The sequence below is a fragment of the Entelurus aequoreus genome, linkage group LG17 (assembly GCF_033978785.1).
Source record: "Entelurus aequoreus isolate RoL-2023_Sb linkage group LG17, RoL_Eaeq_v1.1, whole genome shotgun sequence".
NCBI classification, from domain to species: domain Eukaryota; kingdom Metazoa; phylum Chordata; class Actinopteri; order Syngnathiformes; family Syngnathidae; genus Entelurus; species Entelurus aequoreus.
The window spans coordinates 19383507-19437279 of NC_084747.1; the positions used below are offsets into that span (position 1 = coordinate 19383507).

Below are 53773 nucleotides of genomic sequence, written 5' to 3' on the forward strand. Positions count from 1 at the left end.
CTATCTGTCTCTCTCTCTCTCTATATATCTATCCATCTATCTATCTATCTATCTATCTATCTATCTATCTATCTATCTATCTATCTATCTATCTCTCTCTCTCTCTCTCTCTCTCTCTCTCTCTCTCTCTCTCTCTCTCTCTCTCTATATATATATATATATATATATGTATATATATATATATATATATATATGCAGTATATATATATACAGTATATATATATACAGTATATCTATCTATCTATCTATCTATCTATCTATCTATCTATCTATCTATCTATCTATCTATCGCTCCATCCATCTCTCTCTCTCTCTCTCTCTCTCTCTCTCTCTCTCTCTCTCTCTCTCCCTCTCTCTCTCTCTCTATATATATATATATATATACAGTATATATATATATCTATCTATCTATCTATTTCTCTATCTTCTATCTATTGATCGATTGATCGATCTATCATCTATCTATCTATCTTTCTATCCATCTATCAATCAATCGATCGATCTCCTCTCTCTCTCTCTCTCTCTCTCTCTCTCTCTCTCTCTCTCTCCTCTCTCTCTCTCTCTCTCTCTCTCTCTCTCTCTCCTCTCTCTCTCTCTCTCTCTCTCTCTATCTCCAGTCCAACATGTGCGGCTCCCCAGCAGAACATTATTTCTATTTTTAGCTTTCTGTTGATATAAAGATTGTTGACTCTCCATCATGAAGTCTTCTTCTCATACGTGTACGTACTTACGTAGTATTACACGAGAATTCATTTCTCTATTCCTACCTTCCCTGCTTCATATGTTGACCGTCTGTAATATACATATATATATCTAAATATCTATAATATTTATTTGTCTGATACCCTATAAATCTCTCTGACCATTCATTCTTTAATTCTACTATTTCAAAGTCTATGTCTGTTTCTGGAAACAACCAAATGGAATATTACTGATAAGGTAGGTGAGTTAACGATGATATTACTTATTTTATATTCCTCTGTTGTATCTTTGACTATCCACCCAGCCTTTGTATGATTTATATTCCCAGAATGACACTTTAAGCAAGGTTTTCATGGCCACGTCTCTTGATTCACCTCCAATATGTCAGCATTCATTTATCTCTGCGGACTCTGAAGGTGCTTCTCCAACCTCACTCTGTAGCGCTTTGACCGCTCTTCTTTTCTTTCATCCCAAATGCTTTCTTTATTTTTACTACTGTGTTACATGGCCTTTCCTTTGAACAACACTCAGTAAACGTTTGGGAACTGAGGAGACACATTTTTGAAGTGGAATTCTTTCCCATTCTTTCTTGATGTACATCTTAAGTTGTTCAACAGTCTCCCTTCTGCTATTTTAGGCTTCATATTGCACCACACATTTTTAATGGGAGACAGGTCTGGACTACAGGCAGGCCAGTCTAGTACCCGTACTCTTTTACTATGAAGCCACGCTGTTGTAACACGTGGCTTGGTATTATCTTGCTGAAATAAGCAGGGGCGTCCATGATAACGTTGCTTGGATGGCAACATATGTTGCTCCAAAACCTGTATGTACCTTTCAGCATTAATGGTGCCTTCACAGATGTGTAAGTTACCCATGACTTGGGCACTAATACACCCCCATACCATCACAGATGCTGCCTTTTACACTATGCGCCTGTAACAGTCCGGATGGTTCTTTTCCTCTTTGTTCCGGAGGCCGAGCATTGCCATCGCTGCTGCTCACTGCTCCCCTCACCTCCCGGGGGTGGAACAAGGGGATGGGTCGAATGCAGAGGGTAATTTCCCCACACCTAGTGTGTGTGTGACTATCAGTGGTACTTTACTTTACTTTACTTACATGACGTCCACAGTTTCCAAAAACTATTTGCACGTACAACACTTAGCACCTTCAGTATATCAGTATGTGGAATGAAATTATGGAATGGATTAAGCAAAGCAATCAAACAATGTACTAATATGATCCACTTCAAGAAACTCTTCAAACTTAAAGTGTTTACAAAGTACAAAGAAAAAGAACCATGATAAACATTCTGAATTTATTTCATCCATCCATCCGTTCATTTTCAAAATAATCTTACTCATCTCACCATATGAAATGTAACTTACTTCACCGAGTATTATTCATCTACTTTTATTGTGATTACTTGTGGAGTATATTGTCAATAAATTGAGAACAGGAAGTTACCTGCTCAGTGGCCTAGTGGTTAGAGTGTCCGCCCTGAGATCGGTAGGTTGAGTTCAAATCCCGGCCGAGTCATACCAAAGACCATAAAAATGGGACCCATTACCTCCCTGCTTGGCACTCAGCATCAAGGGTTGGAATTGGGTGTTAAATCACCAAAAATGATTCCCGGGCGCGGCACCGCTGCTGCCCACAGCTCCCCTCACCTCCCAGGGGGTGAGCAAGGGGATGGGTCAAATGCAGAGGACAAATTTCACCACACCTAGTGTGTGTGACAATCATTGGTACTTTAACTTTAAAAGTTTTAGCAACTGTTATGTAAAAGAAAAGGGGTAAGATTAAATAAACTCTGCTTCTTCTTACTCCTTTTCGAACTTGTTGAAAAGAGAAACTGGAAATTGTGATGTATCATGTTGTATGCGTGCATGTTCGAAATAAACTCAAACTCAACTCAATTTGAAATGTGGACTCTTCAGACCACAGAACACTTTTACACTTTGCATCAGTCCATCTTAGATGAGTTCGGGTATAGCAAAGCCGGCGACGTTTCTGGGTGTTGTTGATAAATGGCTTTGGCTTTGCATAGTAGAGTTTTAACTTGCACTTACAGATGTAGCGACCAACTGTAGTTACTGAAAGTGGTTTTCTGAAGTGTTCCTGCGCCCATGTGGTGATATCCTTTACACACTGATGTCGCTTTTTGACGCAGTACCGCCTGAGGGATCGAAGGTTCGTAATATCATCGCTTACGTGCAGTGATTTTTTCAGATTCTCTGAACCTTTTGATGATATTACAGAGCGTAGATGGTGAAATCCCTAAATTCCTTGCAATAGCTGGTAGAGAAATGTTCTTAAACTTTTGGACAATTTGCTCAAGCATTTGTTGACAAAGTGGTGACCCTCGCCCCATCCTTGTTTGTGAATGACTGAGCATTTCATGGAAGCTGCTTTTATACCCAATCATGGCAACCACCTGTTCCCAATTAGCCTGTTCACCTGTGGGATGTTCCAAATAATTATTTGATGAGCATTGCTCAACTTTTTCAGTCTTTTTTGCCACTTGCGCCAGCTTTTTTGAAACATGTTGCAGGCATCAAATTCCAAATGAGCTAATATTTGCAAAAAAATAAAGTTTTCCAGTTTGAACATTAAATATCTTGTCTTTGCAGTCTATTCAATAGGATATTAGTTGAAAAGGATTTGCAAATCATTGTATTCTGTTTTTATTTACCATTTACACACCGTGACAACTTCACTGGTTTTGGGGTTTGTATTTACTGGTATGTCTGTAAGTGCACTTGGAAATTATCAGTTTTCAAGTGTCCACAAAATGAATAAAATAAAATGGAGAGAGCAGATTGGTATTGTTTACAAGTGTATTCCTGAACAAACCTGAAGTCATACTATCTCTGTTATTACACAAGAGTGGAGATTCTGGAAGGGGAAAAAAAACAAAAAGCATAGGGAGTCAAGTAGTAACCATCCTCCGACAGAATAATGAGACAAACGTATAAATAAATGCTTTTAGAGAAGAAGAGTGGTGGCGTACACCCCAACAAGGCCAAAAAAAGACCATCAGTAGTTCCTCCCTAAAAAACGTGAGCGGAAGTCAAACCAAACGTGTGCGCTTCACTAATGTTTGTGCAAATAAAGAATTAAAAAAATTGCCTTTAAAAAACTCCCAATGTTCTTGTAAAGAGGAAACAAATCTTTACTGTAACTCCTTTTACTCGGAAAAGCACAGTAGCTGACAGGCAAACACAAAAGCACAAGAAAAATGCTGCCAGTAGAAAAAAAAGAAGCAAAAAAAACAGGAAAACAACAAGAGTATAAATGGTAGAATCATATTGACAACAATGAAGTCTCACATGTTATACGTGGTGATGTTGTTGGCGAATGTGACAAGTATGTGTGCTTCGAGGGGAGGTGCCTTGTCGAGAAGCGAGGTGTTGACAATCCTTTTTTCCTTGAGAAACGTGGGTGGGGATGATAGTCATCACAAAATTGTAGTGTCAAGCCGGGCGTGGTCAGACAGACGGATGTTCATGACAGTCTTGGGCACCGCAAAGATTGCTCCAAGTTGGTTTTACAGACGCATGATGTGATGTCATGGGGGGAGGAAAGGTGCCATTGGGGGTCGTCAGGCGGGCTCCCTCCTTCACCGGTGTTTCACTGACAAGGCCCACTACACCTACAGAAAGCTTGGTAGCAACTCCTGGTGTCCTGGGTATGCTCCCCTCTCCCTTTCCCCCTTAAAATCTCATGGTCTTGGTCACTTTGGAGCCCAGCTATTGTCTGTCCTCCTGATCGAGAGCCACTGGCTTGCTCTTTCAGCAGCAGTGGACAGGGCTTTGATGGCTTGACGTTGGGCCTGGCCCCGGATTCCCATGTTCTTAAGGAGACTGGTAGTTGACCTGCCCACGAAGCCTCTGCAGCCCACCTCCACAGGGAGAACTGTGGCCTCTCAGCCCCGTTGTTCAGCATCTGCTTCAAGGCAGCTTCCTGCGCTCATAGGCCTCACCCACATTATCCTCCCAGGGGACTGTCAGCTTTACGATGTAGACGCTTTGAATCGCAGAGGACCACATCACGAGATCTGACCTGATTCTGGTCGTGGCAATCTCCACTGGGAAGGAGAGTTTCTGCTCCAGGTCAACGAGGAGCCTCCAGTCCCATGCTGCTCCCAACTGTCTGGCCTCTGCTTTGTGTGTGCAGGTCTTCGGTTGCTTCTCCCCCACGTGCACAAACTGGTTTAAAGATGCAGGATGGGAGGACGGCGGGGGCAGAGCGTTGACGGCCGTGCGTCGACTCTCCAGTGAAGCTGCTAGACACTTCAGCATTTGGTTGTGCCACCAAGTGTATCAACCTTGTGTAAGGCTTGTCTTGCAGCCGACCAGGATGTGTTTCAGGTTTGCTGGAGTTGGACAGAGGGGGTATGTGGGGTCTTCTCCGTACCACTGGCTGGGGTTCTGTGGTGACGGTAGGACGTCGTATGTGGCTCACAGTATGAAGCTGGTTCGAAAAGCTTCCATGTCCCAAATCTCTTTCCAGGAGAGCTTTCGCTTCTCAACATCTTCCCAACACATCCATTGACCTTGATTTCCTTGTGACGGCCTTTGCACACCTCCACATCACTCTTTGCGGCCTGCACTTGGTGCCATATCACGCTCAGGTGTTCAAGTGCATCCCTGCTTTCTGCACTGATGTGTCTATGAAGTGATTCATTTCCAGGTAGGTGGTCATCCTGCTAGCCACTACAGAGAATAACATTTTACCCTCCAAGTTCAGGAGACCAATCTGGCGAAACTGGCCGATATCAGTAGTCCTTTTCCTTAGGGATCAGGATGCTCCCTGCCCTCCGCCAGGCTTTTGGTATTGTCTGTTTCAACCAAACCACCCTCATCAGGCACCACAGAAAACACAGGACATCTGGTGCATACTTATAGAGTTTGTAAGGCACTCTGTTGAGATCAGGGGAGGATGCTGCTCTTGCCCGCCGTACAGTTCTTTCGACTTCACTCCACTTGGGAGGGCTGACGTCTAGCTGATGTTTTGGAGGTTGTAACGGTGGCATGTCATGTGGAAGCGTCACCTGTTCATGTCGGCGGCTGTCAGAGTGTGTTTGTGACAGGTGGGCTTCCAGGCCTTCCTTTGTTGCTTGGAGGTTGCCACTTTTCTCTTTCGTGAGCAGCCCCTTCACAAGCTTGAAAGGGTCTTTGAAGAAGTTAGCTCTTGCCTGTGCCTTCTGTCTGCGCCTCTTTCTCAGGTTCTCATCTCTTCTCAGTGCAGATAACCAGTTCTTAATTTCTGCCTGAAGCCTGTTTATCTCCTCCTTCACTGTTGCCTTCTTTCCTTGACCAGTTGCTCTATTTCCTGCTGTCTCCTGGACTGAGTAGGGATGGATGGGGGTGTACTTCTCCTTTTGTCTGCAATGCCGAAGCCTTCTGCTCTGTAGTTGCAGATGAGCTCTCCCATTCTTTCCAGTTTCTTCACTGCATCTCCGCAAAGCTGCTCCAACTGCAAGATGAGGTCTGTGTTGACAGTTTCCCACAACTTTTTCTCAAAGGATTTTGGCCAGCTAATGGGTGGCTTCCACTCCTGGATCTTAGACTCTGTTACGTGATGCTGTAGGCTAGGCTCATGGTTCTCTGCTGTGCTTTATTCCTCCTCCTCCTCTTTTAGGAGTGGGGGATTGATGTTCTGCGGACTATGGTTTTTGTCCTGCCGCTGAACTTCACTTGCTTCCTAATAAGTAGTGGTCAATGCAAGATGCTTGCGCCACTTTTTTCAAGCACTTTTTCTTGCCTTGATGTATCTTCTGGCCTGCAGCAGATGTAACCTTCGCCCAGCCACAAATGCAACTCTGGAGCGTCTTTCCTGGAGCAGGTGTTGTGTTCTCAGCAGTGTTGGGAAAGTAACGCGTTACTGTAATGCCGTTATTTTCGGCGGTAACTAGTAGTCTAACGCGTTATTTTTGATATTCAGTAACTCAGTTACGGTTACTACATGATGCCTTACTGCGTTATTTAACGTTATTTTTTATATAGTATCGGCTAGAAACTGAGAAGATCTGAGTGTGTTTTATTGGAGAGCTGCGGTGTCGTCCTTCTGAATCTTCCTGTCTCACAAGAGGCGCGCTGTGTGTGTATGTGTGTGTGTGTGTGTGGGGGGGGGGGGGGGGGGCGTTTTGGCGGGCGTGGCGTGTCTGTGTTTACTAACAAGTTTCTTAACATGGAGATATTCTCACTACTTTTCTTTTGTCGAGCACAAAGAAAAGAACATTTTAGTTAAATTTAAGTTGTCTTGGATCAAAGATCCTATCTACTGCCAAAAACAGCAATTCAAATCTGCTGAAACACCTACAAAAGCAACATGCTTCGACAAAGCTAGTAAAGAGAGACACAGACTCCGATGCCACTTCACCTCCACCTCCACCACCACCTCAGTAACAGCGGCTGGATTTTAACAGAGGGACTGCTAGCCAGGACAACATTGATAGAGCCATTGCAGCGTATGTGGTAGAAGACATGCAGGCTATTTCTACAGTGGAGTCACCCGCTTTCAGCCAGCTAATTAGCATGATATCGGGCATCAAACAGCAAATGGCACGGAGAACATGTTCCAAGTACCTGGACACAGTGGAAAGTGAGTACATAAACATGGAAAGCGAGCTAAAGAAGACACTCCAAACTCTGCCTCTGCTCATCATTCAGCACTGAAGGTACACACACTCTGTCAATTCTCTTATATACTTTCATTCTAGACTTCTAGAGTGTTTGATTATCACATCACTCTAAATGTATAGACTATAAAGTTCACAAACATAAAGAGGGATCTTAGTGGGCCAGGCCAATATTTCCTTTTCTCTAAACTAAAACTGGGGAAATGCGTAGTGTTCTGGGCTTCAGTACAGTGTTGATCTCCTGAAGACATGATTTTATTTCACAATTCCTTGAGAGAGAAAAAAGCCTGGTTAGGCGTGTGTATAGCAGTATGTGTGCTGTATATAGTGACATGACATATAATCATGTCATGTGTGCCTTCCTTGGGTGAAGCCAGGTTTACAGCTATGTTGTGACATGTTATTATGCGGTTTGTTACTTATGTATGTTATGTTGCAGCTATTTAAAATAGTTTTGTCAATTTGTTCTGTCCCGAAATATATTGGCCCTTTGAAACCTATCTTTGTCTTTGTATGTAGACCACATTGCTTAGCAGAGTTCAGTGATGCAAATGCATGTCAAGTTGATCAACAGATTGTATTATTCTCCAGTGCAATAACAGTACTGAAATGTAGGCTAAAAGGGCATTAACGGGAGCCTTAAAAAAAAAAAGAAGAAAAGAAGTAACTAGTTACTTTTCACAGCAACGCATTACTTTTTGGTGTAAGTAACTAAGTTACTTTTGAAATAAAGTAACTGTAACTAGTTACTGGTTTTCAGTAACTAACCCAACATTGGTTTTCAGGTCAAGTACTGATCATCATCCTGGGTCAGTTACCGTGTTGTCTGCCAATGAATCATCTTCCGCCCCCGCTCTCGCTGATTCTGGGGCTATTATTGTCACGGTTGTTTATGCGCGGGTCGTTCTCCCAAGATGCAGACGGAACTCCTGATGCAAGGTGCGGGTAAGATTTATTTTCCATCAATCATTCGGGATACAAACAAAACAAGCGTGCCTATAGCACGGCAATCACAGGGGGAAATGCAAACTCCATAAAGAAAGACCACTGCGTCACCGTACTGCCCATTCAAACATTTAATAAAGTAAAATACCATAAGGCAACAAGAGACGTATCAAACCCTTCTTTTGTAAATTAAATCTGTACAGCAGATGTGATCATCTGCATCAACAATGTGATTTGTGTGCTGCTGTTCTCACCAGCACACTTGTGTTTCTTACACTGGTACTTATATGACAATCTTTATCACACACACTGCAACTCACCCTTTTTCTCCGGTGTGTGTTTTCATGTGTGTCATCAAATTTCCTTTCTGAGTGAATCTCTTATTACAAACAAAACACATGAACGTTTTTTCTCCAGTGTGCATTCTCATGTGTAATTTCAAACGTTGCTTTGTAGGGAATCTTTTACTACAAGCTGAGCACAGGAATGGTTTCTCTCCAGTGTGCAGTCTCATGTGTAATTTCAAACTTTTCTTTATAGTGAATCTTTTACTACAAACTGAGCACAGGAATGGTTTTTCTCCAGTGTGCATTCTCATGTGTACTTTCAAACTTTGCTTTACAGGGAATCTTTTACTACAAACTGAGCACAGGAATGGTTTTTCTCCGGTGTGCATTCTCATGTGTACTTTCAAACTTTGCTTTACAGGGAATCTTTTACTACAAACTGAGCAGAGGAATGTTTTTTCACCAGTGTGCAGTCTCATGTGTAATTTCAAACATTCCTTTCGTGCGAAGCTTTTACTGCAAACTGAGCACCTGAATGGTTTTTCTCCAGTGTGCGTTCTCATGTGTGTTTTCAGATGACATGGGTATTTAAAGGTTTTGTCACAGTAAGGGCATTTCGTGTGTTTGTTGTCACTGCGACGTGTCATGTCAGCTTTAGAGTCTCCATAATCAGTGTCATCATCTTCTTCATCATCAGTGTCAGGAGAGTGTGACGTTATGTCGTCACTATCTGATAGTGGAGCGAAGAGCTTGTCTGCTTGTGATCCTCCACAGTGGTCTCCATCAGCTTCTGTTGTCATGTGCGGAGTTGGAGGCTCCACCTCTCCCTTCTCCTCACCTTCACCCTCATCATCTTCACTCTTCACAATGACAACGGTCAATGGCATCTTGGTGACATCAACCTCCTCCAGTCCTTCAAGATGCTCTCCGTCTTGACTGATGCTGTGTTCCTCCTCTTCTTTATTTTGAGGGGGTTTGTGGCTCATCCTCTTAATTTTTAAGGTAGATGGGCTGTGACTTTTTCTCTTTGACATGGGGGAATCTGGCACCTCTTCTTTAATGTGAGGGTGCTGTGGCTCCTCCCCTTCCTCCTTAACATGCTGGGGCAGTGGCTCCTCATCTTCCTCTTCAATGTGAATGAGCTGTGGCTCCTTAATGTCCCCTTTAAGGTAAGGGGGTTTTGCGTACTCTTCATCCCCCTTAGTGTGCGCTGGCTGTGCCTCTTCCTGCTCCATCCTGGTAGACCACTCCTGCTGCTCAGGAAGATTTTCTTCAAAGCCGTCTGCCGGAGACAAGAAAACAAACAAACGCTTTAGAAAAGTCCAGCTTTAGTCAATTAAAATAAGACATTGTCCTTCACCAGTATATATTCTGATAATGTCTTGGAGCATCTTATCAGTCGCCACGTTGACATGCAGTATGTCGTAACCGTACCTTACATCAAGGATAACAGAAGTAATAAAACAAGTCATGAAAAAAAGACAAAATAACCTGAGCAGTAAAGCCTTACATACAAATAAGAGAGCTTCTCATACAACCAAAGGATAAAACAGAACAGGATACAAGAAACATGCATATGTTCCTTGACTGCACTTAAAGGCCTACTGAAACCCACTACTACCGACCACGCAGTCTGATAGTTTATATATCAATGATGAAATCTTAACATTATAACACATGCCAATACGGCCGGGTTAACTTATAAAGTGACATTTTAAATTTGCCGCTAAACTTCCGGTTCGAAACGCCTCTGAGGATGACGTATGCGCGTGACGTGGCCCGGGGAACACGGGTATGCCTTCCACATTGAAGCCAATACGAAAAAGCTCTGTTTTCATTTCATAATTCCACAGTATTCTGGACATCTGTGTTCGTGAATCTGTTTCAATCATGTTCATTGCATTATGGAGAAGGAAGCTGAGCAAGCAAAGAAGAAAGTTGTCGGTGCGAAATGGACGTATTTTTCGAACGTAGTCAGCCACAACAGTACACAGCCGGCGCTTCTTTGTTTACATTCCCGAAAGATGCAGTCAAGATGGAAGAACTCGGATAACAGGGACTCTAACCAGGAGGACTTTTGACATCGATACACAGACGCCTGTAGAGAACTGGGACAACACAGACTCTTACCAGGATTACTTTGATTTGGATGACAAAGACGCAGACGTGCTACTGTGAGTATGCAGCTTTGGCTTCTAAACATTTGATCGCTTGACCGTATGTGCGCAACTTTTTTTTGCGTATGTACGTAACTTTTTTAAAATATATAAGCTTTATGAACCTTGGGTTAGGTGAACGGTCTTTTGGGCTGAGTGATTGTGTGTGTTGATCAGGTGTTTGAATTGTATTGGCGTGTTCTATGGAGCTAGGAGCTAGCATAGGAGCTAGGAGCTAGCATAACACGTACCGTACCGTACGTGCGCGTCACGTACGTAACTTTTTAAAAATATATAAGCTTTATGAACCTTGGGTTAGGTGAACGGTCTTTTGGGCTGAGTGATTGTGTGTGTTGATCAGGTGTTTGAATTGTATTGGCGTGTTCTATGGAGCTAGGAGCTAGCAGAGGAGCTAGGAGCTAGCATAACAAACACGCAGGTGTTATTATGCAGGATTAATTTGTGGCATATTAAATATAAGCCTGGTTGTGTTGTGGCTAATAGAGTAAATATATGTCTTGTGTTTATTTACTGTTGTAGTCATTCCCAGCTGAATATCAGGTACCGTGAGTATGCAGCCTTGGCTGCTAAACATTTGATAACTTGACTGTATGTGCGCGTCACATACGTAACTTTTTAAAAATATATAAGCTTTATGAACCTTGGGTTAGGTGAACGGTCTTTTGGGCTGAGTGATTGTGTGTGCTGATAAGGTGTTTGAATTGTATTGGCGTGTTCTATGGAGCTAGGAGCTAGCAGAGGAGCTAGGAGCTAGCATAACAAACACGTAGGTGTTTTTATGCAGGATTAATTTGTGGCATGTTAAATATAAGCCTGGTTGTGTTGTGGCTAATAGAGTATATATATGTCTTGTGTTTATTTACTGTTGTAGTCATTCCCAGCTGAATATCAGGTCACCCCCGGCTCTCACAGCATCTTCCCTATCTGAATAGCTTCAACTCCCCACTAGTCCTTCACTTGCACTTTACTCATCCACAAATCTTTCATCCTCGCTCAAATTAATGGGGAAATTGTCGCTTTCTCGGTCCGAATCTCTCTCACTTCATGCGGCCATCATTGTAAACAATAGGGAACTTTGCGTATATGTTCAACTGACTACGTCACGCTACTTCCGAAAGGGGCAAGCCTTTTTTTTTTATCAGATACCAAAAGTTGCAATCTTTATCGTCGTTGTTCTATACTAAATCCTTTCAGCAAAAATATGGCAATATCGCGAAATGATCAAGTATGACACATAGAATAGATCTGCTATCCCCGTTTAAATAAAAAAAATTCATTTCAGTAGGCCTTTAAATGTAGAGTATATGTAGAATATATTTATGTTATTTATATATTATATATACATTATATATATTATATTATATTATTTATTTATATTTATTATTGTCTATTGTGAGTGAACTGTGGTGCTGAATTTCCCCCAGGGATCAATAAAGTACTTTCTATTCTATTCTATTCTAAATTGTTTTTACGGAATCTTTGCAAATTGCAAATCTTTGAAGGAATACAGTGTGGGCGAATTAAAAAGGACATTAAAGGCCTACTGAAACCCACTACTACCGACCACGCAGTGTGATAGTTTATATATCAATGATGAAATCTTAACATTATAACACATGCCAATACGGCCGGGTTAACTTATAAAGTGACATTTTAAATTTGCCGCTAAACTTCCGGTTCGAAACGCCTCTGAGGATGACGTATGCGCGTGACGTGGCCCGGCGAACACGGGTATGCCTTCCACATTGAAGCCAATACGAAAAAGCTCTGTTTTCATTTCATAATTCCACAGTATTCTGGACATCTGTGTTCGTGAATCTGTTGCAATCATGTTCATTGCATTATGGAGAAAGAAGCTGAGCAAGCAAAGAAGAAAGTTGTCGGTGCGAAATGGACGTATTTTTCGAACGTAGTCAGCAACAACAGTACACAGCCGGCGCTTCTTTGTTTACATTCCCGAAAGATGCAGTCAAGATGGAAGAACTCGGATAACAGGGACTCTAACCAGGAGGACTTTTGACTTCGTTCCACAGACGCCTGTAGAGAACTGGGACAACACAGACTCTTACCAGGATTACTTTGATTTGGATGACAAAGACGCAGACGTGCTACTGTGAGTATGCAGCTTTGGCTTCTAAACATTTGATAGCTTGACCGTATGTGCGCAACTTTTTTTTGCGTATGTACGTAACTTTTTTAAAATATATAAGCTTTATGAACCTTGGGTTAGGTGAACGGTCTTTTGGGCTGAGTGATTGTGTGTGTTGATCAGGTGTTTGAATTGTATTGGCGTGTTCTATGGAGCTAGGAGCTAGCATAGGAGCTAGGAGTTAGCATAACAAAGACGTAGGTGTTTTTATGCAGGATTAATTTGTGTCATATTAAATATAAGCCTGGTTGTGTTGTGGCTAATAGAGTAAATATATGTCTTGTGTTTATTTACTGTTTTAGTCATTCCCAGCTGAATACCAGGTACCGTGAGTATGCAGCCTTGGCTGCTAAACATTTGATAGCTTGACCGTACGTGCGCGTCACGTACGTAACTTTTTAAAAATATATGAGCTTTATGAACCTTGGGTTAGGTGAACGGTCTTTTGGGCTGAGTGATTGTGTGTGTTGATCAGGTGTTTGAATTGTATTGGCGTGTTATATGAAGCTAGGAGCTAGCAGAGGAGCTAGGAGCTAGCATAACAAACACGCAGGTGTTTTTATGCAGGATTAATTTGTGGCATATTAAATATAAGCCTGGTTGTGTTGTGGCTAATAGAGTATATATATGTCTTGTGTTTATTTACTGTTGTAGTCATTCCCAGCTGAATATCAGGTCACCCCCGGCTCTCACAGCATCTTCCCTATCTGAATAGCTTCAACTCCCCACTAGTCCTTCACTTGCACTTTACTCATCCACAAATCTTTCATCCTCGCTCAAATTAATGGGGAAATTGTCGCTTTCTCGGTCCGAATCTCTCTCACTTCATGCGGCCATCATTGTAAACAATAGGGAACTTTGCGTATATGTTCAATTAACTACGTCACGCTACTTCCGGTAGGGGCAAGCCTTTTTTTTTATCAGATACCAAAAGTTGCAATCTTTATCGTCGTTGTTCTATACTAAATCCTTTCAGCAAAAATATGGCAATATCGCGAAATTATCAAGTATGACACATAGAATAGATCTGCTATCCCCGTTTAAATAAAAAAAATTCATTTCAGTAGGCCTTTAAACACAAAAAAGAAAGAACAGAAAGAGAAAGAAGAGCAAGAAACCAAAAAGAAAAAGCAAATAAGGAAACCTTAAAAAATGAGGAAACCTTCAAAAGGAACATCCATCAATCCATCCATCCATTTTCTACCGCTTGTCCCGTTCGGGGTCGCGGGGGTGCTGGAGCCTATCTCACGGCATGCTAGCAACGACCAGGCTACTACAACATGTAAAAGCCAGAGCTGGAAGACCCTCCTGCCTCGTTAAATCTCCCGTTTGGGAACACTTTGGCTGCGCGATACAACAATAGAGGACGGAGGTTTGCCGACATTGTTCAGCAGCTGCTTCTGACAACACGTCAAACATGCTAACTCATTTGAAGCGTCACCACCACATTCAAGCAGTCTCTCCTCGGCGAGTCAGGCAGGGCTTAAGCAATAACAAATGTTTTTATAGCAGCAGATTTAAGTCCATATTGCATTAAAAACTAGATTTGACCCACTTCTATGGTGGAAGAACAATAAGCCCATACATCCTCTTACTGCCAAGTTAGCCAGGCTGGGGGGGGGGGGAGAAAAGTTCATCTGAGGCTGAGTTGACTTGAAACTGTTTAATGTTGCACTTTTTATATGTAGAAGAAAGGTTTTGTCATTTTATCTAATCCGAGCAACAACTTGATGCAGTTTAATGTTGATTAACGTGGACCCCGACTTAAACAAGTTGAAAAACTTATTCAGGTGTTACCATTTAGTGGTCAATTGTACAGAATATGTACTGTACTGTGCAATCTACTAATACAAGTCTCAATCAATCAATCAAAAAAAGCACTTTATATGTAGAAAGGTTTTGTTAAGAAACCATTCTGAGCCTTATCTTATTTATTTTTTATTTTATATAAGTTGACCACATTAACCCTGGCAATGGACCCTGTGTGTATATGTATGTTATGCCATTGTTTAAAAATTTGGTATATAAATAACCAAAACATTTATATTTTGTTGTTTTCTTACTGTACCGAAAATGAACCGAACCGTGACCTCTAAACCGAGGTACGTACCGAACCGAAATTGTTGTGTACCGTTACACCCCTAATATATACATATATATATATATATATATATATATATATATATATATATATATATATATATATATATATATATATATATATATATATATATATATATATATATATACATATAGAATCAGCACCTCTAAGTCTGAGTCCATGGTTCTCGCCCGGAAAAGGGTGGAGTGCCATCTCCGGGTTGGGGAGGAGACCCTTCCCCAAGTGGAGGAGTTCAAGTACCTCTGAGTCTTGTTCACGAGTGAGGGAAGAGTGGATCGTGAGATCGACAGGAGGATCGGTGCGGCGTCTTCAGTAATGAGAACGCTGTATCGATCCGTTGTGGCGAAGAAGGAGCTGAGCCGGAAGGCAAAGCTCTCAATTTAGTTGGGTGTTCCAACAGGACAATGACCCCAAACACACGTCAAAAGTGGTAAAGGAATGGTTAAATCAGGCTACAATGAAGGTTTTAGAATGGTCTTCACAAAGTCCTGACTTAAACGTGTGGACAATGCTGAAGAAACAAGTCCATGTCAGAAAACCAACACATTTAGCTGAACTGCACCAATTTTGTCAAGAGGAGTGGTCAAAAATTCAAGCAGAAGCTTGTGGATGGCTACCAAAAGCACCTTATTGCAGTGAAACTTGCCAAGGGACATGTAACCAAATATTAACATTGCTGTATGTATGCTTTTGACCCAGCACATTTGCTCACATTTTCAGTAGACCCATAATAAATTCATAAAGAACCAAACTTCATGAATGTTTTTTTGTGACCAACAAGTATGTGCTCCAATCACTCTATCACAAAAAATAAGAGTTGTAGAAATGATTGGAAACTCAAGACAGCCATGACATTATGTTCTTTACAAGTGTATGTAAACTTTTGACCACGACTGTATATATTGTGTGCTCTCGTGTCATTCTCACAATGACCACTAGCCGGCAGTGTTCTGTGGTGACTAAGTTGTCTGTCCTACTTATCGAGAAAGAACAAGTCCTGTTAAGAGAACCGAGTTTACCACGCGAGGACTGCTGTCGACACATCTCTGCTAACAAATATAAAGTTAGTAAACATGTGAGAGTAAGAAGTAAACAAACCTGTTCTCGGCAGCTTCTTGAAAACAGCGTCCAGTAGTTGACGTTGTCGCTCCTTCTCCTCTTTTGTTCGGGAAAGTTCATCTTCGTACTCTGCTATCGTTCTTTCCAACACTACAAATATTTCTTCCACAGCCTCATTTAGTCGCTGATTCACCAACACTCTCAACATTTGTACATTACACATTTTCTCTGCTTAGCGATGTGTTGACAACGCTAAGCTAACTAGCGAGCTAAGCTAACTAGCGAGCTAAGCTAGCCTGAAAAGCTTCAGTTCACCGAGGCGAGTTTATCCTGACACGAAAAAATTAACAAAATGTAGTTAGTCGTGCGATAAACAAATAAGTAGAAAGTATAAATGCAGGAATGACCACAAACATATAGACCACACTATGTTGCTCGTCTCTACACAAAGCTCTGTCTACCGGAAGCGGCTCAGTAGGCGCATGCGCAAGGACGACGTACTTCTGTTTAGTGTTTGGCGTTCTTAATGGTGCATTACCGCCACCTACTGCTGCGGAGTGGGCGTCAGACACGACAATCTCATCCCCAGTGCACAAACACCTGAAACAATATTAAGACTAGTAGGACAAAATACTCACATTTCACTTGATTTATTGCTCACATCAAAAAAGAGGAACGCTTACGCGTTTCGGCACGTGGCCTTCGTCAGAGCGTGCCGAAACGCGTAAGCGTTCCTCTTTTTTGATGTGAGCAATAAATCAAGTGAAATGTGAGTATTTTGTCCTACTAGTCTTAATTTTGGGATGTGCTACCTTTTCAAACATTTTTGAAACATTTACTGGATTACTTTTTTTTTTTTTTTGGGTTTGGCACTCCATCTTGAATCACATTGAGAAGCGCAATCTCCTTTTTGAACCTGAAACAATATGTCAATAAAAGGAAACAACTCAACTGTTACAGGCATAGACAGGGCCAGCTATGTTTGGGGGTCCTGTATGAACTCTGACTTGACCTGGGGTTTTTTTTTTGATTGATTGAGACTTTTATTAGTAGGTTGCACAGGGGGGGGGGGGGGGGGGGGGCATAATGAGAGAGGTTGTTTTTTTTCTTTCAAACACCTGCAACAAACATGGCATCACACTCAAGAAAAAACACAAGTTTACGATCTAATCCCCAGTGCACAACAACTTGAAACAATGTCAAAATAAAATAAATAGTTAAAAAATTCTTCACCAAGTCCTCCAGACTGCGACCTCTCCAGAAATGATCCCTGGCCACCTGGTGACATCTCCAGGCAGGGGGGGAGGGTCAAAACTGAGAAGCAGCAGGTCAACTGGTCTAAACAGGATCCATATATGCAAGAAAAAACACACAAGTTTACGATCTAATCCCCAGTGCACAACAACTTGAAACAATGTCAAAATAAAACGAATAACGAGACTAGGCAATTCCTGAAGGAATTGCGTGTGAATGCTCCAATGCTGAAGTTGAACTGAAATGCTGACAGAATGTAGTATGAATGTAAGAACAGTTTGAATGTTGAAGAGTTTGAATTTCCGGGAAAACCGGAATTTAGTTTGGTTTGGGAATGTGATAGTTTGAATATCCAGGATGAGTGGAATGTGTTGATGTTGGAATGGTTTGAATAGGTTGAAAAATGTGGGTACTGTGCAACTTGGAAAAATGTCCCATTCATTTCAATGGGAACTTCCTGGAAATTTGGGAATTTTGAGAAAAGCAGGATTATTTTGAAAATGATTAGGAGCATGAATGTCCTGAATGAGCTGCATTGGTTGGTGTTGGAATTGTTTAAATCGGTCAAGAAATTTTGAAGTAGTAAGAGTTTTTTAATTGAAAAATGGTATTACGAAATTTCGGGAAAACCGGGAATTTTCCAAGTCCTTAAACTAACTTGTTTTTTTGTCCTGACTAAGAGGAATGTTTTGACAGTGGAACGGCTGGAATGGTTGAACAATGTGAAAGGAGTCATCGCACCAAAAAAGGTTGGAAATAAGGTTAGAATAAAACAGGAATTCCTGGAAATGTGTTGAAGGTGGTTGTTTGAATTTCCAGGATGAATGGAATGTGTTGAAGGTGAAATGGTTTGAATCGGTTGAAAAATGTGGGAATTGTGGAAGTTTGAAAAATGGATAATTAATTTTGAATGGAGAAAATGTCCCTAAAAACGGTGAATTCTAGGAAATCCGGGAATTGTTTTTAATTATTGAAGTAGAGAACACAATTCCTGAACAGGCTGAATATTTTGAAGTTCGAACGGTTTGAATCGGATAAAAAATGTGGGGGCTGTGGAACTTCCAAAAATGTCCTATTCTTTTTAAAAGGAATTCTGGGAAAAGCGGGAATTGTTTTTTGAAAATGCTAAAACATTTTAATGTTCCGAATGGTTGGTGTTGGAATTTTTCAAATTGGTCGAGAAATGTTGAAATAGTAACAGTTTTTTAATTGAAAAATGGTATTACGGAATTTCGGGAAAACCGGGAATTTTTCAAGTCCTTAAACCAACTTGATTTTTTTGTCTTGACTAAGAGGAATGTTTTGACGGTGGAACGCTTGAAATGGGTTGAAAAATGTGAAAGGAGTCATCGCACTAAAAAAGGTTGGAGATAAGGTAAGAAAAAAACAGGAATTCCTGGAAATGTGTTGAAGGTGGAAAAATGGTTGTTTAAATTTCCAGGATGAATTGAATGTGTTGAAGGTGGAATGGTTTGAATCGGTTGAAAAATTTGGGAATTGTGGAAGTTTGAAAAATGGATAATTAATTTTGAATGGAGAAAATGTCCCTAAAAACTGGGAATTCTAGGAAATCCGGGAATTGTTTTTAATTATTGAAGTAGAGAACACAATTCCTGAACAGGCTGAATATTTTAAAGTTGGAACGGTTTGAATCGGATAAAAAATGTGGGGGTTGTGGAACTTTGAAAAAAGGTCTCGTTCAATTCAAAGGGAATTTCGGGAAAAGCGGGAATTATTTTTTGAAAATGCTAAAACATTTGAATGTTCTGAATGGTTGGTGTTGGAATTTTTCAAATCGGTCGAGAAATGTTGAAATAGTAACAGTGTTTTAATTGAAAAATGGTATTATGGAATTTCAGGGATTTTTCAAGTCTTTAAACCAACTTTATTTTTTTGTCTTGACTGAGAGGAATGTTTTGACGGTGGACGCTTGAAGTGGGTTGAAAAATGTGAAAGGAGTCGTCGCACTAAAAAAGGTTGGAGATAAGGTAAGAAAAAAACAGGAATTCCTGGAAATTTGTTGAAGGTGGAAAAATGGTTGTTTGAATTTCCAGGATGAATTGAATGTGTTGAAGGTGGAATGGTTTGATTTCGGTTAAAAAATGTGGGAGTTGTAGATGTTTGAAAAATGGATAATTCATTATGAATGGGGAAATGTCCCTAAAAACTGGGAATTCTTGGAAATCCGTTTTTTTTTAAATTATTATTATTGAAGGAGAGCACACAATTCCTGAACAGGCTGAATATTTTTGAAGTTGGAACGGTTTGAATCGGATAAATAATGTGGGGGTTGTGGAACTTTGAAAAATGTCCCATTCAATTAAAAGGGAATTTCGGGAAAAGCGGGAATTATTTTTTGAAAATGCTAAATCATTTTAATGTTCTGAATGGTTGGTGTTGGAAATTTTCAAATCGGTCGAGAAATGTTGAAGTAGTAACATTTTTAATTGAGAAATGGTATTAAGGAATTCCTGGAATTTCTGGAAAACCAAGGATTTTCCCAGTTCATAACTACTTTGTTTTTTGTTCTGATTAAGAAGAATGTTTTGAAGGTGGAACGGTTGAAAAATGTGGAGAGAGTAGTCAACAGAAAAAATGGGAATCCTGGGAATTCCTGGAATTTTTTAGAACTTGGCAAAATGATAGTTTGAATGTCCAGGATGAGTGGAATGTGTTGAAGGTGGAATGGCTTGAATCGGTTGTAAAATGTGGAAATGGAAGTTTGAAAAATGGCAATTCATTTTGAAGGGGAAAAATGTCCCGGAGAACCGTGAATTGTGGGAATCTTTGGAATTTGTCAAGGGAAATCTCGCAAGTCCTAAATAGGCGGACCAGTTTGAAGTTGGAACGGTTTGAATCGGATGAAAAATGTGGAAGGTAGAGCGTGGCAAAATCTGGAGAAGAAGAAGAATAATAGATTAATTTTGGTGTACAAAACCATATATCTGTGAATGTTTGGGAACATTCACACAAGCCTTCACCCACATCATTTTAAGACATTGTTAACTCATGTCTACTTATATATTAACAGAGTAGCTGTATTTTGGCCATGCTCTCATGTTTAATGACAATAAAGTGTTTTATTCTAAATCTGTTATTCTTCTTTTCATGAATAGATATTGTGAGAGTCCAGTCCACCCGGAAGCCATCAAATAGTCAGGGTGGAAGACTGATTCTCTTTGGATCACAACTCTGCTCAGCTAGCACTTCCTCCAGACTGCTACCTCGCCAGAAATGATTCCTGACCACCTGGTGTCCTCTCCAGGCAGGAGGGGAGGGACAAAGCAGAGGAGCGGCAGGTCAACTGGTCTAAACAGGATCCATCTATGCACAAGCTAGAGCATAGAAGTGAGTATTAAGTCGGGACTTGATTGCTTCTACTGAGCGAACGTCTCAAACTATTGGCGATAGAACATTCCAGAGTACTGGAGTCCAAATAGAAAACGCTCTATAGGCGGCACACTTTTTTAGGGGGCTCTAGGGGTCACTAATAAGCCTGCGTTTTTGGAACCTAAATTTCGGTACCGAAAATTAGGTACAATACAATCAGCAAGGTAAGATGGTGCTAAACCGTTTAGTTTTTTGTACGCACATTTGTGTTTATACATTTGTACAATATGGTAAGTACTGTTTCATCATCGTTATTGTGTGAATGCTCCAAAACATTCCCACATATGCTTTTCTACACCAACATTCATCTATTTATTATTCAACTTCTTCTTCTTCTCCAGACTTTGGCGCGCTCTACCTTCCACATTTTTCACCCGATTTAAACCGTTCCAACTTCAAACGGTTCAGCCTATACAGGAATCGCGGGCTTTCCCTTGACACATTCCAAAAATTCCCAGAATTCCAGGTTTTCCGGGACATTTTTCCCCATTCAAAATGAATTGGCCATTTTTCAAACTTCCACCATTTCCACATTTTTCAAACTATTCAAACCATTCCACCTTCAACATATTCCACCATTCTGGACATTCAAACTACTCTTTTTCCAAGTTCCAAAAAATTCCAGGATTTTCCATAATTTCTGGTTTTCCAAAGCCCTATTTCCACCCTTTTTTCTGGCAACTACTCCTTTCACATTTTTTCAACGCATTTCAACCGTTCCACCGTCCAAACATTCCTCTTAATTAGGACAAAAAACAAAAGTTGTTTTTTGAACTGGAAAAATTCCCGGTTTTCCGGAAATTCCAGGAAATTCCGTGATGCCATTTTTCAATTCAGCATGTTACTACTTTAACATTTCTCGGCCGATATGAAAATTCCAACACCAACAACCAACCACCAATCATCACTCATTCAGACATTACTCTTTTTTTTTAGTATTTAAAAATAAATAAATCCCTTTTTTTCCCCAAATTCCCACATTTCAATGAAATTCCCATTGAAATGAATTGGACCTTTTTTGTAAGTTCCAAACCAAATTCCGGTTTTCCTGGAAATTCAAACTCTTCAACATTCAAACCATTCCAACAATTCTTACATTCATACTACATTCATACACAATTCCTTCAGGAATTGCCTCTTCTAGTTCAATGTTGTTATTTGTATTGGTGTTTTTGTTTCAATTGTTGTGTAATAATATTTGTTGTCTTTACCATCTACTTCACTAATTAGTTTTTCTTTGTAATTACTGGTATCACATTTTCATATACTGTATTTGTTATCTCTCTGTCTCCTCTTCCCCTCCTGCCCCGAACACAAAATATATCCAAACATTTCCATCTACCACATGTACGCTTGTATCCCTCAGGGTTGCGGGATGCTGGAGCCTATCCCAGCTATACTCGGGCGGAAGGCAGGGTACACCCTGGACAAGTCGCCAACTCATCGCAGGCCCAACACAGATAAACAACATTCACACAAGGGACTAAATAGTGATGCCAAACCGCTTATTCCCAGGTGTGTGTCTTTGGAGGCGGTAAGAAGCCGGAGTACCCGGAGAGAACCCACGCAGTCACAGGGGAATATGCAAACTCCATAAAGAAAGACCACTGCGCCACCGTACTGCCCATTCAAACATTTAATAAAGTCAAATACAAATAAGGGAACAAGAGACGTATCCAACCCTTCTTTTGTAAATGAAATCTGTACAGCAGATGTGATCATCTGCATCAACAATGGGATTTGTCTAACACGACAGACATCCTGTATCTTCATTTGCTGCTGCTGTTCTCACCAGCACACTTGTGTTTCATAAAAACACATTCATGAAGTTTGGTTCTTTTATGAATTTATTATGGCTCCACTGAAAATGTGAGCAAATCGGCTGGGTTCCATTGGCAGCAAAACAGGCCCAGAGCATAATACGACCACCACCATGCTTGACGGTAGGGGTGGTGTTCCTGGGATCAAAGGCCTCACCTTTTCTCCTCCAAACATATTGCTGGGTATTTTGGCCAAACAGCTAAATTTTTGTTTCATCTGACCACAGAACTTTCCTCCAGAAGGTTTTATCTTTGTTCATGTCATGTCAGATGAAACAAAAATTGAGCTGTTTGGCCACAATACCCAGCAATATGTTTGGAGGAGAAAAGGTGAGGCCTTTAATCCCAGGAACACAATGCTTACCGTCAAGCATGGTGGTGGTAGTATTATGCTCTGGGCCTGTTTTGCTGCCAATAGAACTGGTGCTTTACAGAGAGTAAATGGGACAATGAAAAAGGAGGATTACCTCCAAATACTTCAGGACAACCTAAAATCATCAGCCCGGAGGTTGGGTCTTGGGCGCAGTTGGGTGTTCCAACAGGACAGTGACCCCCAAAAACACGTCAAACATGGTAAAGGAATGGCTAAATCAGGCTAGAATGGATATTTTAGAATGGCCTTCCCAAAGTCCTGACTTAAACCCATAGATCTTCTATGCCAGTGCATTGAGCAAGTCAAACACTGGATGTGCCAACATTTCCTACAACTAAATGAAGATAAAACTGAGATCATTGTTTTTGGTGCTAAAAAAGAAAGGTTTAAAGTCATCCAACACCTTCAATCACTGTCCCTGAAAACCTCAAATAAAGCCAGAAATCTTGGGGTTATTTTAGATTCTGATTTACATTTCGACAGTCACATCAAATCAGTAACAAATTCGGCCTACTATCAGCTCAAAAATGTAACAAGACTTACACGGCTCATGTCAGCTCAAGACTTAGAAAAACTTGTACATTCCTTTATTACCAGTAGGCCTGACTATTGTAATGGTCTCCTTGCAGGTCTTCCCAAAAAAAACTGTCAGGCAGCTACAGCTTGTTCAGAACGCTGCTGCTAGAGTTCTAACAAAGACCAAAAAATGTGAGCACATTACACCAATTCTTAAATCCTTACATTGGCTCCCTGTACATCAGAGAATTGATTTCAAAATCCTCCTGCTCACATATAAATCACTACATGGTCTAGGGCCGAAGTATATCACTGATATGCTCCCACTATATAAGCCCTCTAGATCACTAAGATCTTCTGAGACTAAACTGTTAGCGGTTCCCAGAGTAAACTCAAATCAAGGGAGAGCATCATTCAGTCACTATGCAACACATAGCTGGAATAAACTTCCTGAAGATGTCAGACTCTCCCCAACTCTGACTACTTTTAAAACTAAATCTTTTAACTTTTAACGTTTCTGTTTTTATTTTTATTGTCTGCATTTTAATTTTGCTTTTATTTTCTTTCATTTCACTTTGTTGTCTGTGAAGCACTTTGAGTCCGCCTTGTGTATGAAAAGTGCTATACAAATAAAGTTGCCTTGCCTTGCCTAAACGTGGGGACAATTCTGAAGAAACAAGTCCATGTCAGAAAACCAACAAATTTACTGAACTGCACCAATTTTGTCAAGAGGAGTGGTCAAAAATGGATGGCTACCAAAAGCGCCTTATTGCAGTGAAACTTGCCAAGGGACATGTAAGCAAATATTAACATTGCTGTATGTATACTTTTGACCCTGCAGATTTTCTCACATTTTCAGTAGACTCATAATAAATTCATAAAAGAACCAAACTTCATGAATGTTTTATGTGACCAACAAGTATGTGCTCCAATCACTCTATCACAAAAAAATAAGAGTTGAAAAATTTTTTGGAAACTGAAGACAACCATGACATTATGTTCTTTACAAGTGTATGTAAACTTTTGACCAGATGGTATATGAGAATCTTTCATCACACACACTGCAACTCAACACTTTCTCTGCGATGTGTATTCTCGTGTCTCATCAAATTTCCTTTCTGAGTGAATCTCTTATTACAAACTGAACACACGAATGGTTTTTCTCCAGTGTGCATTCTCATGTGTAATCTCAAACTTTGCTTTGTAGGGAATCTTTTACTACAAACTGAGCACAATAAGGTTTTTTCACCAGTGTGCAGTCTCATGTGTAATTTCAAAAGTTGCTTTCGTGCGAAGCTTTTGCTGCAAACTGAGCACAGGAATGGTTTTTCTCCAGTGTGCGTTCTCATGTGTGTTTTCAGATGACATGGGTATTTAAACGTTTTGTCACAGCAAGAGCATTTCAAGTGTTTGTTGTCAGTATGACGTGTCATGTCAGCTTTAGAGTCTTCATCATCAGTGTCAGGAGAGTGTGACGTTATGTCATCACTATCTGATAGTGGAGCGAAGAGCTTGTCTGCTTGTGATCCTCCACAGTGGTCTCCATCAGCTTCTGTTGTCATGTGTGGAGTTGGAGGCTCCACCTCTCCCTTCTCCTCACCTTCACCCTCATCATCTTCACTCTTCACAATGACAACGGTCAATGGCATCTTGGTGACATCAACCTCCTCCAGTCCTTCAAGATGCTCTCCGTCTTGACTGATGCTGTGTTCCTCCTCTTCTTTATTTTGAGGGGGTTTGTGGCTCATCCTCTTAATTCTTAAGGTAGATTTGCTGTGACTTTTTCTCTTTGACATGGGGGAATCTGGCACCTCATCTTCCTTCTCTTTAATGTGAGGGTGCTGTGGCTCCTCCCCTTCCTCCTTAATATGCTGGGGCAGTGGCTCCTCATCTTCCTCTTCAATGTGAATGAGCTGTGGCTCCTTAATGTCCTCTTTAAGGTAAGGGGGTTGTGGGTACTCCTCATCCCCCTTAGTTTGCGCTGGCTGTGCCTCTTCCTGCTCCATCCTGGTAGACCACTCCTGCTGCTCAGGAAGATTTCCTTCAAAGCCGTCTGCCAGAGACAAGAAAACAAACAAACCAGCTTTAGTCAATGAAATAAGACCTTGTCCTTGTCCAGGGATAACAGAAGTAATAAAACAAGTCATGAAAAAATAAAAAATAACCTGAGCAGTAAAGCCTTACATATAAAAAAGGAGAGCTGCTCATACACCCGAAGGACAAAACAGAACAGAATACAAATTGTTTTAACGGAATCTTGAGCAAATCTTTGAAGGAATACAGTGTGGGCGAATCAAAAAGAGAAAGAAGAGCAAGAAACCAAAAAGAAAAAGCAAATAAGGAAACCTTAAAAAATGGGGAAACCTTAAAAAGGAACACGTGGGAGACATTTATGCTTTGTTTGGGTGGGTCTAGTTCAGGCGTCGGCAAACAAACAAGTTGAAAGAGCCATATTGGACCAAAAATACAAAAATTACTGGCTTAAAACTGCCAAATGTATAGATATGTGTGTCCAAGTTAAAGGAAATGGCATGCTGTCTTCTTCCAATGGATTTATTACAATCTTTGCAAGCTGGGTAATGTTTGCTGTGGTCTGGAACAACATGGCACACAAACATAAATGCAGTCAATATTACATGTGTCATCAGACATGCAAATATAAATTAAATACACAGAGGACATAAGTAAAGGAAATTAAATTAACTCAAATATACCTACAAACGAGGCATAATGATGCAATATGTACACACAGCCGGACTAAGTAGCATGTTAGCATGGATTATTAGCACTCCAGGCAAGTCAATAACATCAACAAAGCTCACTTTTGTGCGATCACGCACAGCATAAAACGTTTGGTGGACAAAATGAGACAAAGAAGGAGTGGCATAAAACACGTCTTTCTGTGGCAGCGTCGGAGGAAGTTGTACATGTAAACAAACTACGGTAAGTTCAAGGACCGCCAAAATTAGTAGGACATAACGGTGCAGGCCAAACACTCTCATCAGTGAAGCATAAACACAAACATATTACCATACCATACCATACCAACTTTATTTATAAAGCCCTTTAAAAACAACCACAGTTGAAAAACAAAGGGCTGTACACCACAAAGAAATAAAGGCAAAGGACAGACTAAAAAATAAAATTTAAAACAGAAGTAAAATACACATTAAAAAAGCAAATACAAAATTACCCTAAGAACAATTTTGTTAGATAAAAAGCAGTTAAAAGTTAAAAACAGTTAAAAAAGTTAAAAGTTAAAAACAGTTTAAAGTCTCATGCTGGGTTAAAAGCCAGTGAATAAAAATGGGTTTTAAGAAGGGTCTTAAAAATAGCCAAAGAAGGGGCCTGTCTCACATGGAGTGGAAGATCATTCCAGAGTTTGGGGCCGCAACAGAGAAGGCTCTGTCCCCCCTGAGCTTACGCTTGGATTTGGGTACCCCCAGGATCAGCTGATCAGCTGACCTGAGGGACCGGGTGGGGGCATAGAGGTGGAGCAGCTCAGAGAGGTAAGGTGGGGCAAGACCATGTAAGGATTTAAAAACAAGTAAGATAATTTTAAAATGGACTCTAAAAGACACAGGCAGCCAGTGGAGGGAGGCTAAAACAGGAGTAATGTGCTCTCTTTTTCTTGTGTTTGTTAAAAGTCGGGCAGCTGCATTTTGGACCAGCTGCAGACGTGAGAGGGAGGACTGACTAATTCCAAAATATAAAGCGTTACAGTAATCCAGCCGAGATGTAATAAAGGCATGGATTACTGTCTCAAACTGTTGCCTAGAAAGAAGGTTTTTAACCTTAGCCAGCTGACATAAATAAAAAAAGCTGGGGGGCGGGGCTGAGTCAAAGGGAATGGCCTGTCCTGCGCTCGTCAGGCGCAGAGAATGGCAAACGGCCATCAAAAGCAGACCAAAAGATACCGGTATGGCGGTATTAAATCAAATATATCTCTGTTTCTAAAATATACCGATTTTAACTGTAATACTGGTATACCGCCCAGCCCTAGGTGGCAGCATGAAGAGGCTCTATATTAGAGCCAAAATGACAGCATTGGGTGCTTGGACGATGGGAGGTCACACACTTTGTAGCGCTTAGAACGCTCAGAACATTCCATTACTGCACGCTGCTGTTGCATGCTCTCATCATAAATCACACTTCCATAGTGAGCCAAATGCCATGATGTATTCATGTATTCATCACCATCACTACTGCACAATTAACTCAAAGTGCTAGCCTTTAAAAATGTTTCAAATCAATCAAGTCAAAAATCTATTAAAGGCCTACTGAAAGCCACTACTACCGACCACGCAGTCTGATAGTTTATATATCAATGATGAAATCTTATCATTGCAACACATGCCAATACGGCCGGGTTAACTTATAAAGTACAATTTTAAATTTCCCGCCACACTTCCGCTTGAAAACGTCTAGATATGATGACGTATGCGCGTGACGAAAACGGTTGATACGGAAGTATTCGGACCCCATTGAATCCAATACAAAAAAGCTCTGTTTTCATTTCAAAATTCCACAGTATTCTGGACATCTGTGTTGGTGAATCTTTTGCAATTTGTTTAATGAACAATGGAGACTGCAAAGAAGAAAGTTGTAGGTGGGATCGGTGTATTAGCGGCGGACTACAGCAACACAGCCAGGAGGACAGAGATGGATAGCAGACACACTAGCCGCCAAACTCACCTTAACTTCCTCCGTCTCGCCGACCGCATCTGTGATCGGGTGAAGTCCTTCGTCGCACCGTCGATCGCTGGAACGCAGGTGAGCACGGGTGTTGATGAGCAGATGAGGGCTGGCTGGCGTAGGTGGATAGCTAATGTTTTTAGCATAGCTCTGTGAGGTCCGGTTGCTAAGTTAGCTTCAATGGCGTCGTTAGCAACAGCAGTGTTAAGCTTCGCCAGGCTGGAAAGCATTAACCGTGTATTTACATGTCCATGGTTTAATAGTATTGTTGATCTTCTGTCTATCCTTCCAGTCAGGGATTTATTTATTTTGTTTCTATATGCAGTTAAGCACGATGCTATCACGTTAGCTCCGTAGCTAAAGTGTTTTGTCGATGTATTGTCGTGGAGATAAAAGTCACTGTGAATGTCCATTTCGCATTCTCGACTCTCATTTTCAAGAGGATATAGTATCCGAGGTGGTTTAAAATACAAATCCGTGATCCACAATAGAAAAAGGAGAGAGTGTGGAATCCAATGAGCCCTTGTACCTAAGTTACGGTCAGAGCGAAAAAAGATATGTCTTGCACGGCATTCTAGTCCTTCACTCTAACGTTCCTCATCCACAAATCTTTCATCCTCGCTCAAATTAATGGGGTAATCGTCGCTTTCTCGGTCCGAATCGCTCTAGCTGCATTGAAAACAATAGGAAAATGTGAGGAGCCTTTCAATTGACTACGTCATGCTACTTCCGGTAGGGGCAAGGCTTTTTTTTTTATCAGATACCAAAAGTTGCGATCTTTATCGTCGTTGTTCTCTACTAAATCCTTTCAGCAAAAATATGGCAATATCGCGAAATGATCAAGTATGACACATAGAATGGATCTGCTATCCCCGTTTAAATAAAAAAAAATTCATTTCAGTAGGCCTTTAAGCATATTATACGATTCGTAGGGCTGGAGGATACATCAATATTATTATCACGGCAACGTTTTTCTTTAAGTGCAATATTAAAAACAAAGATATCTTTCATCTGGATGTTGTCAGCAGACCATACAACCACTATAGGTTCCATTCAGTCACGTGACTTTAGACGTAAACGAAGTGGTGGACAACCAAGCCAATATGGCACCTGTGCAGCAAGCAGCGTGCAAACTGTCCGAGTATGCAAGGGGTCTAGATCTTACCACCAAAAGCAGGTAAGAGCAAGAAAATGTGACACAGTCAACAACAACATTCTCCTAGCTAAGTTGTCTACTTTTTTTGTTGACATTTTTTTGAAACAGGCGGAGCGTGCGCCTGAAGGAGTGGCAGCACATCACAGTAGCTCCTGAGACTTCCTTCATGTTTACTTCATTCTTGGTGTTCTTCTCAACTTTTTCATCACTTATCTTTTGCATCAACCACTAATAATGGTTCTTGGACGCTTTTGTGTGTTTTCGTTACTTTTCTTTCTGGGCCGTTTTGTGTTCGGATGTGCTCAGTTGAGCAGCCCTTTGTTTACACACGCAAGGAGGTGCTTGCGCTCTCCTTGCCCCCAGCGCTACGGGGAGCGCGGCCGGACATTCCCGTGGAACGACGGAAAAAGCGGCGGGGATGCCGTGCCGGCACAAAGATGAAGGAGCGGAGAAGGAAATTTAAGCCTGCGATTCAGTCTGTCCGCATGGGGAACGTGCGGTTATTACCTCACTGCTACTTAATGCGCCGCTAAAATAGTCAGTCTGCCTTGGTGCTTATAATCACTTTTTTTGTCCTGTTAAGCTCCTCAGGAAAATCATATTGTGTAAATGAAATATTATTGGCACTTTCTGGATGTTTTTAGAGAGTATATTGAGAGGACCCTCCATCTGTTGACTCAACAGATAGCGATTTGTTTACAATTTCGAATGTATAAAAAAGCCAAGCATATGTGTTATTGTCTTACATAAGGATTTTAAATGATAAACACCAATAATTCCAGTATGACTGATCTAATAATACGGTCAGAGTGCAGAAGCGTTACTCTCTAAAAATGGCCGACGGTATTCGGGGCAGAATATTTAAAATGGCTGACTGAATTTATGGCGTATTGTTATGTTTAGACAGTGTTTTCACATACTTTGCGGATTGTAAATACAATTGTACATGGTTTAATAGATACAATAAAACACAATGAAGCGTATAAAGTCAACTTGTTTTTCGATTCTGCTGCTGCTTTAATGTCAGATGTGAATCTGTTCAAAACAAAGTTGAAATGTAAGCTAAAGGGAAATCAAAACTGTACAATATAGTTGTACTTTTTTTTAGGTCCTACCTTGTATTTTATTTCACTGTATAAATTTATATATATATATATATATATATATATATATATATATATATATATATATATATATATATATATATATATATATATATATATATATTAGGGCTGCAACTAACAACTAATTTGATAATCGATTAATCTGTCGAATATTACTTCGATTAATCGATTTATAATCGGATAAAAGAGACGAACTACATTTCTATCTTTTCCAGTATTTTATTGAAAAAAAACAGCATACTGGCACCATGTTCTGGACATTGGGGGTGCAGCATACACCAATAATAACACAGAAATGTAACTCATCAGATCAGAACTGAATCAGATATTGTACACGTTTCTGTTGTGGATAATAAAGGATTCATTTTAGGCTGCCTCTGAATAATAGCATGAAATATTCCAGCACCTTCATAACGTTTAGTTATACTAAAGCGTCACTCAAATCTAAATAGATTTATATAGCTTTATCTGGCCCGGCTACATTGATCCATTATGAAACCAACCCGAGATATTTCTGTCCGTTACGTTTATTTCGAAATTGGTAACCGTGCGTTTTCTCTCTCAAAACGGAGTCAAATGTGCCAGAGACAAATTATCAGCCCCGCGTTGCAACAAAGGCATAACGTTAACGTTACCCACAAAAAAGCTGAACTCATAAATGCCTGTTGCCACTATGGACTTAAAAAGTTACGTACCGTGAGTTCCCTTCATCCATGGCTTAACATGTTTCTTCTTCAGGTGCTCTTGAAGCAATGTTGTACTTCCGTGCCATTTTGCAGGAAACGGTCTTCTTTGAAGTCTTAAAGTAAAGTGTTCCCACACTTTTGACGACTTAGGTCGTACACTTTTCTCCATAGAAGCAATAACCTCAAGATGTTTATCCGCTGAACTATCCGTACTGTTTTCCTGCACCATTTTTCGAATGTTTCCAGCAAAGGAGATGGCGTCGTCACGTGAGCTGCACATGACATATCATTGGCTGGCTTACTGGCTCCTCATGAGACGTAGCCTCAGCACCGCCCTGGCACTGTTTTGTATTGTTTTTGTACTTATTTTGATTATTGTTTCTCAGCTGTTTGTAAATGTTGCAGTTTATAAACAAAGGTTTATAAAACTAAAAAAAAACTAAAAATTAAAAAATAGCCTCCACGCATGCGCATAGCTCCAACGAATCGATGACTAAATTAATCGCCAACTATTTTTACAACTAATCGATTTTAATCGATTAGTTGTTGCAGCCCTAATATATATATATGTATATATATATATATATATATATATATATATATATATATATATATACATACATATATATATATATATATATATATATATATACATACATACATACATACATGTATATATATATATATATATATATATATATATATATATATATATATATATATATATATATATATATATATATATATATATATATATATATATATATATACAGCTTATATATATATATATATATATATATGTACACACATATATACACATATATATATATAAAATAGTTTTTTCTTTCAAAAGGCCAGCTAGGGAGAAAGGACGTAAATTAGCATTAGCTATAGACCAGTGGTTCTTAACCTGGGTTCGATCAAACCCTAGGGGTTCGGTGAGTCGGGCTCAGGGCTTCGGCGGAGGTCAAGACACACCCGACTCATCGTGTAAATAAAAACTTCTCCCTATCGGCGTATTACGGATACGGCAACAGCAGAAGTCAGACTAATTTGCATGTGTGTAATTTGTTGTGAGTTTATGCACTGTGTTGGTTTTGTTGTTTGAACAAGGTGATGTTCATGCACGGGTCATTTTGTGCACCAGTAAAAAAACATGGTATCACTTTAGTATGGGGAACATATTCACCATTAATTAGTTGCTTATTAACATGCAAATTAGTAACATATTGGCTCTTAACTAGTCATTATTAAGTACTTATTAATGCCTTATTCGGCTTGGCCTTATTATAAGCCTAACCCTCTAACCCTGACCCTAACCCTCTAACCCTAACCAAATAACTCTAAGTTAAGTCTTTGTTACTTAGAATATGTTCCCCCAGTGTCCAAAAAACTCTAAATAAAGTCTTTGTTACTTAGAATATGTTCCCCTAGTGTCCAAAAAACTCTAAATTAAGTCTTTGTTACTTAGTTAGAATATGTGCCACTAGTGTCCAAAAAACTGTAAATTAAGTCTTTGTTACTTAGAATATGTTCCCCATACTAAAGTGTTACCAAAAACATATAACTTTGTCTTGAATTTGACAAAAACCCCAACATTTTATTTTTCACTAAAGAAGGGTTCGGTGAATGCGCATATGAAACCGGTGGGGTTCGGTACCTCCAACAAGGCTAAGAACCACTGCTATAGACACTCTGTGCAGTTGCATTCATTGTTTTGGAACTCCTTTGAACTGTATTGTCTCTATTCAAATAAAAACAAGATTCCATTGTCATTTTTCCTTTTCTGTTTTTTTAAACGACAAAGTGTTTTTCCAGTGTTCTTTTGTGTTAATGACGAAATATCGTGAGGTTTCCCTATTGTGTGCTCTTGTGTCATTCTCACAATGACCACTAGCCCGCAGTGTTCTGTGGTGACTAAGTTGTCTGTCCTACCTATCGAGAAAGAACAAGTCCTGTTAACCTTTGTCTTGTGTTAGGGTCGGCACCGATCCGTTTTAGTTTTTAAATGCATAAAAGAACCACATAAATTATTTTTTTTGCATCTGTCAGGAACCTCTATTTCAACAACAAAAAAAAATGTTCCCACTAAATTACAAAATGCTCTGGTTCAAATTATGACCTTGGTGTTGTTAGGGTCGGTTTCGACCCAGTTATAAAAATAAGATTATAAAGCAATAATTACAGCCAAAACTGAACACACTGACAGCCAGCTCCTCTCCCAATCATGTGAGCTTTAGGAGATTCTTATTTTACCTTGTTATCTAGTACAAAAACAAACAAAGACGGGCATGTCCAGACATGTGAGGTCAATTCAGTATAGAGTTGGTGACTTGCAGAGTGCACATCTCCAATTTGCAGCATGCAAAAATGAAAAAAACATTTACAGTGAGAGAAGTTCTGGATAATATTTTTGGTGAAAATGAGGGAGAGGACACAGAGCAGCATAGTGATACGGATGAACAGGTTTCTGAGGCGGAAGACAATGTGGAGTATCATCCAGAAGACACAGACACATCTGTGAGTCTGATCAGGAGGTCAACGGTGGTAAAGCTACTCCCGCTGAAAGATTCAAGTCCAAAAATAGTAAGATCTGTTGGAGCTCAGTACCTCATGATTTACATGGCAGGGCAGCTGCTGCAAATGTCATCAAAATGACCGCTGGAATCTCAAGGTTTGCTGTGACGAGAGTCACTGTCATCAAGACATGTTTTGAGCTATTTATGTCATTGTCACTAAAAAGAGTCATCACAGCTATGACAAACCTTGAAGGAAAAAAAGTCCATGGCGACATGTGGAAAGACATGGATGAGGAATACCTGGATGCTTATATTTGTGTTCTTATTGCTGGAGTGTACAGATCCTGCAATGAGGCCACCGATAGTCTCTGGGACGCATCGATAGGCAGAAATATTTTCCGGGCAACAATGTCACTTCAGACCTTTCATATGATATCAAGAGTCCTCAGATTTGACAACAGAGATACCAGAGCAAGATCTGACAAGCTTGCCCACATCAGGGATGTCTGGGACAGATGGGTGCAGCTCCTTCCACTGATGTTCAACCCAGGGCCAGAGGTGACAGTGGATGAACGTCTTGTCCCTTTCCCAGGAAAATGCCCCTTCCGACAATACATACCCAGTAAGCCAGGGAAGTACGGCTTAAAAATCTGGGCAGCCTGTGATGCAAAAACCAACTATGCCTGGAATCTACAGATTTACACAGGCAAAGCTACGAGTGGCATCCCTGAGAAAAACCAAGGAAAATGTGTGGTCCTTGATATAACTACTGGACTGCAGGGTCACAATATCACTTGTGACAATTTCTTTACCAGCTATGACCTTGGACAAGAACTTCTCAGGAGGAAACTTACCATGGTGGGCACAGTGAAGAAAAATAAACCTGAGCTGCCTGCTGAAATCTTGCAGGTGAAGGACAAGGCTCCGCTTTTCTCAAAGTTTGCTTTTACAGACACCACCACTGTTGTCTCTATTGTCCCAAAAAAAAAAAACGGAATGTGATACTTATGTCTACTCTTCACAAAGATGCAGCTGTGTCATCAGGAAGTGACAAAAAGCCCACAATTATCCTCGACTATAACAAAAACAAAGGAGAAGTGGACAACCGGACTGCCACTTACACTTGCCAGCGAATGACTAGGAGATGGCCAATGGTTGTGTTTTACAACATCCTCGATATGTCTGCATGTAATACATTTGTGTTGTTGACCCACATCCACCAAGGGTGGACCTCAACCAAAAAAAAACAAGCGGAGAATGTTTCTTGAGGAGCTGGGAAATTCCCTTGTCAAGCCACACATTGAGCAAAGGGTACGGGTGCCCCGAGACCCAGACACTGCAGCCTTGGTCAGACAGCTGCAGAGCTCGCCTAGCACTCCGTCCACTTCATCAGCACCACAAAGAGCATCCGCGCCAGCATCCTCCTCAGCCAGCTCTGCCTCAACACCAACTAGAACAGACATTGCCACAACCCCACTCAGGCCACCTGATTCTAAAAGAAAGAGGTGCCAGGTCTGCCCAAGCAGTAAGGACAGAAAGACAAACGTATTGTGCTTCAACTGCAAGAAATATCTCTGCAAAGAACACACTAAAAGTGTCACTTTTTGCCACACATGCATCTAAACACACACACATACACATGCAAGTTCTTGCACACAGAGACTTTTACTCTGATTTTGTTTTTTATTAGTTTTGGAACTAGTAATTTATTTCTATTGGTTTGATTTGCTTGATTGGTTGTTTGACCTTGCAAATCTATATTTTGTGTTATGACTTGTTCTGCTTTTCATTTTGTGTTTGTATTAAAGTTCTGTTCCTGAAAAAAATACTTTTTAGCCTATTTCTTGAAGTAAATATATATGGATCGAAATTGACCCGTCACACCATAGATGTTACTATAGTTAAAATTATTAAAATGAAAAAATAAATAAAACACATTTATTCAAGAGATGTGTTCTAATACCCCTCAGTAATAGTCAGGTAACACAACAACCTTTTATTTATTAATACGATTCTCTTGAGGTTCATTTTACCATTTTTTAAATTGAAATCGAGGGATATACTGACAAAAAAAGGCCCAATGGCTCACAACAAAAATATTAAAACTAAAGATGTCCGATACTGGCTTTTTTGCCGATATCCCGATATTGTCCAACTCTTAATTACCGATTCCGATATCAACAGCCGTGGAATTAACACATTATAATGCCTAATTTTGTTGTGATGCCCCGCTGGATGCATTAAACAATGTAACAAGGTATTCCAAAATAAATCAACTCAAGTTATGGAAAAAAAGGCCAACATGGCACTGCCATATTTATTACTGAAGTCACAAAGTGCATTATTTTTTTAACATGCCTCAAAACAGCAGCTTGGAATTTGGAACATGCTCTCCCTGAGAGAGCATGAGGAGGTAGAGGTGGGCGGCGTTGGGGTTTTGGGTAGGGGGTAGCGGGGGGTGTATATTGTAGCGTCCCGGAAGAGTTAGTGCTGCAAGGGGTTCTGGGTATTTGTTCTGTTGTGTTTATGTTGTGTTACGGTGCGGATGTTCTCCCGAAATGTGTTTGTCATTCTTGTTTGGTGTGGGTTCACAGTGTGGCGCATCTTTGTAACAGTGTTAAAGTTGTTTATACGACCACCCTCAGTGTGACCTGTATGGCTGTTGACCAAGTATGCCTTGCATTCACTTGTGTGTGTGAAAAGCCGTAGATATTGTGTAACTGTGCCGGCACGCAAAGGCAGTGCCTTTAAGGTTTATTGGCGCTCTGTACTTCTCTCTACGTCCGTGTACACAGTGGCGTTTTAAAAAGTCATAAATGTTACTTTTTGAAACAGATACCGATAATTTTGAAACCGATACCGATAATTTTGAAACCGATACCGATAATTTCCGATATTACATTTTAAAGCATTTATCGGCCGATAATAATCAGCAGCCCGATATTATCGGACATCTCTAATTAAAACCAATATTTTCATGGATAAGGAAGCCTAACAAGGTAACCAAGAGATGAGATACAAGTTGGACGATAGATAATTGTTTTTAGTGTATTTTACAGCTGATTTAAGACATGGGTCAAAACCGACCCGTTGATTGATTGAGACTTTTATTAGTAGGTTGCACAGTGAAGTACATATTCCGTACAAATGACCACTAAATGGTAACACCCGAATAAGTTTTTCAACTTGTTTAAGTCGGGGTCCACTTAAATTGATTCATGATACAGATATATACTATCATAACATAAGAGATGGTAACATAAAGCTAACCGAGGCCTCAGAGATTTTACCACGCGAGGACTGCAGTCGACATATCTCTGCTAACAAATATAAAGTTAGTAAACATGTGAGAGTAAGAAGTAAACAAACCTGTTCTCGGCAGCTTCTTGAAAACAGCGTCCAGTAGTTGACGTTGTCGCTCCTTCTCCTCTTTTGTTCGGGAAAGTTCATCTTCGTACTCTGCTATCGTTCTTTCCAACACTACAAATATTTCTTCCACAGCCTCATTTAGTCGCTGATTCACCAACACTCTCAACATTTGTACATTACACATTTTCTCTGATTAGCGATGTGTTGACAACTTCCGCGGCTAGCACGCTAAGCTAACTAGCGAGCTAAGCTAACTAGTGAGCTAAGCTAGCCTGAAAAGCTTCAGTTCACCGAGGCGAGTTTATCCTGACACGAAAAAATTTACAAAATGTAGTTAGTCGTGCGATAAACAAATAAGTAGAAAGCTATAAATGCAGGAATGACCACAAACATATAGACCACACTATGTTGCTCGTCTCTACACGAGTGCTCCGTCTACCGGAAGCGGCTCAGTAGGCGCATGCGCAAGGACGACGGACTTCTGTTTAGTGTTTGGCGTTCTTAATGGTGCATTACCGCCACCTACTGCTCCGGAGTGTGGGTCAGACACGACAATCTCATCCCCAGTGCACAAACACCTGAAACAATATGTCAATAAAACGAAACAACTCAACTGTTACAGGCATAGACAGGGCCAGCTATGTTTGGGGGTCCTGTATGTAATAATGAGAGAGGTCGTTTTTTTTCTTTCAAATATCTGCAACAAACATGGCATCACACTCAAGAAAAAACACAAGTTTACGATCTAATCCCCAGTGCACAACAACTTGAAACAATGTCAAAATAATATAAATAATTAAACAATTCTTCACCCAGTCCTCCAGACTGCGACCTCTCCAGAAATGATCCCTGACCACCTGGTGTCCTCTGGGTCAAAACAGAGAAGCAGCAGGTCAACTGGTCTAAACAGGATCCATGTATGCACAAGCTAGAGTATAGAAGTGAGTTTTAAGACGGGACTTGATTGCTTCTACTGAGCGAACGTCTCAAACTATTGGTGGTAGAACATTCCAGAGTTTTGGAGCCCCAATAGAAAACACTCCATAGCCTTCAGGCTTTTTTGAGGAGCTCAGAGGGTCACTAATAAGCCCACGTTTTTGGAACTTAAATTTCCGTACCGAATATTAGGTACAATACAATCAGCAAGATGGCACTAAACCCTTTAGTTATCCATCCATCCATTTTCTACCGCTTATTCCCTTTGGGGTCGCAGGAGCCTATCTCAGCTACAATCGGGCGGAAGGCGGGGTACCCTTTAGTTTTATATATATATATATACATATACACACGTTAGGTCAGGAAAAAACACAGAGGCTATGTCATCCCTACAAGCCTGTTTTGCAGGTTTCCCTGCAGGGATGATATAGCCTCTTGTGGTATTATCCGCTCTACCCCGGTATTGAGCACTGTATAATGGATAAACCACAGAAACCTCGACACATATATATATATATATATATATATATATACACTACCGTTCAAAAGTTTGGGGTCACATTAAAATGTCCTTATTTTTCAATGAAGATAACTTTAAACTAGTCTTAACTTTAAAGAAATACACTCTATACATTGCTAATGTGGTAAATGACTATTCTAGCTGCAAATGTCTGGTTTTTGGTGCAATATCTACATAGGTGTATAGAGGCCCATTTCCAGCAACTATCACTCCAGTGTTCTAATGGTACAATGTGTTTGCTCGTTGGCTCAGAAGGCTAATTGATGATTAGAAAACCCTTGTGCAATCATGTTCACACATCTGAAAACAGTTTAGCTCGTTACAGAAGCTACAAAACTTCCTTTGAGCAGATTGAGTTTCTGGAGCATCACATTTGTGGGGTCAATTAAACGCTCAAAATGGCCAGAAAAAGATAACTTTCATCTGAAACGCGACAGTCTATTCTTGTTCTTAGAAATGAAGGCTATTCCACAAAATTGTTTGGGTGACCCCAAACTTTTGAACGGTAGTGTATATATACGGTATATATATGTGTGTGTATATAAAGGTATATACAGTATAGGCGTAATATGATCAAACTTTTTTGTCCTTGTCCAAAGTCTAGCAGCCACATTTTGTACCAACTGCATTCCTTTATTGCTGGACACGGAGGGACCAGAATATAAGACGTCACAGTAAACAAGACGAGAAGTAAAAAAATGCATGTATAATGATCTCGGCGTTATTGGTTGGCAAAATGGGACATATTTGAGCAATATTAGGGAGATGTAGGCAAATTATGTGGTTGCTGTGCTAATACAAAAAGTCCACAAAAAATAAGGTGTAAAAAACCCAATACATAAAATACATTGAGAGCACAGAGCTGATGCGACCAGCTACCATTTCAGCAGCGTCGTTTCTACATACAGCTACAAAAGTCAAACCCAAAAATGAGCAATAAATAATATAAATGTTGCACATACGATTGCATCACGGAAACAAACCAAAAGACCATTTCAACATCCACACACACCACAGTGGCCTCAAGCCATCGGCCGCCAGATTTGGAGGTGGGCAGCACGGCCACAGACAGGAACAGATTGCTGACTCCGTCCCAGGCTGCCCACTAGCCAATGTTGCCATCTGTCAATATCAACTATCAACACTTGTGTATTGGAGTATTTTCACCCATCACAGTTGACGTTATTCAGGGATAAAAAACATTTCATTGTCTGCGTGGAATGGATACAAATTATTTCATAGATACAAAACTTCATGGAGATATTTATTTATTCAAATTTGTATACGTCTTTAGAATAGATTCTAGTTAAGTGTTGAAGTCTGCTATAATATTTAATATGTTAAGTTTTACTAAAAAACATCAGCTTCAAATATAATTCATCGGCCTCCTTCACTGCTAATAATTGGAATCACATGTCTTTTACATCACATGACACCCATTTTTTGGGTGTTATAGAACAGTATCAAGGTCAGTTTAAGGTCAAATTTGAGGAAAAACTGGTGTTTAAACAGCGATATAATGTTTAAATAATTGTAATATTTTAGGGACTTTCCAGTCTGTATATAAGGTGAACCACAGTAGAGTCAGCACTTACAAAGATAGTAAATTATCTCAGGTTGGGTGTTGATCCTCAAAAAGTGTCAGTCTTGGGTCTACTGGATCTTAGTCCCGCCTTTGATCCAGTAGATCACCTCATTCTTTGAAATAGACTCAAACACCTGCTGGTACTGTTCACAAGTGGTTCAATTCCTATCACTCAGACACAATATTCTTGCTAAGTATGGATACAAGCACATCACATGTGGTGTCTCTCAAGGATCTATGTTAGGTCCTCTTGTTTTTAATATTTACATGCTTCCACTTGGCAGTGTCATCATGGGACACGTAATTAATTTCCACAGTCAAACGAAAGCTTCCGCTTGCACATTTTCAAGGACAATTGTACATAAATATACATACATACATACATACACATACAAGCAGTGGTCTAGCAAATCTAATCGATAAATGTTAAAATCATACTAACAAGATTGTGTTCCGCACACAATGATGTCACACATGTCACATGTGCTGATGTTAGAAAGTCAAAGTTAAAGTTTTGACAGCTTATTTCAAATCCTGCATCTTCATTTGCTGCTGCTGTTCTCACCAGCACACGTGTGTTTCTTAAACTGGTACTTATATGAGAATTTTTCATCACACACACTGCAACTCAACACTTTCTCTCCGGTATGTGTTCTTGTGTGTGTCATCAAATTTCCTTTCTGAGTGAATCTCTTATTACAAACTAAACACATGAAGGGTTTGTCTCCGGTGTGCGTTCTCATGTGTAATTTCAGATCGCTGTTTTGTATAAAACCTTTGCCGCAGACCGAACATTTGAAAGGTTTGTTTCCGGCGTGGATTTTTGTGTGTAATTTCAAATCGAATTTCCGCACGAAACCTTTCCCACAAACCGAACAGATGAAAGGTTTTTCCCCAGTGTGCATTCTCATGTGTCCCGTCAAGTGTTGCTTGAGAGGGAATCTTTTATTACAAACTGAACACAGGAATGGTTTTTCTCCAGTGTGCATTCTCATGTGTACTTTCAAATGTTGCTTTAGAGGGAATCTTTTACTACAAACTGAGCACAGGAATGGTTTTTCTCCCGTGTGTATTCTTGTGTGTATTTTCAAACTTGCCTTTCGTGAGAAGCTTTTACTGCAAACTGAGCACCTGAATGGTTTTTCTCCAGTGTGCGTTCTCGTGTGTGTTTTCAGATGACCACGGTGATTAAACGTTTTGTCACAGTAAGAGCACTTCAAGTGTTTGTTGTCAGAGTGACATGTCATGTCAGCTTTAGAGTCTTCATCATCAGTGTCATTATCTTCTTCATCATCAGTGTCAGGAGAGTGTGACGTTATGTCGTCACTATCTGATAGTGGAGCGAAGAGCTTGTCTGCTTGTGATCCTCCACAGTGGTCTCCATCAGCTTCTGTTGTCATGTGTGGAGTTGGAGGCTCCGCCTCTCCCTTCTCCTCACCTTCACCCTCATCATCTTCACTCTTCACAATGACAACGGTCAATGGCATCTTGGTGACATCAACCTCCTCCAGTCCTTCAAGATGCTCTTCGTCTTGACTCACGCTGTGTTCCTCCTCTTCTTTATTTTGAGGGGGTTTGTGGCTCATCCTCTTAATTTTTAAGGTAGATGGGCTGTGACTTTTTGTCTTTGACATAGGGGAATCTGGCACCTCATCTTCCTCCTCTTTAATGTGAGGGTGCTGTGGCTCATCATCTTCTTCTTTAATTTGCTGGGATTGTGGCTCCTCCCCTTCTCCCTTAATATGCTGGGGCAGTGGCTCCTCATCTTCCTCTTTAATGTGAATGAGGTGTGGCTCCTCAATGTCCTCTTTAAGTTGTGGGTACTCCTCATCCTCCTTAGTTTGCGCTGGCTGTGCCTCTTCCTGCTCCATCCTGGAAGACCACTCCTGCTGCTCAGGAAGATTTTCTTCAAAGCCGTCTACCGGAGACAAGAAAAAAAAAAAACGCTTTAGAAAAGTCCAGCTTTAGTCAATTGAATAAGACCTTGTCCTTCACCAGTACATGTTCTGATAATGTGTTGTCATGAAAAAAGACAACATAACCTTAGCAGTAAAGCCTTACATACAAAGAAGACAGCTGCTTGTACACCCCAAGGACACAACAGAACAGGACAAAAATAAATCAGACATGATTTACGAAATCCCCTTGCAAATCTTGCAAGAAATCAACTGTGGGAGAAACAAAGGAACATTCAAGAGAAAAAAGAAAGCAGAACAACCAAAAACAAAAATCAAATAAGGAAACCCTCAAAAGGGACACGAAGGAGCCATTTTTGCTAAGTTTGGGCTTATTTAAATTTGCTTTGGTTTGGTGAGCTATATTCCCTTTGACCTTTTTGAAGAGCATGGGTGCCCACACCTTTTTTTGCAGGCGAGCTACTTTTCAATGGACCAAGTGGAGGGGATCTACCTCATTCATATTTATCATTTATATTGATTTATTTATGAAAGAGAGGTTTTTGTTAACAAGTTAAAGGTGTTTAATGATAATACAAGCATGTTTACCATTCCTTTCTTTCATGAAGACAAGAATATAAGTTGGTGTATGACCTGATTCTAATGACTTGCATTGATTGGAATCAGACAGTAGTGATGATAACGTCCACATTTTCAAAGGAAGGAGAAAAAAAGTCCTCCTTTCCGTCCAATACCACTTGAAAGTGGTTGCTTTTTGCCATCTTATTTGTCCAGCTTCCATACTCCTTTTTATACGCTCTTTCAAACGTTCTTGTAATCTGACAATATTTTCGGTATATTAGATGAGTTAGTGGTCAGGGGTCAGGTGACCCTTCTGAAGAAGACTGCAGATGACAGTCAAAACATGTCAGGTAAAGATTCCATCTAATCACACAAACTATTCTCCCCTCTCCTCTCAGACAGGAGACTACGGTCCATCCAGACCCACACCTCCCGCCACCTGAACAGTTTTTCCCCCTCGGCCATCAGGCACATGAACAATAACAAGATCTGATAGCTCAGTTACAGCTCATGTTATTCTATTCTGTGTTATATGTTGCACGATTGCACCAAGTAGAATTCCTAGTTTGTGAACCCGTTCTCAAACACTGGCAATAAAAACTATTGTGATTCTGATTCTAATATACCGAAAATATTGTCTGATTACAAGAACATTTGAAAGAGGATATGAATAAGAAGGCATAATGAACTTTTTTGAGCATCCTTTTTATACACTTTACAAGAAACACATTGGCGGCAAACTCCGTAGCTTGCTAGCTTGTGGGCGCTAGCTTTCTGAGACTCTTATTTTGTCAGCGCAGGCAGGATAAAGCAGCGCTTTTATTGTGCGGTCAGTCTTTAGAGTTTTGACAGCAGGTACGGCGCGGAAGTCTGTTGAAATAAAAAGTGTTTCTCGCCTTCCTGTCGGTCGTTTTTTCTTAATAATGATCTGGCAGCAGCCAGCGTCATCTCACAAGACCCTCGGGTGCCGTGAATGTCAATCAAGTGACGAAAGTGACGTCTTGGTGAAGATTGATGATCGATCATTTTTAGGTCTATTTTTTTTATGCCTGGCTGGCGATCCACCGGCCGCTAGCTCGCCATCCACGTAATGGGCACCCCTGGTTTAGAAGAACACTGGAAACATTACATAACTGCTGTTGTATGCTCTTATCATTAATCACACTTCCATAGTCAGTCAGAGGCCAAGAGTAGGGTTGCAAAGGGGTGAAAGGTTTCCGGTAAATTTCTGGAAATTTACCACGGGAAGTTAAGCTCGGGAAGTTTGGAAATATTGACAATTTTTGGATTATTCAAAGTTGGACACCGTCCATTGGAATTAATGGGAATATATGGGAATGAATGGGGAATTACAATAATGATATATTATTGGGCACTTGTCTATATGCTGCTGCATCTTTGTGGCATTTTTGACGTAGCTCTTTGCACAGTATTTGCAAATGTACACAGCCTTTCCGCCTACATTGGTTGGGGTGAAATGTCTCCACACTTAAGATGGTGTACGTGGCATTATTCTGTTTGTATTTATTCATTCTTGTAAAACACTAATGCAACGCCACACACAGATATAAATAGTCAGCTAAACAATTGGAGTAGTCTTTAAAAATATTTTACTGATGGACAAATGAATAGAAATAGGCTACATTTGATTTTGGCTTATTACGATCATAAAAAAAATATAAAAATGATTAACATGCATGCAAACATCCGAGCCTTTCATATGATATCAAGAGTCTTCAGATTTGACAACAGAGATACCAGAGCAAGATCTGACAAGCTTGCCCCCATCAGGGATGTCTGGGACAGATGGGTGCAGCTCCTTCCACTGATGTTCAACCCAGGGCCAGAGGTGACAGTGGATGAACGTCTTGTCCCTTTCCCAGGACAATACATACCCAGTAAGCCAGGGAAGTACGGCTTAAAAATCTGGGCAGCCTGTGATGCAAAAACCAGCTATGCCTGGAATCTACAGATTTACACAGGCAAAGCTACTAGTGGCATCCCTGACAAAAACCAAGGAAAATGTGTGGTCCTTGATATAACTACTGGACTGCAGGGTCACAATATCACTTGTGACAATTTCTTTACCAGCTATGACCTTGGACAATAACTTCTCAGGAGGAAACTTACCATGGTGGGCACAGTGAAGAAAAATAAACCTGAGCTGCCTGCTGAAATCTTGCAGGTGAAGGACAAGGCTCCGCTTTTCTCAAAGTTTGCTTTTACAGACACCACCACTGTTGTCTCTATTGTCCCCCCAAAAAAACGGAATGTGATACTAATGTCTATTCTTCACAAATATGCAGCTGTGTCATCAGGAAGTGACAAAAAGCCCACAATTATCCTCAACTATAACAAAAACAAAGGAGAAGTGGACAACCTGACTGCCACTTACACTTGCCAGCGAATGACTAGGAGATGGCCAATGGTTGTGTTTTACAACATCCTCGATATGTCTGCATGTAATACATTTGTGTTGTTGACCCACATCCACCAAGGGTGGACCTCAACCAAAAAAAACAAGCGGAGAATGTTTCTTGAGGAGCTGGGAAATTCCCTTGTCAAGCCACACATTGAGCAAAGGGTACGGGTGCCCCGAGACCCAGACACTGCAGCCTTGGTCAGACAGCTGCAGAGCTCGCCTAGCACTCCGTCCACTTCATCAGCACCACAAAGAGCATCCGCGCCAGCATCCTCCTCAGCCAGCTCTGCCTCAACACCAACTAGAACAGACATTGCCACAACCCCACTCAGGCCACCTGATTCTAAAAGAAAGAGGTGCCAGGTCTGCCCAAGCAGAAAGGACAGAAAGACAAACGTATTGTGCTTCAACTGCAAGAAATATCTCTGCAAAGAACACACTAAAAGTGTCACTTTTTGCCACACATGCATCTAAACACACATACATACACATGCAAGTTCTTGCACACAGAGACTTTTACTCTGATTTTGTTTTTTATTAGTTTTGGAACTAGTAATTTATTTCTATTGGTTTGATTTGCTTGATTGGTTGTTTGACCTTGCAAATCTATATTTTGTGTTATGACTTGTTCTGCTTTTCATTTTGTGTTTGTATTAAAGTTCTGTTCCTGAAAAAAATACTTTTTAGCCTATTTCTTGAAGTAAATATATATGGGTCGAAATTGACCCGTCACACCATACATGTTACTATAGTTAAAATTATTAAAATGAAAAAATAAATAAAACACATTTATTCAAGAGATGTGTTCTAATACCCCTCAGTAATAGTCAGGTAACACAACAACCTTTTATTTATTAATACGATTCTCTTGAGGTTCATTTTACCATTTTTTAAATTGAAATCGAGGGATATACTGACAAAAAAAAGGCCCAATGGCTCACAACAAAAATATTAAAACTAAAGATGTCCGATAATGGCTTTTTTGCCGATATCCCGATATTGTCCAACTCTTAATTACCGATTCCGATATCAACCGATACCGATATATACAGCCGTGGAATTAACACATTATTATGCCTAATTTTGTTGTGATGCCCCGCTGGATGCATTAAACAATGTAACAAGGTATTCCAAAATAAATCAACTCAAGTTATGGAAAAAAAGGCCAACATGGCACTGCCATTTTTATTACTGAAGTCACAAAGTGCATTATTTTTTTAACATGCCTCAAAACAGCAGCTTGGAATTTGGAACATGCTCTCCCTGAGAGAGCATGAGGAGGTAGAGGTGGGCGGCATTGGGGTTTTGGGTAGGGGGTAGCGGGGGGGTGTATATTGTAGCGTCCCGGAAGAGTTAGTGCTGCAAGGGGTTCTGGGTATTTGTTCTGTTGTGTTTATGTTGTGTTACGGTGCGGATGTTCTCCCGAAATGTGTTTGTCAGTCTTGTTTGGTGTGGGTTCACAGTGTGGCGCATCTTTGTAACAGTGTTAAAGTTGTTTATACGGCCACCCTCAGTGTGACCTGTATGGCTGTTGACCAAGTATGCATTGCATTCACTTGTGTGTGTGAAAAGCCGTAGATATTGTGTAACTGTGCCGGCACGCAAAGGCAGTGCCTTTAAGGTTTATTGGCGCTCTGTACTTCTCTCTACGTCCGTGTACACAGCGGCGTTTTAAAAAGTCATAAATGTTACTTTTTGAAACCGATACCGATAATTTTGAAACCGATACCGATAATTTGAAACCGATACCGATAATTTCCGATATTACATTTTAAAGCATTTATCGGCCGATAATAATCAGCAGCCCGATATTATCGGACATCTCTAATTAAAACCAATATTTTCATGGATAAGGATGCCTAACAAGGTAACCAAGAGATGAGATACAAGTTGGACGATAGATAATTGTTTTTAGTGTATTTTACAGCTGATTTAAGACATGGGTCAAAACCGACCCGTTGATTGATTGAGACTTTTATTAGTAGGTTGCACAGTGAAGTACATATTCCGTATAAATGACCACTAAATGGTAACACCCGAATAAGTTTTTCAACTTGTTTAAGTCGGGGTCCACTTAAATTGATTCATGATACAGATATATACTATCATAACATAAGAGATGGTAACATAAAGCTAACCGAGGCCTCAGAGATTTTACCACGCGAGGACTGCAGTCGACATATCTCTGCTAACAAATATAAAGTTAGTAAACATGTGAGAGTAAGAAGTAAACAAACCTGTTCTCGGCAGCTTCTTGAAAACAGCGTCCAGTAGTTGACGTTGTCGCTCCTTCTCCTCTTTTGTTCGGGAAAGTTCATCTTCGTACTCTGCTATCGTTCTTTCCAACACTACAAATATTTCTTCCACAGCCTCATTTAGTCGCTGATTCACCAACACTCTCAACATTTGTACATTACACATTTTCTCTGATTAGCGATGTGTTGACAACTTCCGCGGCTAGCACGCTAAGCTAACTAGCGAGCTAAGCTAACTAGTGAGCTAAGCTAGCCTGAAAAGCTTCAGTTCACCGAGGCGAGTTTATCCTGACACGAAAAAATTTACAAAATGGAGTTAGTCGTGCGATAAACAAATAAGTAGAAAGCTATAAATGCAGGAATGACCACAAACATAGAGACCACACTATGTTGCTCGTCTCTACACGAGTGCTCCGTCTACCGGAAGCGGCTCAGTAGGCGCATGCGCAAGGACGACGTACTTCTGTTTAGTGTTTGGCGTTCTTAATGGTGCATTACCGCCACCTACTGCTCCGGAGTGTGGGTCAGACACGACAATCTCATCCCCAGTGCACAAACACCTGAAACAATATGTCAATAAAACGAAACAACTCAACTGTTACAGGCATAGACGGGGCCAGCTATGTTTGGGGGTCCTGTATGTAATAATGAGAGAGGTCGGTTTTTTTCTTTCAAATATCTGCAACAAACATGGCATCACACTCAAGAAAAAACACAAGTTTACAATCTAATCCCCAGTGCACAACAACTTGAAACAATGTCAAAATAATATAAATAATTAAACAATTCTTCACCCAGTCCTCCAGACTGCGACCTCTCCAGAAATGATCCCTGACCACCTGGTGTCCTCTGGGTCAAAACAGAGAAGCAGCAGGTCAACTGGTCTAAACAGGATACATGTATGCACAAGCTAGAGTATAGAAGTGAGTTTTAAGACGGGACTTGATTGCTTCTACTGAGCGAACGTCTCAAACTATTGGTGGTAGAACATTCCAGAGTTTTGGAGCCCCAATAGAAAACACTCCATAGCCTTCGGGCTTTTTTGAGGAGCTCAGAGGGTCACTAATAAGCCCACGTTTTTGGAACCTAAATTTCCGTACCGAACATTAGGTACAATACAATCAGCAAGATGGCGCTAAACCCTTTAGTTATCCATCCATCCATTTTCTACCGCTTATTCCCTTCGGGGTCGCGGGGGGCGCTGGAGCCTATCTCAGCTACAATCGGACGGAAGGCGGGGTACCCTTTAGTTTTATATATATATATATATATATATATATATATATACATATACACACGTTAGGTCAGGAAAAAACACAGAGACTATATGACATCCCTACAAGCCTGTTTCGCAGGTTTCCCTGCAGGGATGATATAGCCTCTTGTGGTATAATCCGCTCTACCCCGGTATTGAGCACTGTATAATGGATAAACCACAGAAACCTCGACACATATATATATATATACACTACCGTTCAAAAGTTTGGGGTCACATTAAAATGTCCTTATTTTTCAATGAAGATAACTTTAAACTAGTCTTAACTTTAAAGAAATACACTCTATACATTGCTAATGTGGTAAATGACTATTCTAGCTGCAAATGTCTGGTTTTTGGTGCAATATCTACATAGGTGTATAGAGGCCCATTTCCAGCAACTATCACTCCAGTGTTCTAATGGTACAATGTGTTTGCTAATTGTCTCAGAAGGCTAATTGATGATTAGAAAACCCTTGTGCAATCATGTTCACACATCTGAAAACAGTTTAACTCGTTACAGAAGCTACAAAACTTCCTTTGAGCAGATTGAGTTTCTGGAGCATCACATTTGTGGGTTCAATTAAACGCTCAAAATGGCCAGAAAAAGAGAACTTTCATCTGAAACGCGACAGTCTATTCTTGTTCTTAGAAATGAAGGCTATTCCACAAGATTGTTTGGGTGACCCCAAACTTTTGAACGGTAGTGTATATATATATGTGTGTGTATATAAAGGTATATACAGTATAGGCGTAATATGATCAAACTTTTTTGTCCTTGTCCAAAGTCTAGCAGCCACATTTTGTACCAACTGCATTCCTTTATTGCTGGACACGGAGGGACCAGAATATAAGACGTCACAGTAAACAAGACGAGAAGTAAAAAAATGCATGTATAATGATCTCGGCGTTATTGGTTGGCAAAATGGGACATATTTGATCAATATTAGGGAGATGTAGGCAAATTATGTGGTTGCTGTGCTAATACAAAAAGTCCACAAAAAATAAGGTGTAAAAAACCCAATACATAAAATACATTGAGAGCACAGAGCTGATGCAACCAGCTACCATTTCAGCAGCGCCGTTTCTACATACAGCTACAAAAGTCAAACCCAAAAATGAGCAATAAATAATATAAATGTTGCACATACGATTGCATCACGGAAACAAACCAAAAGACCATTTCAACATCCACACACACCACAGTGGCCTCAAGCCATCGGCCGCCAGATTTGGAGGTGGGCAGCACGGCCACAGACAGGAACAGATTGCTGACTCCGTCCCAGGCTGCCCACTAGCCAATGTTGCCATCTGTCAATATCAACTATCAACACTTGTGTATTGGAGTATTTTCACCCATCACAGTTGACGTTATTCAGGGATAAAAAAACATTTCATTGTCTGCGTGGAATGGATACAAATTATTTCATAGATACAAAACTTCATGGAGATATTTATTTATTCAAATTTGTATACGTCTTTAGAATAGATTCTAGTTAAGTGTTGAAGTCTGCTATAATATTTAATATGTTAAGTTTTACTAAAAAACATCAGCTTCAAATATAATTCATCGGCCTCCTTCACTGCTAATAATTGGAATCACATGTCTTTTACATCACATGACACCCATTTTTTACTAAATTTGATGAGACTATTATAAACTGCTGTTATAGAACAGTATCAAGGTCAGTTTAAGGTCAAATTTGAGGAAAAACTGGTGTTTAAACAGCGATATAATGTTTAAATAAATGTAATATTTTAGAGACTTTGCAGTCTGTATATAAGGTGAACCACAGTAGAGTCAGCACTTACAAAGATAGTAAATTATCTCAGGTTGGGTGTTGATCCTCAAAAAGTGTCAGTCTTGGTTCTACTGGATCTTAGTCCCGCCTTTGATCCAGTAAATCACCTCATTCTTTGAAATATCAATCAATCAATCAATGTTTATTTATATAGACTCAAACACCTGCTGGTACTGTTCACAAGTGGTTCACTTCCTATCACTCAGACACAATATTCTTGCTAAGTATGGATACAAGCACATCACATGTGGTGTCTCTCAAGGATCTATGTTAGGTCCTCTTGTTTTTAATATTTACATGCTTCCACTTGGCAGTGTCATCATGGGACACGTAATTAATTTCCACAGTCAAACGAAAGCTTCCGCTTGCACCTTTTCAAGGACAATTGTACATAAATATACATACATACATACATACACATACAAGCAGTGGTCTAGCAAATCTAATCGATAAATGTTAAAATCATATTAACAAGATTGTGTTCCGCACACATTGATGTCACACATGTCCCATGTGCTGATGTTAGAAAGTCAAAGTTAAAGTTTTGACAGTTTATTTCAAATCCTGCATCTTCATTTGCTGCTGCTGTTCTCACCAGCACACGTGTGTTTCTTAAACTGGTACTTATATGAGAATTTTTCATCACACACACTGCAACTCAACACTTTCTCTCCGGTATGTGTTCTTGTGTGTGTCATCAAATTTCCTTTCTGAGTGAATCTCTTATTACAAACTAAACACATGAAGGGTTTGTCTCCGGTGTGCGTTCTCATGTGTAATTTCAGATCGCTGTTTTGTATAAAACCTTTGCCGCAGACCGAACATTTGAAAGGTTTGTTTCCGGCGTGGATTTTTGTGTGTAATTTCAAATCGAATTTCCGCACGAAACCTTTCCCACAAACCGAACAGATGAAAGGTTTTTCCCCAGCGTGCATTCTCATGTGTTCCGTCATGTGTTGCTTGAGTCGGAATCTTTTATTACAAACTGAACACAGGAATGGTTTTTCTCCAGTGTGCATTCTCATGTGTACTTTCAAACGTTGCTTTAGAGGGAATCTTTTACTACAAACTGAGCAGCGGAATGGTCTTTCTCCTGTGTGTATTCTTGTGTGTATTTTCAAACTTGCCTTTCGTGAGAAGCTTTTACTGCAAACTGAGCACCTGAATGGTTTTTCTCCAGTGTGCGTTCTCGTGTGTGTTTTCAGATGACCACGGTGATTAAACGTTTTGTCACAGTAAGAGCACTTCAAGTGTTTGTTGTCAGAGTGACATGTCATGTCAGCTTTAGAGTCTTCATCATCAGTGTCATCATCTTCTTCATCATCAGTGTCAGGAGAGTGTGACGTTATGTCGTCACTATCTGATAGTGGAGCGAAGAGCTTGTCTGCTTGTGATCCTCCACAGTGGTCTCCATCAGCTTCTGTTGTCATGTGTGGAGTTGGAGGCTCCGCCTCTCCCTTCTCCTCACCTTCACCCTCATCATCTTCACTCTTCACAATGACAACGGTCAATGGCATCTTGGTGACATCAACCTCCTCCAGTCCTTCAAGATGCTCTTCGTCTTGACTCATGCTGTGTTCCTCCTCTTCTTTATTTTGAGGGGGTTTGTGGCTCATCCTCTTAATTTTTAAGGTAGATGGGCTGTGACTTTTTGTCTTTGACATGGGGGAATCTGGCACCTCATCTTCCTCCTCTTTAATGTGAGGGTGCTGTGGCTCCTCATCTTCTTCTTTAATTTGCTGGGATTGTGGCTCCTCCCCTTCTCCCTTAATATGCTGGGGCAGTGGCTCCTCATCTTCCTCTTTAATGTGAATGAGGTGTGGCTCCTCAATGTCCTCTTTAAGTGGTGGGTACTCCTCATCCTCCTTAGTTTGCGCTGGCTGTGCCTCTTCCTGATCCATCCTGGAAGACCACTCCTGCTGCTCAGGAAGATTTTCTTCAAAGCCGTCTACCGGAGAAAAGAAAACAAATAAACGCTTTAGAAAAGTCCAGCTTTAGTCAATCGAATAAGACCTTGTCCTTCACCAGTACATGTTCTGATAATGTGTTGTCATGAAAAAAGACAAAATAACCTTAGCAGTAAAGCCTTACATACAAAGAAGACAGCTGCGTGTACACCCCAGGGACACAACAGAACAGGACAAAAATAAATCAAACGTGATTTACGAAATCCCCTTGCAAATCTTGCAAGAAATCAACTGTGGGAGAAACACAAAGGAACATTCAAGAGAAAAAAGAAAGCAGAACAACCAAAATCAAAAAGCAAATAAGGAAACCCTCAAAAGGGACACTAAGGTTGGGCTTATTTAAAGGCCTACTGAAAGCCACTACTACCGACCACGCAGTCTGATAGTTTATATATCAATGATGAAATCTTAACATTGCAATACATGCCAATACGGCATGTGTTGGCAACTTATAAAGTGCAATTTTAAATTTCCCGTGAAACTTCCGGTTGAAAATGTCTATGTATGATGACATATGTGCGTGACGTCGATGGTTGAAACGGAAGTATTCGGACACATTGTATCCCAATACAAACAGCTCTGTTTTCATCGCAAAATTCCACAGTATTCTGGACATCTGTGTTGGTGAATCTTTTGCAATTTGTTTAATGAACAATGGAGACTGCAAGAAGAAAGCTGTAGGTGGGATTGGTGTATTAGCGGCTGGCTGCAGCAACACAACCAGGAGGACTTTGACTTGGATAGCAGACGCGCTATCCGATGCTAGCCGCCGATCGCATCGATGATCGGGTGAAGTCCTTCGTCGCGCCGTCGATCGCTGGAACGCAGGTGAGCAGATGAGGGCTGGCGTAGGTGGAGCGCTAATGTTTTTATCATAGCTCTGACGAGGTCCCGTAGCTAAGTTAGCTTCAATGGCGTCGTTAGCAACAGCCTTGCTAGGCTTCGACAGGCGGCACAGCATTAACCGTGTAGTTACAGGTCCTGTGTTTGGTTCAGTGTCTCCTGATAGTAGTATTGTTGATCTTCTGTCTATCCTTCCAGTCAGGGGCTTATTTATTTTGTTTCTATCTGCAGTTAAGCACGATGCTATCACGTTAGCTCCGTAGCTAAAGTGCTTCACCGATGTATTGTCGTGGAGATAAAAGTCACTGTGAATGTCCATTTCGCGTTCTTGACTCTCATTTTCAAGAGGATATAGTATCCGAGGTGGTTTAAAATACAAATCCGTGATCCACAATAGAAAAAGGAGAACGTGTGGAATCCAATGAGCCCTTTTACCTAAGTTACGGTCAGAGCGAAAAAGATACGTCCTGCACTGCACTCTAGTCCTTCACTCTCACGATCCTCATCCACGTATCTTTCATCCTCGCTCAAATTAATGGGGTAATCGTCGCTTTCTCGGTTCGAATCACTCTCGCTGCTGGTGTAAACAATGGGGAAATGTGAGGAGTCCTTCAACCTGCGACGTCACGCTACTTCCGGTACAGGCAAGGCTTTTTTTTATCAGCGACCAAAAGTTGCAAACTTTATCGTCGATGTTCTTTACTAAATCCTTTCAGCAAAAA

General features: G+C 40.4%; 4 protein-coding genes and 1 long non-coding RNA gene across 6 annotated transcripts in view; 1 reads left to right on the forward strand and 4 right to left on the reverse strand.

Annotated features, from left to right (window-relative positions):
• Positions 1–8315: 8315 nt before the first annotated feature.
• Positions 8316–16669, reverse strand: LOC133632612 (oocyte zinc finger protein XlCOF8.4-like). Its single transcript, XM_062025125.1, has 2 exons — positions 16127–16669; positions 8316–9862 (listed from the first exon to the last, which is right to left on the reverse strand). Exons 1-2 carry the CDS (start codon positions 16308–16310, stop codon positions 8610–8612), a joined length of 1437 nt encoding a protein of 478 aa, XP_061881109.1. The 5' UTR covers positions 16311–16669; the 3' UTR covers positions 8316–8609.
• On the forward strand, positions 16032–22254 carry LOC133632614 (uncharacterized). The gene is made up of 3 exons (XR_009821690.1): positions 16032–16091; positions 20458–20689; positions 22098–22254. It is a non-coding gene; the product is annotated as an uncharacterized LOC133632614 (long non-coding RNA).
• A 779-nt stretch (positions 22255–23033) lies between these two features.
• Positions 23034–37423, reverse strand: LOC133632613 (zinc finger protein 37-like). The gene is made up of 2 exons (XM_062025126.1): positions 36990–37423; positions 23034–25493 (listed from the first exon to the last, which is right to left on the reverse strand). The coding sequence occupies exons 1-2, from the start codon at positions 37171–37173 to the stop codon at positions 24493–24495; spliced, it is 1185 nt and encodes a 394-aa protein (XP_061881110.1). The 5' UTR covers positions 37174–37423; the 3' UTR covers positions 23034–24492.
• Positions 37424–39996: 2573 nt separating this feature from the next.
• Positions 39997–47597, reverse strand: LOC133632611 (zinc finger protein 260-like). The gene is made up of 2 exons (XM_062025124.1): positions 47167–47597; positions 39997–41948 (listed from the first exon to the last, which is right to left on the reverse strand). Exons 1-2 carry the CDS (start codon positions 47348–47350, stop codon positions 40573–40575), a joined length of 1560 nt encoding a protein of 519 aa, XP_061881108.1. The 5' UTR covers positions 47351–47597; the 3' UTR covers positions 39997–40572.
• A 2404-nt stretch (positions 47598–50001) lies between these two features.
• LOC133632610 (zinc finger protein OZF-like) overlaps positions 50002–53773 on the reverse strand; it is a 13050-nt gene continuing 9278 nt past the window's right edge. Inside the window, exon 2 of one of the 2 annotated variants that reach the window (XM_062025123.1) lies at positions 50002–52189. In XM_062025123.1, the coding sequence (XP_061881107.1) occupies positions 50814–52142 (1329 nt within the window). In that variant the 5' untranslated portion in view covers positions 52143–52189 and the 3' untranslated portion in view covers positions 50002–50813. The remainder of the gene's footprint in view (positions 52190–53773) is intronic. The other variant, XM_062025122.1, reaches the window with a different exon arrangement.

Coding starts and splice junctions, on each gene's coding strand:
- LOC133632612 (XM_062025125.1), bottom strand. CDS start 16,310: ATGTGTAATGTACAAATGTTGAGAGTGTTGGTGAATCAGCGACTAAAT. Junction 9,863..16,126: donor CAAGAAGCTGCCGAGAACAG/GTTTGTTTACTT, acceptor TGTCTCCGGCAG/ACGGCTTTGAAGAAAATCTT.
- LOC133632613 (XM_062025126.1), bottom strand. CDS start 37,173: ATGTGTAATGTACAAATGTTGAGAGTGTTGGTGAATCAGCGACTAAAT. Junction 25,494..36,989: donor CAAGAAGCTGCCGAGAACAG/GTTTGTTTACTT, acceptor TGTCTCTGGCAG/ACGGCTTTGAAGGAAATCTT.
- LOC133632611 (XM_062025124.1), bottom strand. CDS start 47,350: ATGTGTAATGTACAAATGTTGAGAGTGTTGGTGAATCAGCGACTAAAT. Junction 41,949..47,166: donor CAAGAAGCTGCCGAGAACAG/GTTTGTTTACTT, acceptor TGTCTCCGGTAG/ACGGCTTTGAAGAAAATCTT.